This window comes from Scomber japonicus, chromosome 5, assembly GCF_027409825.1.
Source record: "Scomber japonicus isolate fScoJap1 chromosome 5, fScoJap1.pri, whole genome shotgun sequence".
In the NCBI taxonomy this organism is placed as follows: domain Eukaryota; kingdom Metazoa; phylum Chordata; class Actinopteri; order Scombriformes; family Scombridae; genus Scomber; species Scomber japonicus.
This window is the reverse complement of record NC_070582.1, coordinates 27,723,654-27,795,742: the sequence shown is the minus strand read 5'-3', so window position 1 is coordinate 27,795,742 and position 72,089 is coordinate 27,723,654. Positions and strand designations below refer to the sequence as shown.

The 72,089-nt window shown below is 39.2% G+C and overlaps 1 protein-coding gene across 1 annotated transcript; it reads left to right on the top strand.

Annotated features, from left to right (window-relative positions):
- The first annotated feature begins 20,524 nt into the window (after positions 1-20,524).
- On the top strand, positions 20,525-48,590 carry cbln1 (cerebellin 1 precursor). Its single transcript, XM_053319355.1, has 3 exons — positions 20,525-20,782; positions 22,178-22,297; positions 48,393-48,590. Exons 1-3 carry the CDS (start codon positions 20,525-20,527, stop codon positions 48,588-48,590), a joined length of 576 nt encoding a protein of 191 aa, XP_053175330.1.
- The last annotated feature ends 23,499 nt before the right edge of the window (positions 48,591-72,089 follow it).

The following is a 72,089-nucleotide window of genomic DNA, read 5'->3' as shown; positions in this document are numbered from 1 at the left end:
CACACACACACACACACACACACACACACAATGGCGTGCCAGTGTTATTACAGTAGAAGATTGGCCTTTTCTTCTTCCGTAGAGATCAACCATCGATCTCCAGAGTCAACACAGCACCTCACGCTTTTCTGATATTTGCACAGGGGCGCAAACAAACGTTAAAAGAGGCACACAAAAAAAAAGTGTGTACGGAACCCCAACACCATCCTCTCCACACACACACACACACACACACACACACACACACACACACACACACACACACACACACACACAGAAATGACACACACAGAAGAGACACTGTGACCTGACTAGATTTTCATTTAGATAAACAGAGATGCAAAACAGATTTGTGTCCTACTCACCTTGTTAGAATTGAAGACATCACCTGCTGGAGTCGGGGCACATTTACACTCATCTGAGGCAAATGAGCATCCACTTATGAGTGTTGGCCGCAGTGACATGTTATTCTTCAGGGTAGGGCTGCTTTTTCTGTGCCTATGCTCCAACATGTCTGGCTCCCTCTGGTGAAAACAGTGTTTCCACTGATTGCCCACTTTACACCTCCCATTCAAATCTATTTAAATAGCTTATGGCGAAGGAGTCAGTCTATTTTTGTCCCACCAGTTTTCTCAGTGCCTGCCCACTTCACACGTCTTTTAGAACTACTAGAGCATTCACCATCATGAGCAAAACTAGTCGAAAGAGTCGAGAGCGAACAAATATCGTTTTTTTTTGGCGGTAAATGATGTTGTGCTCAGTGTCTTATGTTGTCTTGTAGCTCTGCTCATCAGTCTGAGATGTGTGTGTTTGTTCACTGGAGTGGAATCTATCAACTAATCAATCTATTGATCAATCAGTCAAACGTGTTAAGCTTGATATTCTGCCCAGAGTTGGTTTTTCTTCTCTGGAATCAGGAAACAATCCCACCTTTAATAATGTGATCACTCTTTATCAAAGCTGCACCTGTCTTTCAGCTATATATATCCTGGTGTTTCTCACCTCTCCCACATTTTTTTCTTCTTCTTCTTTTTTTCGATTTATCACCCTTGCTGCTACTCTCACACTTTCACAAGTCCCATCTTTCCTCTCTGTCTTCCAACTGCCACGCTAACAGACGCAGGGCCTTCCACGCGTAAACTTTTCACCTTTAATCATTCTTGGTGTGTGTGTGTGTGTGTGTGTGTGTGTGTGTCTGTGTGTGTGTGTCTGTGTGTGTGTGTATTTTTTGACAGTTTTGTACACACATGCTCTGATTTACACAGTTTTGCTTGACAGTCTCTCCAAAAAGAAGTTTTCAATTGGATGAAGATTTTTTATAACTAGCATTGATCAGTTTGGTTTCTTTTACTGAGTATCCTTACATTAAACATTAAACATACAAAATATTGTGGAGGAGATGGCGAAACTGTCCTTTCACTAGCAAGGGCCACACCGCCAACAAGAGGCGTTTAAACGATTTATTAAGAAAAAATGATTGAGCGTGTTTAGTTTGTTTGCTGACTGAGTTGAGGCAAAGCTTTTAGGAAGTCCATCAGAGCACCCTGGCAGCGTAGACCTCCTTTGGGACCTTACGAAGGACAGGAAGAAATAGGGTGAGGGTAAGGTGGAGGTAGTGCTGGTTATCATTTTAAAAAATGACGATATCAACAACAATCCAAGTACCCTTAAAGTGATACTGATACTAACTGAGTACCTGATTGGATACCCATTCCACATGTTGTGCACATACTCGTATCCGGTGTAACAGGCGTGTAGTGTAGACACACTTTAGAGTGTTTAGGTGGCATCTTGGCTGCTAACTCAGATTCACCACGACTTCACCACAGACAGGTTGTAGCTGCTGTGGCAGTGGGACAATCTCATGTTGCATTAAATCAAAGAACACTTGCATTGATTGGCTGTGAGCAAGTCCATACGAATAGTCATATTTTCTAGCTCTGGGTGAAAAAAGGATGTTTGCAGGTATCGTTTGACAGGAGATGTTTCCATGCTACTTGGTATTGATTCATTTCGGTCGATACCCGAAAAGTATTGAGTACCGATTCCCAGCCCTAGTTGGGGGCACATAATGTCAAAAATGGAAGGGAAGGAGATGGTTAGGTAGTATAGGCCAGAGGCAGAGCAGTTGTTGGGTGGTCCAGCTCCTGAAACTTCGCTGTGTACGCTTCAACATAAGAAACTTGAGTGTCTCCTACCAACAGACAGTACTGTGTGTATAGTCTCATAAATTCTTATTAATTTAATACAGTAGATGTTTTCCAACAATACACATACAGTGTGTCTGGGCAAATGTAACAGTATATATTAATATTCAATAAGTTCAAATCCAGTTGAAGTTAAAAAGCTCATAAAAGAAACAATTCATTAAAAAGGGCTGAGATATGATTAAAAAGACCAAAAAGTCACTATATGAGTTAAAAAACAGTAAATGTGAAGAGTTTTAAAAAACGGCTTAAAACTGTAAACTCATCAGATAGGGGTCTTCCTCAAAACTATCTTCTATGTGTTTCCTTTGAGTCATAAAGTCAGGTAAGCCAAATTTTTTGTGGAGCCTCCTCAACGGCGATGTAACTGTCAAGACGCTAAGGTATGTTTTCTTTATCGTCACTAGCTGGACCACTACTTTTCACTCCTCCTCCACAGAGACTATGACAGTCATTAGTCTAGCAAATACCAAAATATATGTGTTAGCAAGTTAAATGAATGACCATGACAAAACTGTAATGTAGTGTGTAATGGTAACATTAGCAAGGCGATGGGGAATTGATGTCACACTGTACATATCAGAGCTTCATAGGATATATAGGGCTGATAAACAGTCATATTAACTGCTTATCATTGATGTCCTCATGTATATATGCATGGTCACACACTATGTAGCTATGAGGCATGTTGTATACTGTTGTGTTTTTACAATTGCTGGTAGGTTTATAGCAGAATCAGATCTGTATTTATGAATACGTGTCTTCTTGAGGTCTGCCCATCAGAAATTTGGGCCAATCAAAAATCATGATTACTTTTTAAACTAGTTTAAACAAACGTGCACTCAAATCTAGGCTTTATGCCGATCTGACAGGCTATATCGGATCGGCAGATATTTAGCATTTTATGCAATTTGTGAGATCGTCTGTAATGTTTTAATTCACCGATCCGATCAATGTCATCATGTTGAAACTTTTTGCAGATGCTCCCGTTGCATGGCTTGTGTTTTATCTGTCTCATTTACTCCGGTGAAGTTCCACACCACCGACATGTTTGTTTGAATCTGAGTGTTTTGAGCCCTGTCACGTAACACAAAGTTTTTTGAATCTTGAATTATTAGCTGTCAGATACAAACAAACGTGGGTGTTGTGGGCAGACAGATAAAACACAAGCTATTTGCAATCTGTGCAACACTAAAGAACCTCATGGGGAAGCATCTGCAAAATGTACCACAAATGTACCTGGATAGGGAACACGAGGAGGAGCATGCCGAGTTTAAGAAACAGAGCGTGGACAAAGAAGACGTGATCGGATCGGTGATCGGATCGGTGATCGGATCGGTGATCGGTTTATTCAAACTCACTGATCAGTGATCGGCTCCAAAAATCCTGAACGTGTAAAGCCTGCTCAAATCAGATTGAATTTGATTATTTCTTGCTCCTTAGTTTTGTCATTGATAAGCATCTGTATAGAAGAAGCAGAGAGAGAGGCAGATCACTGTGCAACAAGCAATGAGGGAACAGGTGAGAGTCAAAACAAGAGAGAAAAGCTATAAGCCGGCGAGTGCGAGATGTGTGAGGGAGAGCGAGCGAGCAAGGGAAAGTTAACAGAGGTGAGAGGGAGGACAGCAGGAGCAGGAAGAAGAGAATGAGAGAGAGAGCGAGCGAGAGAAAGAGAGAGAAGTGATGACAGGTTATTTTTCACCTTTCTCTCCTGACGGCTGATGTTATTTCCCATTCTCCTCAGACACACAGCAGATCCAATCTAAGGCTTCTCTGGACGGCCCTTCTGAAACCCCATAACCAAATGAAAACCTTTATTACATACACCTTACACAGACGCACAAACACACACACACACACACACACAGAGCAAACTAGAATCTACGCAAAATGTACATCGTATACCCAACACACTGCCACTCAAAATGAAAGAAGAAATATCACAGTCACATTGTCGGGCGTGCACACACCTCAGTCTAACAAGATATGCTTTACACATGCAATATAAAGAACACACACTGTACCTCAGGCCTGATATATATATATATATATATATGTGTGTGTGTGTCTGTGCGTGTGTATAGATCTGTGAGGACATACAGATATGTGCATGTTCTTGTGTGGGTAGTAGTTTTTGTGTGGGTGGCATACGCAGTGTACCCTGACTGGATGGGCATTTATGGTACCCTGAGTGTGTGTGTGTGTATGTGTGTGTGTTAACAGTAAAGAGGCCAAAGGGGTCTGTATCAGGTGAAGGTGTAATTTTTCAATTGTTTAGTTTACACAAGGTTTATTATTGTTCACAAGGCTGAGTGTGTACACTGGAGACATATCCAGCACGCACCTATACACGTACACACCCATGCACGCACAACACTGGAGAGCCATGTGTGTCAGGCTATAAAAATAAAAGCCCCTTAAAAGAGCTCTACTGTGAGCACTCTAAATTATTATCCCACCTCTTCCCTTTCCCCGTCTGATTTTTATTCATTTGTCTTCCTCCTCATCTCAATAAAGTCCCTCATATCTCCTGAACAGCACTATATGTGTGATCTACAGACATGTTGTAACACTAAATGTATTCAGATGGTTGGAAACAGATTGGGGTTTTGTGAAGAGAGTGACACTCTGAGAAGAAATATAGGAAACACTGAAAAGACAGAATGAGAGATTTAGAAAGGAGGTCTGAGAAAGAAACTGAAAGAAAGAGGGGCGATGACAGCTAATCAGACAGGTGCGAGAGAGGAGAGTCAAGGTTGAACGTTGCTCTTAATTCTCCATTACTACTATCAGGTTATTTCAGTCCATTGCGGTCATAAGACATAGAGAGGGGTCGCGCCGAGGGAATTGTGGGAAATTGAGTTGTTATGTATTCACCAGGGGGGAATGAGTGTGAATGAGAGGGAAAAGAGAAAGGTCAACATCAGACTTCCTCCTGTGACATTTCTCTAACATGGCAAATGAGATCCAGTGATCTTATCGCTACCTCTGCTGTGTTATCCAATTGGATTAAATGAAAGTTGAGTACAAAAATATTCTTGTTTATTAAATGTCCAATTTGAATTTTCTACATGTTTAGATTACACAGATAAATAGCAATTATGGTAACTGGAAAGCTGGTTTCTTCTCTTTTGACTCTGATAAGGTGAGGCTATAGATGGACTAAAGGATGGGAATACCATAGCACATAGCCAGCAGTCACCAGCCACTTCATCTCTGCAAGCTAATGCAATCCAATACAATAGCTCTGCTTTAAATTCTACTTATAGAAGTTTATACATTTTCAATTTTTGTTGATATTATCAGAAAAGTGATAATTCACCTCAATGTTAATTATTGAAGTCATAGTGGGTGATGGTGGTGTACTGGAGTGCATTATATTGACTGGTGTTCCTAATATTTTGTCCATTCCATTAACTTACATAAGAATCAGAATCAGAATAGTCTTTATTGTCATTCTATATGTACAATGAAACTGAAATAAAAAAAGAAAGAAGGTGCTTGTAAAGGAATAAAATAAATGAGTAAATAGTAATAAAACTAAATACTAAATGAACTAAAACACATAACACACACACACACTTAATATTAGACTCAAAATTGCTGTTGCAGTTAATACAGGATCAGATGTTTGGAGCATTTAGAGCTATTATTTATTGCTCTTGGATAAAAACGTTTTTTTTAACCTGCTTGTCCATGTTGTTCATATTAAGAACACTTTATAATATAAGCTTCTTTAAAGTAGAATGTATCGCAGTGACTAGTGAGTATATCAATAAGCTGGTCAAGAAACTTTGTGCTTTATTTGAAAAGAAATGGGCAAGAAATCTCTTTGTTTTTGAGTTTTTGACTAACCAACCAATTCAGAATGAGATTATCACTGATTATTATTATTATTATTATTATTATTAGATCATTCAAAACTATAAGAGAGAGAGCGGCTCTAAGCATTGCTTATTGTCCCTGTCTGTCTGACACTGATATAATACACAGTGTGAAAAACATTGAGACATGTTTTACTTCCAGCACATTGAGGAGCAACTGCAATGTGAGTCACGTCCCGAACGCAACATATGCTGATTGGAGAGGAAAACGTGTTCCCAAATCCTCCAAACTGACAACAGCAACACTAAACTGTCCCGATGTTCCAGGTGTAGCTCCTTTCCTGTTGCTTTCTCAATAACAACACCTATTTTTGAATTTCAGATATGTAAGGATAGATGCAGAATGAAGGAGGACTTGTATTGCTTTGTATAATGGATACTACCATAAGCATTAAGGAGGATGAATTGGCCACAAATCCTCCTCTAGTTTCTGTATGAATGATGCCCTTTCTACATCTACTAGTGGAAAAAACATGTTTCTATTATCACATTTTTTTCTTCCAAGATCAAATCAGACTTTGCAGCTCTGGCTAGACTTTTCATCTACTGTCTAAACATAGAGGGAACACATATTCACTCAAGGTACAGTCTCAGATATTAAGCATGCCTGCTCCTGAGTGGGTTTACTTTGTCGTTGATAGTAGATGGATATCATGTAATATTAATAGCAGATTTCTCAGAGAGTTTGTTGCTTGTTTCTGCTGAGTGCTCTCTCTCTCTCTCTCTCTCTCGCTCTCTCTCTCTCTCTCTCTCTCTGCAGCAGAAAGGAGAACAGCTCCAGCATGACAAATAAGAACCGTGTTTCATTCATACATTAACTAGACCTTGTATGACAAAAAAGGCACATTTTAACTGCTTTGATGCTTTCTGTTGACTCCCTAACAATAGGTGTGCAGTTTTTAATAAAACCCTTGAAATGTCTTCCCCTCCTTTTAGATCTTAACTTGTAAGTACCTGATTTTTTTTCCTGAGCAAAAACAGCATGTTCATTTTGTGAGTGCTATCCTAACACCAGGTTTCCACCAGGCAAAGATGTGTGCAACGTTTTGCTGCGTCCCCAGCACAGAAACGCATCAGAGCGTACTCTGGGCAAACCATCCACCTTTTAAATTAAACTGCACTGTTAATAACAGTAATTACAGCAGCCCAATCAAATCTGAACTGGTGCCTTTAGGATACCGTAATTACTGGAGCAGCAGCACAATTAGATGGCCCGATTTTGTTACTTGCTCCAATTTAGTTGATTTGGTCATTTTCCTTGATTTTTGTGCTTCTATTGTGGGTCAGTAGGCTGCATAGTTAAATGGTCTGTTGCTTTGTTGCTAAAATATGATCAGGAATCTGCCTTGGTTGTTTTATTTTGAAAATTGACCAGAAGATTCATCTAAATGTTGTGTCTGACTTCCTGTCTGGTGTGATCTGCTCTGTGGAGTTTGACGTGACTTTGAAACTGCTACGTCACAAATAGACTAGGTGTGTGTATTCATAGTGCAGTGGAGCAGAGAGACGCTTATGAAGCGTGGCGAGGCGCCCGGTGGGATCGCAATCATTGACTAGAGTGGAAGCGATCAGCCCCAGAGGCCACAGCGCCTCTAGTGGAATCAAGGGGTACCAGTACTTCACAGAGAGGCAGAACTTTTCTAATGAAATCGGCAATCTGGTTCCCACTAAAAATGGCAGTCATACAGAGGCATGTTGTGTACTTTCATAAAATGAATTAGTTAATTTCTCTCAAAGAAATGATCATATGTGTAAGGATTGACTGAGTGATGGAGAAAGGACACATAGAGGCACAACAACAGCAAACAAATAAAAATCAATAAAAACTAATCAGTAAACCAAAAGGAAAACTAAACTACACAGATGGTTAGATTATAATCAATATAGTTAATCTAAATAACCTTTCTAATTAAAAAACAACATGGGCAATCTCTACATGTAATTCTAAGTGTCCTAACATATGACACATTGACAAACCTATTTTTTGGTGTAAACCCCCCCAAAAAAAAACCAATTAATAATTCCCTGCATGCCAACCCACCTGGTACAGTCTGAGTTCCACCCCTATACCATAAAGCCATTTGGTGCCTCCCACTTCCTATTGGGCAGTTTGGTATCTTAGTCAGCAGGTAAGATGAAATGGAGCACATGGACCAAAACAAACATTTGTGTGACTACAATCTAAATCAGAGTGGCGTTTTAGTAAGTTAGAATACAAATTGAGAGCAAACTCCATGGTGGTGGCTTGATGGAATAATCTGAAGTATAGACAATGTAGTGTATGTAGCCATATGTACATATAAGTACAGTATGTGTTTATAAGTCCTGACTTCATGAAATATGAAATAGACTGCAAATATTTCAGTAGCCTGTTTATGGGTATGGTATGAAAATAGGAAAATGACTTACCTAGAATACTTAACTGGTACATATGTTTGATGTAGAACCCATAGAATGCAAAATAACTGACAAAATACAAGAAGGTTGAATTCTAATATCATGCATTTTTAAAGGGGTATTCCTAAAATTTTGTGTGGCACTTCCATAAAGTAGGAGGGGGGTTGTGAGAGACAGATTTAAAATACGATGATCAAACCTGAAGCAGCAGAGGCAGATATCCTGACTGTTACACCCCATATACACCTGGCATTGGCAAAGTGATCGAAAACTGGATACTTTATCTAGATAATGGAAAGTGCTTGTTAATGCTGGTGTAAAGTCATGCAATCTGTACAGCATGACTGCATTCAGAAGAAAAACAAACAGCCCAGGAAGTTGACAGGTTAAGTAGATCCGCCTCTTCCTGCCAGCTCATGCTAGCTCCTTAAAAGCTACAAGTGGTAGCAGTAGCTGAAAGTCTTCCCTTGCAAATAGTGATTTTGGCAGCAGCTTCCTTTATCTGACCTCCAAATCTGCCAGATCTGTCTGCATATTTTTGCATTTGAGGTACACAATCAATCAATAAATCTTTATTTGTATATCGCCAAATCACAACAAAATCATCTCGAGGCACTTTTCACCTAGAGCAGGCCTAGACCGTATAAGTTTAATATGTGGGCACATTTTAATACCAGGTGTTAATGCAAAGTCATGAGGATGGGATGTCATTATTCAGATAATATATCCAGATACAGATCATATGTGTAACTTGGGCAATGTGTCTCTAGTATGGGTCAAATTCAAAAAGCATTGTATCCATTTCATTCTACTTTCATTAGACTCTTCCTGCTTTGTGAACACTAATATCTTTCAAACTCCACACTTACAGTTTGTGACGCAGGTGTTTGTAGTCTCCCAACCCAACAAGCACATACAGGACTATTTTATCCAGGAAATGACAACCTTGCAGAGGACCAGACTGTCAAGCCCAGCAAACATCAGACCTACCAGTGTCCTGTCAACAAAATGTAATCAAGTTTAGAAAATTAGTTTACAGGCCACACTTTACATATCTGATTTGATTATTTGAACAGAAGTGCTAGATGTGGTGACAGAAGATAATTCAGTTAATGGCAGCGCCGCTTCAAATATATGCCTATAAATAGCCAGAGCGTATGTTAATTAAACTTATGCCAGGACAACTGTATATTAAATAACCTTTTAGACTTTGGGCAGTCTGATGCATCAGGACATTATGATGCTGATATGTCAATAAATACTGGGGGGGAAATATCAATTATACAGTGCTTTGGATAGAGGTCAGCACCAGGTGTGAGGCCACAGCAAAATTATATGTGTCATATTATAATATATCTAGATTTATAATATACATAAGTGTCAACAAATATTATTTTAGAAGAGCAATCACTGTGGATAGATGTTTTTTTTAAATTTCATCTTATGATCAGGATGGAAAACAATCTCTCAACAGATGTTCACAAAGTATATAAGTTAATGTTTGTGCATCTACCTTTAGATACTAAAATAATTGAAAAATTATGTTATCCCACTCTCAGAAACAGTGTAAAAAAAAAGAAGAAAGAAAGTGGTGTGACACCTCTGGAGCACCAGCCTGAGTCATCCTCACCTTGTACACCCCTCTCCCACACACACACACACACACACACACACACACACACACACACACACACACACACACACACAGACACACACACACACACACACACACACACACACACACAGATATGTAGTCTGTTATGGTGATGATGATGATGATGGTAATAGGTAATAAGTTTTATTACTGTTAATTAATTTAGTTATTTTATTTGTGTATTTATTTGTTGTGGTGTTTTTGTTCTTCTGTCTGCATCTTTCAGACCACCTGAATTTTGAATTTATGCTTTTGTATCCCTTGTTTTTGTCAAATGCATTGCACCACTTGGAAATAGCCTCTATTTTATTTTGTAAATTTTGTTTTTTGCAAAATAAAAATAAAAATGATGCTATGATATAGTGCTGCACAGTTCATTTAATTGCAATTGTAATCACTATGTCAGCCTGTGTGGTTATATTCAGTGGTGGACAGTAACGAAGTACAAGTAATTCGTTACTGTACTTAAGTAACTTTTTAGCGGATCTGTACTTTACTTGAGTATCATTGTTTTGTGAGACTTTATACTTTGACTCAACTACATTTGGAAGAGGAAAATCTTACTTTTTACTCAACTACTTTCCAAAAACCTGTCGTTCCTTTCAATGTTCCTTTCCACAACATGCATGCATGACCAGCTGCTGTGACAGGTCCAAATGAACGTGCACCACAAGTGTACCAATCAGAACACATCGTGTGTCGAGCAGTTTTGGCCCGGCCCCCTACCTGGCTACTTGTCCCAACTTGCCTTCTCCTCCATCCATATCTCTATTAGCATTCATTTGACAAAGTTTCGCTGTCCAGTAGCCTGCCCTGCCAACACATGGAAGTTAAAGAAATATGTGTCTAGTGTGGTTTTCCACCTCCCTATTAATTCCTAATCAGGTGATTTCCATTTAGTATGATGTGCTTATGATAATTTCAAAAGATATCAATACCAGATATCACAAATGGAAAACATTTTGTTTTCAGGGTGGTGTTAGTGGGCTTTTTAACCTTAAATGACTTGATTGCGTGTATAAAGGACATACCAAGACATTGGAACTACATTACACCAAATTACTTTTACTTTTGATACTTAAGTACATTTGAAGCCAAGTACTTTTATACTTTTACTCAAGTCGACATTTAAAGGGAGCACTTTCACTTTTACTGGAGTAATATTTTACACTAGGTATCTCAACTTCTACTCAAGTACGTGGTCTGTGTACTTCGTCCACCACTGGTTATATTACTGCAAAATATTTAATTAAAATTAAAAAGTTTGTGCGTGAGAATGTTTGAGTGCAATCTATGAAACAACCAACCTCTGTTATATGGTGATATTTTTGATTCAAGTTAAGTGACATTGAGCAGAAAGAGGTATTCTGTAAAACACGTCAAATGAAAGTTACATCACACAACAATACATTAAACAGAACAAAGAAAAGTCAGATGAATGCATGTCAGCTAATAAAGAGATGAGAGCTGAAGGCCAGCCTGTAAGTCAAACAAAACAAAGCACAATGACAGATGTTACTGTGCTATCACAGATAACAGATAATGACACTATATATTGTCCACAATAATCGCAATATGACTTTTTCACCAAATTGTACATCCCTACTATGATCACACAAAAAGTCTAAAATAAAAACATAAAAATAAGTAAATGAACATGTGCCAGCTTTTAAAAATAAGGTTTGCATCACATGATGAATGAATAGGTTTTGATTTCAGCTTGGTGTAACACAAACAGATGTGGTACTATACAAACACTGGAGTCATTGAACTGATGGTTGTACTTATAGCTACATTTCCAGCTCTTTGCCCTTTTACCAGTCAACATATTTTTGGTAACATTTACAATGAATTCAGAGCTCAGAGTCATGGAAAGTTCTGAATCATCATCATAACGTGACCTGTTTCCATGCTCATAAATGAACTATGAAGCTCAGAGTGTCTTGATAATCTCTGATTTGATTGTAGATTTGTATAAATTAAAGACTTCCTGTTTGGTTTCATATGACGTGAAAACTAAACATCTCTGTATCTTGTTTGGAGCTTCTACCCTAAATATACTGTAGCTTTAACCAGTGGTTTGCAGCTTGTTCCCTGCCTAGCTTGATTTAAATAGAAGCTAAGCTTACCTGAGTTCAAGGCATGAATAATCCAGCCGCTGTGTACTCCATTAAAAATTTAAAGATGTAGAAATGTAACATTTGTGATTGTGCCTTCACTGTCTCACAAGGCTATCTCAGCCTCCCCTTTGATTAGGCAGATCATGCTGAGATTGAGAGCCAGGTCTGTGCATTCAAACAGGGGAGTGGGCATCGACTCATAGTGTAATAAGGATCAGACACCATTTTTCCGACTGCTTGCACGCCTGTCTGTCAATAGCCCCTGAAAGGCTTGCTGCGTAATGTCCCAGCGGTCGACAGCTTCCTCTCCCTTTTTGCTTTCCTCTTTGTGTTTAGTCACCCCCATTTCTCAGAGATGTATGACATGTACAAGTAATGCGGAAAGCAGAGATCAAACTCCCCAATGGAACAAAACGAGGGCAGAAATAAAGCAGGGGGCATTAGCTTTTTTCCCTCCTACTCCCATCTCTCTTGAGATTGTGGAGAAAAAAAAGTTCTGTACCACAGGCAAAGGTATGACGCAATGAGAATGCATGCTCAGATGTACCTACTTACACACACACACACACACACACACACACACACACACACACACACACACACACACACACACACACACACACACACACACACACACACACACACACACACAGAGAGACAAGAGGGTCTCAGGAGGAAGGCCACTGATCACCAGACAGCACATCCCATTGATGCCTGGTTAACCCAGATCCCTCTGTGTCTACCTGGCTCAGTGTGTTTGAACATGTGTGTGTGTACATGTTTCGTTCTGGAAGACTGCTTCTGTCTCTGTGCTGGCTTAGTGTCTGTGTGTGTGTGTGCATGCATGTGTGTGTAGGTATTTGTGTGGGCGTGTTGTTTTGCAGGAAACTGTCTGTGGGACCTGAGATTTCTCTGGTAAGATGTTCTTTTTAGCTGATGAAAAATCACTCTGTGTGTGAGTGTGTGTGTGTGTGTGTGTGTGTGTGTGTGTGTGTGTGTGTGTGTGTGTGTGTGTGTGTGTGTGTGTGTGTGTGTGTGTGTGTGTGTGTGTGTGTGTGTGTGCGTCATGGACAAATGGATGCAACTGTTTATGTATGTTGCATAAAGTTTTACTCACACATTCTCTCTACACCCTTTCTATAATTTACTTTACACCTTTAAGTGAGAACTTGAACTCCTTTTCCAATCTTAACACATTTGATGTGTGGTCGAGATTGTTACACTTTTTTATTTTTAATGTTGTACTTCTGTAATAAAAGTGATGATACATAAACAAACAAACAAAAAAAGCTGTATAAGATCCTGTTAACTTCAAAGATGCCGATTGTGATGAATGTCTTTAAGGGCTTATGGACTAATGTGGGCTTCAACATTGAACTGAAATCAATTGATTTCAATAGAATTAGTTTGATTATTGGATTCTTGCCGCTCATGAAAAGTAAATCTATGCAGAGCTCTCATATAGAGTTCAAGTTTGCTGACCTTTGACATGCAAATTCACACTGACAACCTAACAAATTTCCAACTGTCTTGACAGTGCTGACGTTTAAGGGAATTAGAACAGCAGTCATTTGACTCATCATAGGAAAAAGCACAGGTGTTACTAATAACATTAACAACGACTCTGTTCTATTCAGGTGTCCAAGTATAGCATGACAGTGTGAGCCAGCATGCACAATACCAGGACCCTAAAACTGAAGCAGCTGAATGTAATACAGCCATCATTCACTTTATTATTTACGCCTGTTATTTTCCCTCTGTGACATGTCAGAATGCCTTTTGTGAAAATGACCTGTGGCTAGTCAAAAAGTGAGGAAGCTATCATGTCAGCTGTTTGCCCCATCAAATGTTTTATAACTCTTCTCTGCTGCAGAATAAACTGCTCCACAAAAGAACTATGGTCATGTTTTGCAGTCACTCATGACTCATCCTCAGACAAGAGTTATACAACTTTGTAAACCTACTGTCCGATATATGATTAAGAGCTGCACCAAGCTTCTAGCAAATCCCACTTTGTGAACACGTGTCATTTTTTAAGTCAGTTTCTATGACCAAGCCACAAAATGTCAATATACTGTAGGCCTAAAGAATAAACGTAAAACTCCACAGTTGTAAGAAACCAGATAGGAAAAAATATATACTGTGCACTGATGCAATTATTTATATTCATGATTTAGGTTATACAGGTTACTCAATAATTTGGATAGATTTAGCACCCATTCCACAACAGAGCTTTAGGAAATATACAAGAAACTGCTGCAAGTGAGAACTTTTCCAGGAGCCCAGGAACCATTACAAGACAGATAGATAGATAGATAGATAGATAGATAGATAGATAGATAGATAGATAGATAGATAGATAGATAGATAGATAGATAGATAGATAGATAGATAGATAGATAGATATAGTCACTTTATTGATCCCACTGGGACCTCATGACCTAATGACCTCCCTTGCCCTCCCCTCCCATCAACACTGGAGTATGGTACTTGTATGGGTGAATGAAAGATTCCAGTGCCCCAAAGTTAAAAAACAACCCAACAAAACAGCATTTGAGGGCTTTTCCAGAACAAACAGGCTGTCCTGGTCACTCTAAGCCTTCCTGTGGTTCACAGCAGCATATTTACAGACGACATCAGTCTCAGTTTATAAGGTACAGAACGCACAACTCGCTCACTTCTTGATTGTAGGTGAGTAGGTAGAGATGATGTGACTCTGCCAGACACTGGAAGAACTGCAGGCAGACTTGTTTAGTAATCTTTGAAATGAGACTCACAGTGGGAGGTGTGATATAATTATATTTGTATGTATGATTGTTGCAGGATGTATATTTAGAAAATGATTTGTTCAGATTGTTGTAATCAGCCTGGGTAAAGACAAACAGTGAAGCTAAAGGTATAACGTTTTTTTTTTTTTTTTTTTTGCAGTTTCGTGTTTCATTGGTAAGAGAGCAGCTGTTGAGAGACATGTTTCTTTAGCAGTTCCACATCTGTAATTTTGACTCGTGCATTTTAAAGTGAGGCAACGCTCACTATGATTTTCTCATAAGACTTCCTTTATGCCTTGAGCTCATGAGAAATGATACCCAAGGACACATAGATAGATTAAATACATTGAATCCAACGCATAGAATAATCCAATTATCCTCCTGATTGGCTTGTCTTTCTTGTTTTCTACATTATCAACATGAATTTGACATTCACAATGAAGAATTTATTTACATAAACCTATTTTCCAATCCTATAGAAATAATACACAGCTTAGTTAACACTATAGAGGTAGAAGAAATAGAATGTCACATCACGCATCTCAGTTAGTCTAAAATAGGCCCGCAAATAGAAAAGTGATACTTGTTCTTGTCGTCCCAGCTTTCACACCTAATTAGCTTCCAAACAGCATATTAGTACAGTGATGACAATAGGATTCATTCCAGACAATATGCCAACTGAGTAAAGCCATATTTTCTTCACATTATGCTGGCTTGTTGGTTACAATGTATTCCTACTGCTATCTTCATAATTATAATAAGAGGACTGTGTTGCCATATTAGCTTTTGATTATTTTCTGGTTGTCCTTCTTTAAACCAACCCCCCCCCCCCCCCAAAAAAAAAAAAAAACAACTGAACTTTGGTGATCTCACTTCCTAAATGTCATGGTAGCACTGCGCATCCTCGGAGTCTGAGGCTAGAGAGCATCATCGGCCAGCAGGCAGACAGACAGACAGCCGAGCGGAGAGACAGACAGGCAATTAGGCTGGCAGGTGGACAGACAGGCAGTCGGGGGGGGGGGGGGGGGGGGGGGGGGGGGGGGGTTTGGGCATGGGGAGAAGACAGGCCTTGTGGTCTAGAGGCAATGAATATGATATCCATGATCGCTCTTTAATCTCTGCTGAGTGAAAGCCAACACACACACTCAGACAAGCACATGTACACACAGACACACACACATACACATATGGACAAAGTAGGTTTGTGGTGGCAGCTTGCTCCTGTCAGTCCAGTTAAACTGCAGTCAGGCCAGTGTCACCCTGAGAAACAATGAGCTCCATTCCTCCTGTGTGACTGTGACAACCTCAGACAGCTTACACACACACACACACACACACACACACACACACACACACACACACACACACACACACACACACACACACACACACACACACACACACACTGTGGATGGCAAAAGAGCAACGTGGTACTGAGAAAGAGAGAGGAAAATGGAGATTTGAGTGTGTGACAGAATCTATACATGTTTGTGAGAGAGAGAGAGAGAGAGAGAGAGAGAGAGAGAGAGAGAGAGAGAGAGTAGATGTGGCTCGTCCCCTGCGTCCTGCATCCGAGAGAAGTCCTTTTGGCCTGTCATTCACCGTCAGCTTGTATTAGAGGCTGAAGGAAACCCCTGGGAGAGAGGAACAGCAAAAGAGAGACAGGGAGGAAAACTGCAGAAATGACAGAGATAGACAAAGACAGGGAGAGAGGAGTCAGGGGGGGGGGGGCAAGGAGGGGAGAGAAGAGAGAACAAAGTGGTGAAGAAACGGGAAGAAGGAAGGAAGTGAGGAGCGAAAGAGAGAGAATGGGAGAAGTAAGGGGATGGGACAGGAGAAATGATGATACAGTGACATGCAGAGAGTAGTAGCAAAAGGGACAGACAGAAAAATAGAAAAGAATTAGAAAGCTATGATAAAAGAAACGATTGTGAATGAGGGAAGTAAAAGAAAAGGAAGAGGAGGAAGAGTGTAGAAACAGAAAGGAGGATGAGTTGGAGCAGTTGAGGAGAAATATGATGACTAATGACAAACTTTAAACAAGAAAAAGAAAAATTGTCAAGTCACTGTAACAAAAAAACAATTGTATACAGTAAATTCTGTATTTTCATCAATGAGAAGCAATCTTAAGGCTTTTTAACTAGATAGCTGAACAAGGAACAACATATCAGACACAAATACTTACTGAAAGCACACTATGTCTGTATTTCTATCTTTAAACATGCCTGGAGACAAGAACAAGATCTTAACATTAACATTATTCTTTCAAACGTATTACTTGTTTCTTATTACCCTGCCTCTGTTACATGATTGAAGTCATGACATAGCTGGAAGTCATTTTTATGTAAATGTAGATGTCCTTTCATCTAAATGAATCCACTAAAACAGAGAAAAGGTGTGCAAAGATAAGCATATTTTGGTCAGTGACATAAGAATTTCTTGCCTTTTTTGACTGATCTTTAAGACCCCATGCAGATATGTTTAATGCCACCTGTAGCCTATGAGATTTGACCACCCCTACTGAATTGTATGCTATGACACAAGTCAGAGTGTTACAGTATCAGCGTGCATCCTCCATCTGAGCTGCTGTAGTAGTAAACAATGAAGCTAAGCAAGAAATGTTGCCTTCCTCCGCTACTTTCTTTCCATGCACATCCATCATGGTGTGGTCATGATAACAGCTGGATCATGTTTCTGCTGCCACAACTCAACACATTTATTTTCTTTGTTGGAATCCCAAATGTTTCGTTTTGTGCCTATATCACATAGATCACTACATCAATCTTGATTCACATGAAGCAACATTTCAAGGCACTCCACTGACTCTATATGTCAAAGGGAATTTACTACTAACTGGGAATACCACTCTAAACACGCTTCTATAATGTCCCCTGTGACTCATAAGGGAGCCGTCTTGCCTTTTTTTTTGTGATACTACAATTTTTTAAAAGATTAATTTTTGGCATTTATGGCTGTATTAGATAGTGGGCAGTGAAGAGGCAGACAGGAAACAAAGAGAGAGAGAGATGGGTATGACATGTAACAAGTAGCAACCATTTGGAGTGCACTGATATTACCTTTTTTGTGGAGTTTAAAAGACATTAGCCCCCACAGACTTTAAATCATATCACCTGCACCTGTGAATCCTGTAGGTGTGTGAGGGCTCCAAACTCTGTCTGAGGAATGGGACATGGGACAGCACTTGTACCTGGACCTCAAATTTTATGCTGACATTTCAAACTATGGGGTGCAGCGGAGACAAGTTGTGAACCCAGCGTGACACATTATCACCTTTTAAATTGACATGGCGAACTTGTTAGCAAACAGTCGCTCATCTACACATCCAACAGATATGAAGCAACAGTATAATTATGATATTCACTGTCATGTAGGTCTGGTTGCGGCATTGACCAGCTGTCCATTTGACTTGACTTGCTGAGCGGGTAGTGTACAGTGTTTTTTTTGTTTTTTTTAGAGCTTTTTCTCTGTTAAAAGCTACATGCTGAGGCCAAAAACAACACATGAAGAATGGTTAGAGTGAACCAAAACACTGATACATTTTATTATAGAAAAATATTAATTATTGCCATTTGAAGAAAACAAAAGGAAATGTCATCTTGTCTACTTTTTCCACACTTTGCTTTTTTTCTTTACTTCACCGTCACCACATTTTTATTGAGGATTATTCTCTTAAGCGAAGTCTGCAGAGTTGTGGAAAGTGTGCACGTGAACCTTTGAAAAAGTCAACCAGAGAGCCCTCGAGCACTTACCAATTTCATGAGGTCTTGCATACTTAATTGTCTTTGAGTGCATAAGTGTAAGGCTGGGAGGGTCTAATGAAATATGCTATTGAGATGTATTACTTGGAGCAAAGGATCTCGCCTTTTGTGGAGTTTACCAAGGCACTAAAAATTGACCATTCTTCATTCAACCTGTCTTGTTTGAAACACATTCCTAGACTTTATGGAAGTATAATACTGAATCACTGGAGTTCTCTTTCAAAAAAAAAACCTGTCATGTCTGTGTGTCCCTGTTGGTTTGTATCCCAGTTGCGCTCATTTGGCACACTTTCCGCATTGCTGCACCCTCTCCTCATGATGTCTTCTACGTCTGCCGTGATATTAGGGATGCTTTATTTAACCTGAGATTTTTAAAATCATTATACCTATCTTCGTCCATCTTTGTTGACTCTTGTCTGCAGCTTTAGTTAATCCCACTGCATACTTTTAGGTTTTACATCGCTTCAGGAGGTATTTACACATCCTAGAGAGGTTTTATCTCTACACCTATGACTTCATGCTGGTTGCAGAGCAATTTAACAAGGCAGTTTAGTGCTTCAATAATGATGATGATGATGATGCCGTTGACTAGTACATTACATCAATAGTATAATGTGTGCTTATCTTGCATGGTTTATTGGTGCTGCTGCTACTCTTTATGTTAACCTTTAAGATGCTAAGAAGATACTACTGTTTGTGTGGTGTTTGGGTGGGAGAGTGAGAGAGGGAAGAGAGCAAAAAGAGAGATATGGGGGAAAGAGAGAGAGAGAGAGAGAGAGAGAGAGAGAGAGAGAGAGAGAGAGAGAGAGAGAGAAAATAGAAAGAGACAGACAGACAGACACAACCAGAGAGAGAAATGAGAATAGAGAGAGCAAAGAGAACATGTGTGTGGGCCTGAAATAAGAGGTGTGTGTGAGACAGATAGACAGACAGACGGATAGATAGATAGATAGATAGATAGATAGATAGAGGGGGAGTCAGGGGTAGAGAGAGAGAGAGGTGAGGCGAGGCGGGGAGGGGGGCGCTCGGCACGCCGTGATTGGAAAATAGCAAAGACGCGCACGCGCTAATCCGATGATGGGTCTCCGTTACCGAGGGGAGGGAGGGGTCTGTAAAAAAAAAGAAAAAAGAAAAGAGTCGGACCAGGGCGGGAGCATCTTGCGCTCGCGCGCCGCGTCCCTTCCTCTCGAGCCTTTTGTGTATGAAACTCTCATATCTTACATATCAATAATTCAAGCGCGCGCGAGAGAGAGCAGACGGAGCTCCCCCCCGCGCGCTATGAGTTCTGCTGCCTCCTCACTCGACCAGGGCCCCTCAGCACCGCTCGCGACTCCCGCTTCTTGTGTTACCAAGTGACAGAAAAGCTGGTGAGAAGTGAGAAAAGAGGAAAAAGAACAGGTGAACACAGAGGCTGGAGATACGGGGTTGTTACACAGATTTTTGGAGGGGGGAAAAAAAGGAGAAAATCGTAAAAAAAATAAAATAAACAGTCTGGTTTCAAAAGACTCCGCGAGGAAGAAAGTGTTTCCTGTAGGCTCGTGAAAGAAAATAAAACGGAGTGGCATCCAATTTTAAGACAACCTTTCTTTAAGGCTCACCGGGAACACCGGGAACACCGGGAAACTCTTCCTGTCTGACTTTTTTTTAAATAAGGGGAATAGACCCACGGTTTGAGGTGTGAAGACTACGGGAGAAGTTGATCGTTCTGGTCCGGTATGTTGGCGTTTTGTCTGTTAAGTGCCGTGTGGCTCGCGGCGAGCCCGTCCCGTGCACAGAACGAGACGGAACCAATCGTTCTGGAGGGGAAGTGCCTCGTGGTGTGCGACTCCAACCCGACCTCGGACCCCACGGGCACGGCGCTCGGGATCTCGGTGCGCTCGGGCAGCGCTAAGGTGGCATTCTCCGCAGTCCGGAACACCAACCATGAGCCCTCCGAGATGAGCAACCGGACGATGGTCATCTACTTTGATCGGGTAGGAGGCAAAAATATGTATTTTGTTCTAAAAATAAGAGTAGAAACAAACAGTGGAAGAAGTAAAGTCACTGACACAGGTCTATGCAAATTTGTGCCATTCTGCCTGATCACGGACCTGCGCACATATTAAGTTTCAGATATATGCGTGTGTGTGTGTGTGTGTGTGTGTGTGAGTGTGTGTGTGTGTGTGTGTGTGTGTGTGTGTGTGTTTCACGTGTGGCATGCTTATTGCCTGATGTGGTAGCTCTATGCCTAGACAGACAACTTGAACCATATGGATTGAAATGTAAAATATCTCATAATTTGAAAAGGCACCAGACACGATGTTTTTTTTTCCTGTGCCTCAGATCATTAAAATACTCCCCGAAGACTCTTTCATTTGATCTTTTTCCCCCTGTATCTTAAAACCCCCAAACACTGATTAAAATCTACGTGTAATAAATCCCAAGGAGCATGTTGTGTAAAACTATCAAAAACTCGTGAAAGCCAATAATCCAGGTTCATTTAACCGGTAGATAAAGGTGAAAGTGGCTGGAGGTACGCGCACCGGAGAGCAGCTCCATTCAAGTTAACTGAAAGTGGAACAGAAATTAGTCTTTTTATAGGTAGGCTGATACATTCCCAAAGTGGTTAGGGTGGGGGGAGTATAACCTAGTAGGAAAGCCTTTTTAATATTTCAACTGTTTGAGCTGACAATATCTGATATGGGAATGGACATGTCGCCAAATAATTTAGTAACTGGCAGGTCGGGAGGGTGAGGTCCTACCCGCCTGCCGTTAAAGGTTAATTCTCCCTCAAACTGCCGTTCAATTACACCCCCATAGTTCTCCTCCAGCTATAAAACCAGACATTTGGCTGCAGAAATGCATAATTGAAAATTGCATTTGAAAGATTGATTAAGTTTCTTTTCATCTGCCATGAAGTTTGGAAGTTCTGACAGTGGAGAATGCCAAGATAAAAGCAGAGTTATCCCTCTATATCAGTCAATCTGAATATGTGGTCCGGGGCCAGAGGGGCCTTTTTTAGGAGGAGTTCTCTATCTGGAATAGAAGTGAAGTATCAGTTTCCAAATGATCCCGTGTTGGACATATGACACGTGGACGTAAGAGATTTTTATTATCTCTTAGAATTTATTAGATTTCTTGAAAAAAATAGACAATATCTACTACAGTTTAAACACAATCAGAGGGAGTGTGTGGCTTAATGTGCGTCTGCCTGGAGTCTATACATGATCGAATCAGATTGTAAAGATATGAGCTTTATGCACAACTGTTAATGATCTGAGGGCAAAGAGACTACTGTGAAAACACATTGTTAGCCCAATAAAGCTATTTTATCAGTTACGTTTTTCTTTCTTCCTTTCTTCATTTCTTTCTTTCTTTCTCTCTTTTAGGTTCTAGTAAACGTTGGCAAGAATTTTGACGAGGAGAGAAGTAATTTCATCGCGCCACGCAAAGGGATTTACAGTTTTAACTTCCACGTAGTGAAAGTCTACAACCGCCAAACCATACAGGTAGCGCTCGTTCTTGTGTTGTCTTTTATGTATGTGTGTGTGTGTGTGTGTGTGTTTGTTTGTGTGTTTGTGTGTCTGTGCGCGCGGACCACACCATGCACTCCCATGCGCTGCTTTTTTTTCTCCCTCCCCCTCATAAAAGTTGAATATCATCCGCACTGGAAGTCATTTTGTACATGTTTGAGATGTCTTTCCCGGGAGACAACGACGGGGGCGGGCATCAACAGATGAAAGCTAGTCGCCCGACACCCGCCGGCCCAATCATAATTAATCAATACATGCACGGAGGACAGAGCCAAATCTTGCGCGTGTAGCCGGCAGGAGGATCGAATGCTGTGGTGAGCGCGAGGAGGGGCTCGTGTGCACCAGCAGATTTCTGGTTTCAGCACCATGGACAGAGACGTGTCCTTCTCTTAGCTTATTTCAAAGCTTCAAGTCCATTTTAAACAGGCAGGCAGGCAGGCACACGCACACACACACACACAGACACACACACACATTTGTATTCATTTTTATTAGAAATATCACATTGTCCTGCTATTTGCTTCTCTCTCTCACGCTGACTCTCACACACTGCCTATGTGGCCCTTCACAACTCTTCTCTCATCCTACTAACAACTCATCTCCCTGTGCCTTTAGATGCAGTCTCCACATTCTTTTGATGTGTCAAGTGATAAGAAGCACTTGAGAAGTTCTTTAACCCATTTCCAGCATTTAACATGCTCCTGATGGTGCTTTACAAGCCACACAGCGTTAATTACAATGTATCTTTTGCAAATTAAACTGTTGTGTAATTATGCTGTTGGCTCCCCCAGGCTTTGATATTATGTGTTGCTGCTTATACTTTATTATTGGAGTCTTGAATTAATTAGCATGGCAGCAGCAGTAACAACAATAACAACAATGAAGGGAAGGGGTGGGTGATATGTGAGGGGGAAAAGTCAAGCTTGTCAGGTACTCAGAGACATCTTTGTCTGAGTCTGAAATAGGTAGATGGCGAAACACTTGACTCATGACACTGGTGTAATTAAGTCTGTCATGCCATACAGAACACAATGAAGATAATGCCTGTCACATTAGTGCTATCATGTACTATTTATGCCAATTTGCTGTATTTTTAACATGGAACTACAGTGTAGCTATTAGACATTGTTGGCAATAAAGTACTGTTCTAGATCATAGCCTAACCAACAGATTTTTGATATGCAAAATTTTTAGGATAGAGTGCAGTACATGGTGGGATCTGTTGAGTTTTAATCCACCAATTCCCTGAGAGTTTGTACCATTTCAAAACTGTCTTTGAACCTTTCGCCTTGTATGCTGTTAGAAAAAAAAAACTTTGTTCTGTCATGTTCCTGACATGAAACAGACAGGTGTAGGTTGTCCTCTCTCCTCCGAGCAATTCGGTATGTGTGCCGTTCACCCTCAACCCTTCTTCCATTCATCCTCCCATCCATCCAGCGCATCTGCTGTGTTGAAAACTCCCACTGTTTAATTGCCTTAGAGACAGCTACCGTGGTGCATGCAGAAGATGAGAGACAGCGGGGAAAAAGTGTGTACGAGGGATGAAGAGGATGGGAAAAGAGAAGGGAAAGGATATGAGTGTAAATTAAATGTAAGGGGGGGGGGGGGGGGGGGGGTGAGAATGGGAAGGCCATGGATACGAGAAAGGAGGTAGTTAGGAAAAAACAGAGGGTATGAAAAAAAATTGGAGGGAGGGACAGGAAAAGATGCGGGAGATGAAGAGAAGAGAAAAGAGATGTGAGTAAGTATTTATCAGCAGATGTTGGGTAGATCCACAAAGGAAAGGATAAGTGGTTTGTTCTATCTCTCATCAATCCTTTACTATCTATCTATCTATCTATCTATCTATCTATCTGTGAGGGATTGACAGATGTGATGGGAGTATCTTTCTCAAAACCACTGCAACCCCATCTCACTTCGCTTTTTGCCTAGCTATTAAATTCAAGTATTGCAAAGTAATGCATATTCTCTGATGTAAAGGACCAGATGGAATCACACTTACCACATATCCACATATTAGCTATTGCTTCTCTCCCACTAATGGATAGTTTCTTCTAATTTTATAGTCATTGACAATATACATACACTTCCTTTTGTCATGGTGTGTCATTTCAGGTGCAATTATTGACATGTCCTACATATGCCACTGCTCTCTTGTTTGAAATCACAGTAAATTGAAACAAATATATTCCATCTCCCCTTACTGAACATCTTGTACCTGCAGCCTAGAACAGAGAGCTCACAGAAAAGAAAGACAAACAAATGAGGCACTGCTGGAATATCTATATTCAACAATGTGAGGTGCTCTTTGGATATATTAGGTGGGCTATTAAATCATAGGCTTTGTTTCTATTGTTTTTTTTGAAGACAATATAATGGAACCACTTTCAGGTATTAGACAAGGCAATGCCTCCTATTATAACAAAAATCAAACCATAATCCAGATGTCTTATTCTTACTAACAGATCCTGTATGTTACATAGAGAACATGCTTAAAAACCACAGAGCACTGAATTTAAAGTTGACAAAAGGTCATTATTAAAGGAGCAGTGTGTAGAATTTAGTGGTTTCTAGCAGAACAGATATTCATGAGTATGTTTTACAGTGATGTTTTACGGTAATGACAATAAAACTGGTTGTGTTTCGTTTCTGTAGAATGAGCCCTTTATATCTACATAGATACCGGGTCCTCTTCCACAGAGCCCGCCATGTTGCACCACAATGTTTCTACAGTAGCCCAGAATGGACAAACCAAACACTGGCTCTAGAGATGAACTTTCATATTTTTTGTGAGTTTTGCTGCAACCGCAAGTGTTAGTGTTAGTTGGTTGCAGTTCGCAAACCTCACTGCTAGATGCCCTTAAACCTTACACGCTGGACTTTTAATTAATTTAAATAAAAATGTAAAAAACATTTAATTTAAAGCAATATGTTATGGACAGAGAAATGCTAAAGTGCTATTTACTGTGGTTTTGCAAACGGAATAGTTGATATTTTACAACCCTACTTTGAGCACCTGAGCATTCAGAATTGGCATTGATGAAGCCTCAGATCAAAGCAGATGTATGAAAACTACACAAAGAGCACATCAAAAATGGCTCTTGCTGTCTGTGTACTGAGGCTTTTCTATAACTATCATTTCCCATCGAGGAAAGAAAAACCTGGAGGCACTGCCTCATCTTTTGAAAGCACACTGCCCTGATAACCGGGGGTTTTACTTCTCATTAGATCATAATTTTGGTCATATTTTGACTCAAAGTAACTTTATCTGTTTGCAACAAAGCAGAATCCTTTCAATAATATAGTGCATGCTTAGTCATGTTGTACTGTATATGTACACATATTTATATTCACTAATCTGAGTCACTTTGGAATGAGATATTTATACAAAAAATATTTTTATATATATCATATATACACAACTCAGCTATGTTGATAGTGTCAGTGGAGTAAGTGCAACATACAGGACTAGAAATGAATGTAAGCAAATATCAAAATGCATCCTAATTTTGACACATGCAAGTGTATTTTCAGTTTATATGAAAACTTGTTTACAATATAATAAAATATTGCATATTTCTCTAAATAAAATGGTTTTAGTGCTGTGGAAATGTGCTTATACTTTATAAGCGCCACTTCATTATAGTGTTGGCAAATTCTGTTTTTAAAATAATATGCACATGTTAAAGATTAATATGTGTATACTGTAGAACCACTGAGATGAGAATGAGCTCCAGTCACACCCGCTTCAGACATTCTTAAATATGTTCAAACAGTTTATTTAATATAGTCTGATTTCCTGTGCAGAAACTCTGGCTAAACACAAAAATGGCCAGCCTTCATGCAGAAACACACACGTTTACACACACATTGGTATGTACAGTAACCACGGGTGAATTCCACATATAATTGTGCTTTATAATTCTTGGATAAAAACTGCCTTTATTTGTTTGTTCAGTCAAACAGGAAAGTGAGTGAAATCTTAGGACAATGTAAGTTGCTGTTTTTAATTATAATTATATAGTGAATAAGGCCTAACAGCACTGCTCCCTTTAGAAAAGAATGTATGATTTTACCTAACCTCTGTTTCAAGCTACAGCAAGATACATTTGTATTCCTTTTTATAGTAAGACAATTGTATCCACAGTAACACATATGTGTGATGTGCCACCAGAAAAGATTCTGCTAATAACATTTTGGTGTTGTGATGTGTGTGTGTTCATTGATGTAAGCTTAGGGCTATGAATAAAGAGCAACTTAATATCCTGTTTAAGCACACATCATTAAAAAGAAAAGCAGTCACACCCTAAGGCTGCATTCAGACTGAAATGAGCCCTGCGTTAAAACAATGCAAGGGGTGGGGGTGTATTGTTTAGGTACCGGGGGGAATAGGAAGTCCAGTTGGAGCTACAGATGAATGAGATTGAAGGCTTATCAGATACCAAAGCAGAGCCCAGTGGTTTGTAATCCTCAGCACCGCCACCCTCACCGTGTCCACTCACACCCCCCCCCCTTCAAACGAACGGAAGGGTTCATTTTCTTCATGCAGAGCTAATGAAGGTCTGAAGGCGACCAAACACACCTCACTTCTAATCGCCTGGCTGCCCCCACTTTTCTCCACAGCCACTCCCACCTTTCTCACAGCCATGTCAGATCATTGCTCCAGGGTCCCTCTACCCCCCCCCCCCCCCAACACATTTCAGTAATTTTTAGTCATGCTAATGTTCAATTACACTTATTCTCAGTTGCTTTGGTACATTTCTCAGATCAGAATTGTCAATTCTCAAAACCACTTGTTGAACCTCCACTTCATCTAGTCACTTGTGGACATCATCAATGCAATGAATCATTCTTCATTCAAATGATTACAGTTGTCTGCTGTTTCCTACAGTCATCATTATATTGGTTCTCTGTTGAATATTCTTATGCACTGCACTGTAATACTTTATACCTACTGTAATGCTTCATATTACTGCATTTCACTTCACAGTATACAGTTAATATATTGTTCTGCCCTAGTACAGATACACACTGTACATATACTGTGACACACATACATACTCAATGTTGTGTCTTGCATTACTGTATTTTTTCCCACATAGGACTACAGGACTGCCCACACAGGGGTGGCAGAGTTTGAAGCATTATCATCAAAACTATACATTTTGATTATCTAGTTGGTAATATTTGATTTTGGGAGATAAATGAAGGATTTTGAGCATGCTTTTGCAGGTAATCCATTGTGTGGTGCTGTTTGTACGAATTGTTTCAAGAAATGCACTTAATGTTTTGCAAATGTGAAGGATGATTCAAGAAATGGTACCAAAGAGACTGAGGAAAACTGTATTACATCTGGAGGGGGGGGGGGGGTCATCCCAATTTCAAGGAACTGTAGTTACATACTAACTCTTGTTGTGATATCTACATTACGGCTGTTAATGGCTCACCTTTTACTTGTGCAACCTGAAGCATCTTTTATACTGACATTCATTGAAAGTAATGAATGTGATGTTGGTTCAGAGCCATTTCAACGGCAAGCTTAGGTGTCAGCAGTTGCAGCAGAGCAGAGAGTGAGTGTGGTGTATAAACTACTAGCTTACAACGATTAGTAGCACTAGTAGTAAGTTATAACCCTGATAACTTGGTGTTGCTTGTGGTTATGGGGTGTGGTGGACCAAGGAATATTTTAGAGGATAGAATTCCTGGATCTGGATTGTCTCTGGAAAAAGCAAGTCAATTGTGTTACAATGAATACTATAGACTGGGACCCAGATCAATTGATACAGCATAATAAAATGACTACGCAGGACTGGGAAATCTCAGAAAGTGACCTTTCTTTTGGACTGTAGATAATCTACCACTCAAGCATGAAGATATATAGGAAATGATCATAAAAAGATTTGTTGGTTAATCTTTTATATCCTCTATAGAGTCTATTGTCAGCTTCTAATCGGTTTGACTTCAGAATATATCAATACTGATGACGAAAAGGGGGCATCTTTAAGTCTGTAAGCATTATCCTCAATAATACACTGTAAGAATTATCCATAGAATTTACACCAACATGCTGTAAAATCATGACATCAAAAAACTGTAAATGGAAATACAATGGAGTATTGTTTACTTTACAATAACATTTTGTAAAATACATAACTGTTCATTTTAAAGAAAGGGTTAAAAAAAAAAACCAAAAAATCCTTTGTAGAAATTACCTATTAGTGTAGTTTATATGCAGAAAAAAACACAATACAAAAAGCAATACAATGCAGTTTAAATTACATTATTAACATTTATTAACACATCATTTGTCAGGTAGATCTTGAGGGGAATTTATAGAAAGTTAAATGTCAGTCTTATAATGAGGCTGTTTAAGTTAAATAATGTTTGGTATTTTTCAGTGAAACTGGAAGATATTCTATATACATTAAGCAACAACTGGATGTACAGCTAGTGAAAGAATTGGTTTAATAGTAAAATCCAATGATGAATTTACTGGATTAAAATGTCATTTTTTGCTGTATTTTTTACAGAATTATTCCGGCAACCACAGCTGCCAGTTTTTTCCTGTACTGTTTACAGTGTACAGACATGGTCATTTATGTATGGACAACCGCCAGGGAATGTCACTACTCTCCAAACGTATTACAGCTGTGTGTTTGAAGAAAGTGGTCATTAATGTGTTACATATGGAGTGTAAACAGAATAAGCAGCATTTATTGAGCCATGACAAAGAAAACATAGAAGTAATACTGCACTCATCTTCTACTGTAGAGATGCAGGGAAGTAAGAGCCAAGTCAAAGCCACATAAAACATCTTATCTGTTCCTGTGTTCTCCTGCCTTTGAGATGGTGGACAGAGAAAGTGGGAACAAAAGAACGAATAATGAAGTTGGTTTGTCTGCTAACTGGCCACAGAGAAAATATATTCTGGGATATGTCAGGCCTCACACAGAGACAATATTCAGCTGCTTGTTTGCGAGTTTGCTTTTCAAGGTCGGGTTTCGACAATTCTGCAATAACGAGGGAGAATCATTTTTCTACTTTGTTTTGTATTTTATACTCATTGTTTGGTGATAAGGCTTTTAATCTTAGAGACCAATTCCCTAATGGAAAGTAGTTGACAATAATATACAGAAGCAGGTCGAGATGTGCATTTCGATAATATTTAAAAATGAGGATCAAATACACAACCTCACCTTTCAGCCCATGTCATCTCATTATTTATTTTGTATCATGTGAAATGGGTTTTCTGAGAAGATGTAGGTGACTCTGACTTCCTCCATTGTAAGAAGTTGATGGATTTGATTTCAAAAGTAAAGTGAAGTATTAAGTCATTATGCTAGGCAGAAATCAATGCGAAGAAAAATGAATAAACTGAGTATACTGAAACTGTTTTTTCCCAATAATCACACACACGAATGCACGCACACACAGAATCTACAAGCCAGATGCTTGGTTTCATTTAACTAATCGACCCGTGCTCAGTCGCTCTCAGTTTGGCAGAACATTACAGAAAGTTTGTGCTCATGTGTGAAAGAGAGGAGGAGTGAGAGAATGTAGTCCTTGAATATTTATTATCTTTAAATCAAAAGAGATTGTTACAAAGACCCAACCAAAGTGGCTCATTAGGACTATAGAAATATTGTTGATTTAAAAAAAAAAAAAAAAAGGACAATTATATTTCTTCCCAAAAGCTCTTTATGGTCAGGATTAACCTCACCACCCAACATTTTCTCCACATTCTCTGATTAATAATTATCAAATAATGATGCTTGAGGAAAGTGTGGGTGACTGATTTGTAGAGAGAGTAAGAAAGAGGGAGCTACATTATAGACTGATCTTTGTAATCACAGTAAAATCATGGGCCCTTCAGAAAGCCTAACATTGTATGAACAGGCATGTGCTTTAAACTCAAGAATATGGATGGACTGTGTAAACCACTAAGGGGGTCTTTCTGATTGTGAGGCCTCGGTTAGTCCCTAATCATTCCTGCTCGTATCTTATTCAGCTTCGGCTTCAACGACTGTACGAGTCTGACTGCTGCATCACTTTTACTGAGATTACTCTAGCAACCGTAGGAATTATGACTGTTGATTAAGAGAAAGTAAAGTGAATGATTGGGTCAATCAAAAATGTCGGACTGCAATCTGCTCCCGTTTTCTACTGACAGTCAACATTGGCTCAGAGAACTACATCTTACCTAAATCTAATATTTAGGTGACTTTTGGTGCCTGTCCGAAATATTTAGACTTCATGTGAAGCAATATAAGCAAGTGGAGAAGGAACCATTGTCATTCTCTATCCCAAAGTTGACTAGAAGTGTCTAAACTTTGAAAAAATCATCATGGGATGCCAAATGTCAAATATCAGAGTTGGTTGTGATGCAGTCTATCATAAATGTGATCAATTTTGTGTTGACATTGAAAAAAAAAACAACACATAACATGACACAGCACTTTTTGCATCCTGAAGGAATTTAAAAAAAAATACATTTTTACACTAAAGCTGTAAAGATGTGCTGTGAGCTTCCAGTTAATCGCTAAAACAAAGGCAACTCTGCATAAAGGTCAAATTTAGCAAAAGACACACACAAATTATCAATGAACATCAAATCTTCACTAGAACCGCTTTCTCAGGTTTTGCATCTTTTTTTTCCATGAACATGTATGCAAATCAAATGAGTCACCGTTTCCAGCTGTGAGTCACAGTTTCCAGCTGTAAGTCCAGTGTGTGTGTGCGCACGTGTGTAAGTAACTGTTGTATGTCTACAGAGTGAAACATGAGTGGCAAGCTGACTGTTATTTTCAGCTGCAGGCGAGCAAGAAGCCACAACAACAAAGATAACGCTTTGCTCGTCATTATTTTCTAATTATTTGCAGCATGTTATTGTTTGATTCATTTCATTCATTATGACATTTGAGTTAGCGCAATATCAAGCCCTGTCTTTCTTTGCTGTACTGTGTGCTGTGTAGGAGCTCAGGACTTGCTATCTTATTGCATCAACTAGGTGTTTTATTTCCTCTTTGTTTTTGTTGTTCACAATGTAAACGCTATAAATAATCAAAGAACCATCTGCTTCAATTTTCAACTATCTCATTTTAATTCATTTTCCCTCATGTGGTGTGGTTTGGCATTTGGCAACAGATTCAGAGTTGGATGGTTTTGCCTTAATGATGTCAGTAGGTTGTGCCCAAGTTAATGATGTTGTTCCCTGAGGTGATGTTGATGAAGACTGAAGAGATCAGTTTATATGTTCCTGGGTCTATAAAATAAATATTTCAGTAACATGTGACCTTTGCACCATTTCTGCTTTTAAAAAAAAATAGACTGCTTTCCTTGTCACTCAATACTATATCATAACATAGAGTATCCAATATCTATCCGATAACTCTTTGTTTACATAGAAAGAAGCAGAGGTCAGATGCAATCATCACAGAACAGTTCAATGAGATAAAATGTGGTTAAATGTAGAATTTGATGCTCAAAAATCAGACTACCAATTTAAAAAAAGAACATCCTGTGTACACTTTTCTAGGTTGTGAAATCTCTTACATAATAAACTGCTGGGTATCAGGCCCACATAGGACACATAGAAAACAACAGAGAGATAGTAAATTCACTTTCAGTTTCTCCAATATGCAAAATTAATTTCCTTTACATTTATCAGCAATCTGTCATTTTAATGATATGTCTGAAAAGTCTGTGAATGAGCTGATGTAGTATATTTTTCTTTAACTACTTGTCACAACACACCTCCTGACTGATAGCTTGAAACTTGGTAATTAGTGTAAAGAATAAAAAATGACGTGTTTTTGTTTCCATGTGGTTTAATCAAATTTAAATGGGTTATAACTTGAAAATAAACATATGAATAACTTGTACACATTCTTTTTTTGTAGAGCCAGCATCAAATTTCTGCTTTTAATCCATTTAGAGAGAATATATTAGAGGATTATGGCAAACATGTCTAAGTGGTGTAACCATAAAAACTTTGTACCAAATAATTCAACTTGCTTAAAAACACTAAATTGTCAATAAAACACCATATCAACTAGTTTGGCATGATGTTACATTTTAACTTTTATATTAAATGAAGCTAATGGAATACAATCTTAATTAATAGTAATTATTTGTATAAGTGCACTTAAATAACTGCAGGTGGACAAAGTATTTAATATTTATCATTCTTTAGTGGTTACACCATTTGACATTTTCAGTCTTATTTTTTAAGATACTTTTGAATTGCTTATCTTGCCAACCCTTATTTGTCACTGACCTATATAAGTTTAAACATGACTTGTGTCCAGTGTTTGAAAAAAAAGAAAAACTGAGAATCCATTCATAATTTTAGGAGATTCCCTGGAAACATACAAATAAACATAAAAAGATCATTATAGTAGAGGTTGCTATGGTGACTGTGGCACTGATGGAGGATAAGTACATATGAATACTTAAGAAACACTGTCTCTTGCTTGCAATACAATCTCTACAAAGGGATTTAAAGATATATTGTAATGTAACATAATCTACTGTATAGCTAATGCCATACTGTATATGAATATATAACACTAATCTGGAATGATGTGTCCTAATTGAATGTGACTTGAGCGAGCATCAGTGACGAAATCAGTTTGATTGCTTTGTTTTCTTGTAATTCACTTTTTATTGTTTTTCAATACAAACAACTTTATCACATAGGAAAATAAATGTACCATACAAGTGAAACAGCACAAAGACAAAAAAGGAATAGCAATAAAGAAAACATATTTGAAACAGACCCTACAAATAAAAGTACAAAATCAAATAAAAACAAATCAAAAACAAATAAATGAATAAAAAATTAAATAAATAAAAGAAAAAAGTCACAGGGTAAGCAGTATCATCATCAAAAAGAGCATACAGCATCATTACACCTCCCAATGTATATCACATTATCCTTATAAAACCTCCCTATTCACATAACATCTCCTTCACAAGTGGCATAAACCCCCCATGGTCAGACATCATCACAAAGAAAATATCATCCAGGCCTCCCAGAGAGGAGATAAAGCACCAAGAGGCAAGAGAAAGAGCCTTAACTGTAATACATTAATGTTATATCAGTTAATCATTCAATATTATGTTTAAGTAAGGGCCCCATACTTTCCAGAATACCTCCAGTTTGTTGTCCAGTTTAAAAATTAGTTGTTCATAGTTTGCTATCTTAGTCATTTCGCCACACCATTCATTAAAAGGGATGATGTTTTTTGCCTTCCAGTGCCTAAGCACTATCCTACAGCCAGTCATAAGGGCTAGTCTACACCATGAAACTTGTTGGCCTGTCAAACCTACCCCTTCAGGTATCATACCTAGTATGCAGAGTGCTGGGCTTTGCATCATTGCAGTACCAAGTACCCTGTTAAGGAAGAATATTATATTGTTCCATAGATTCCTGGTCATTTGACAATCGTATAACATGTGTTTAAATGTACCTTTGTCACTATCACATCTCCAACACAGGTCGGATTCCCGTAGTTTGAGTCTTGCCATCTTACATGGAGTCCAGTAGCTCCTATGAATAATCCTATAAGTGATTAATCTCATTTGTATTTCTCTAGATGTTTTATACCAGGAACTCACAATTTCTCTGAATCCCTCATCAGTTATTTCACTTTCTAAATCCTCTTCCCAGGCTCGTTTGAGGCCATTGAGTCTTGGTGAGAGAGATTGTCTCATAGTACTGTAAAATCTCGAAGCCCCACCCTTCACCTGTTGTCTATTCTGTAATCTTTCCTGTATACTAGTTTGATGTATTAGGGGAAGTTTTCTGTTTATGGACATTATACAACTTCTCAATTGGAGATACTTCCAAAAATCTTTCTGAGGAATTCTATATTTAATCATTATCTGTCCAAATGACATAAAACAATCATTCTCAAAAACATCCTCAATAGAAACTATACCTGCCTTGACCCAAGTTCTCCAATAAAGCGTCTTCTTGCCCACTTTTAAGAGTTTGTTGTGCCAAAGAGGCGATTTTTTGGTAAAAGAAGGCTTTTCCCCAATAATTTGGTGTGACATTTTCCAAGTGTCCCTTGCAAACTCAAGCAATGGGTTCCCAAATGGTATTTCTCCACTTGTTTGTGATATAAACGAGTGTACAGGAAGGGGTTCTGTAAGTTCCTTTTCAATTAAAACCCATCCTGGAGCTTGGTCTTCTGCCATATACAGTTTGGACATCTGATTCAAAGAAAAAGCATAGTGATACCAGTCAATTCTCGGTAGACTGAGACCGCCGTCCTCCTTAGCCGCGCACAGTTTAACCCTATTGAAAAGAGGTCTTCTGCCTGCCCATAAAAATGAATTAATTGCCCTATTGAATCTTGATAGTAGTGAGGGAGGGAATCTCAAAGGTAAAAGACATGTGATATAGTTGATTTGTGGAACTATCATCATTTTTAAGATATTTATTTTGCCTAATATGGAGAGTCCTATCTTTGTCCAATTTTGTAAAGTACTCTCATTTTTCTGAATAAGGGGGAGGAGGTTTTCCATCATTATATTATTCAAGGCTGGAGTAATCTTAATGCCTAGATAAACCAGGCCTGAAGGAAGCCAATTAAACTGCCAATTTTTTCTGATCGCTGGTGGGCAGATCCTTGACAAAGGCATCGCCTCTGACTTCCCCCAATTTATTTTATAGCCCGAGATCAGAGAGAAGGAATCGATCACCGACAGTATATGGGGAACAGCTATTTCTGGATTTGATGATAATAACAACACATCATCTGCATATAATAGCAGTTTGTGTTCTGTTTTTCCAGCATGAATTCCCCTAATATTCGTGTTGCATCTAATGGCTGCCGCCAATGGTTCTAATACCAACGCAAAAAGCAGTGGGCTAAGGGGGCACCCTTGCCTCGTGCCTCTATGAAGGTCAAAACTGTCAGATCTCTTTCTATTTGTTAGTACTGAAGCCTTGGAATTACTATACAGCAGCCTTATCCAATTTATAAATGAAGACCCCAAGCCAAACCTATGTAGCACCCTGAATAAATACCTCCACTCTACTCTATCAAACGCTTTCTCAGCGTCGAGCGAGAAAGCAACAGTAGGTTCCATATTATTCCTTGTATGCCAAATTAGATGTAATAACCTGCGAACATTGTCTGCAGAAGACCTCCCCCTAACAAAACCCACCTGGTCTGGGTGGATAAGACTCGGCAAGTGTTTCTCCAGTCTTAAAGCTAAAACCTTAGCCAATATTTTGGCATCTACATTAATAAGCGAGACCGGTCGATAGCTTCCGCATTGTTGGGGGTTCTTGCCTTTTTTATGTATCAGTGTAATCACAGCAGCTTGCATGCTCTCTGGCATATGGCCTTTTTTAAGTGCATCCTGAAAAACTATGCGTAATTTTGGTGCCAATATGTCAGAAAATGCTTTATAAAAATCTGCGGGGAAGCCATCCCCCCCAGGGGACTTTCCAGAATTCAAATTTTTTATAGCTTGCAGGATTTCTTCTAATGATATATCTCCCCCAATTTCTTTTTGTATTTGTTCTGACAGGGATGGCAAATGTACCGCTGACAAAAAACTGTCTATATCCTCCTCCGATTTGGTGAACTGTGATGTGTATAATGATTGGTAAAATGTCCTAAATGTCTCATTTATCTCCCCACTATCTGTGGTTAAGACCCCATCACTCTTTAACACAGATGTTATCAGTGTTTGATTGTATTGTTGTTTTGCTCGCTGTGCCAAAAACCTGCCAGCTGTTTCCCCTTGTTCGTAGTACCTCTGTCTACACCTAAACAATGCATACTCTGCTTTTTTCTGCAAGATGGAATTTAATTCGTATTTTAGTTTATTTAGATGAGACAGTACTCCCGGATTAAGTTGAGATGCATGTGACTTTTCAACCTCCTTAATTTCCTTCTCTAAATTGAGTAAGCGGATAGCAGTTTGTTTCTTTAGGTAGGAAGCATGTTGGATTAATCTGCCCCTTAAACAAGCTTTGAATGCATCCCACTCAAGACCAGGATTAGCAGTGGATCCTTCATTAAATTCCCAGTACTCCAAGATTTCTTTCTTGATGAAATCATATGATTTCTCATCGTGGAGTAAAGAAGTATTAAATCTCCAACTACTCATAAAGCCTTCAGATCCTGAACTAAAATGAAACACCATTTCCACTGGGGCGTGGTCTGACATAACAATATTACCAATGGAAGCACTCTCAGTCATATCTACCAATTGCTTGGATATCAAAAAGTAGTCTATTCTAGAATAGGAAGAGTGCGGGTTTGAATAGAAAGAATACTCCCTTTCTTGAGGATGTAAAAGCCTCCAGATGTCAACCAACCCCAGCTCTTCCTCCAGAACATCTATTGCTAGTTGAGATTTCTGTGTTATTTTTGTATTAGGTATGTTTGATTTATCCAGTACCGGGTTTCTCACCTGGTTAAAGTCCCCTCCAAGTATCACATAGGTGTTCCCAATCTGTTTCACAGTATTGCAGATGTCAACAAAAAAACCTGGAGAGTCAGAATTTGGGGCATATATATTAATAAGAGAGCATCTAATGCCACCAAAACTTGTGTCTAATGCGACCCATCTGCCATCCCCATCCGAAAGTTGCTTATGGATAACAATGTTAAGGTTCTTACGAATTAGAATGCACACTCCCCTCTGCTTGGAGGAGTAGGCACTGAAAAATATTTTACCAACCCAATCCCTCTGGAGTTTAGTGGATTCCTCATTATTTAAATGAGTTTCTTGCAAGAAGCAAATATCTACCTTTTTTTGTTTCAAGTATAGAAGAAGTTTTTTCCTCTTTATAGCTAAGTTTGCCCCTTTAATATTCCAAGAGAGGATTGCTTTGTTTTCTATTGGAATGTCCTGACTGGCCGCGAGCGACTCAGAGCTACACAGCGTTAAGCAGCTGGCTGTTTTGAGCTCAACTTTAGCCGGGCGCCCTGTTTCTATTTACTTCCTGTCACTCACGTTTTACCGCTCTAGGACACGGTGTCATGGACGAGGAAAGGCTGATTCATTTGGTTGAAATGAGGAGTTTATCTCTATGATACCTCCACATGTCATGATAAATACCTAAATACGGTGGCAGCTGGCTGGAGGGAGATCTACAGTATATTGTATGTTATGTCCTGTATAGAGACCTATAAATATCACAATATAAAACATATGTTTTCTGTTTAAAACAGTACAAGGAAGGTAGGGAGGAAGATGGCAAGAACTTACCCATTTTTACTTGAGTGGTTACATCTTCAGTCTGCTCTTGAGTGTGCAGCTGATAGGTACGTGGTTTGTTTATATGATGTAACAGAAGTGCACATTTAATGGATTCAGTGTGGACAGAACAGCGTCCAGTGTTTCGCAATGCGACACGATAGTTGGACGTTTGCTTGTTGTTGGGTAACGGTGTAAAGAAAGAAAGAAATAGCAGATCCAGAGCGGTATTCCTTTTGGCATTCATTCATTGTCACTTACATGTATGTATTTACTGAGGAATGAAAGTCTCATTAGGTTTTCTTTATTCTCACTGAAGCAATAACTTGAGTGATCATTTAAAAAGTCATTACCTACCATTACACTGCTGAGTGTGTAATTTACTTTCAACTGTGAGACACGCTGCACACAAACCTCGTACGAGTATGTTTAGGATATTCAAGCATTATAACATAAAAAGCTTGCTTTCATTTATGTACAGTGAAAATGATGAAAAAAAACTAGTAATTGTTTTTCTGGTTTGTATTTCTAGGAATCATAAAATAAAATAAAATAAAAAGCTTTTTGAAACCACAAAATAAACACACACAGAGCTGACCTAAATAAATTCTCCTGGCCGGCACAGTTGTTCTAGATTTCAATAATGAGAAAGCATGTAATAGATGCTCTGGGTTTTTACCAACTAAAACCGCTCCAACTGTTGGCAGCAGGCAGGTTTGTGGGTAATTTCAGATAGCATCACCAGATTTAACACTGTTTACAACAGTTATTCATAGGTGGCAGCTCTGCAGTCCCCTCTGCATAATATAATGTTATTGATCTCTAATTGTCTACTGTCACTCAAACCAAATTGTTACAGCAGGAACCTCATTGTTCTTTGTTTTGCTCTGCTAAATTGCTGTAGTAAACTAATGCTGATCTTGACAAAACACTCTCAACCCAAGGTCCATTTACTCAACTTGTCCTGGAGCTTTCCATCTGATTGCCTCTATGACTTCTAATCTATGTTGAATTTGAGCTTGATATTTCATTCATGGCCTTGGAAACAACCGTTGACAAAAATAAAAATCTCAATTTGCTTGCTTTCTCCAGAGTTCCTGACTGTGTCCCATGGTCCTCAGAAACAATGGTCAAAAGATGAGATGGTTGAGATTATTTGTGTTTATTTCTCAAGCTCTACATGAAAATCTGTCCTCTAATTCAACACACAGTTTTTATGTAAATGTGACACGAGGCCGTTATTGATATACAACAATGGGATGTGACAACCTAATGTATGTATGTATAATGTATTTATTGTTGAAGGTTTGCTTTCCTACTACTTCATCATCTCCACATCATCATCTCACATTGTTACAAACTTTAGAAAACTTTCACTATTTGAAACTTGGCCATTTTAAAGACAGAGGGTGTCACAGGCTCCAGACAGACACATCATTATGTTTCTATCCATCATCATGTCTCTGTCTGTACAGAGAGAGATGACAGAGACATTTAAAGAAAGTGAGAGAGAGAAGAGAGGGAAAAAAAGAAAGATAGGTTGCAAAAAAGAGATGAGTAAAATAAAGCAGAGGAAATTTAGATTTAGAGATTAAAAAAAGGAAGAGACAATGTTGAGGAAAAGAAGAAAAAGAAAGACATTTAAAAAAACGTAGGACAAAAAAACTCTCCGAGTGTCATTGTCATGTCAAGACAGTCGACTGGACAGGATTTGATGATGCAATAACAGGATGTCATTGTATCGTTGGCATTGAGTGCTGCACTGAGACGTCAGCTAACTTCTATTTACATATTGAAAGCTAGATTGTCTTTCTCTCTCCCTTTCTCTACCCTGCTACTGTCTTCTGCCATTCTATCTCTTTTCCTCTCTTTATATCCTCATTCTGCCTTCCCGCTCTCTCTCTCTTTCTCTCTGTTATTCTGTCTCTCTCTGTTACTCAGTCAGTTAATTGGTGCTTATGCATTAATGAATGCAGATCGTTCGAGGCCTGACACGATGCACAGCCCTATTATCATGCTTTTATATTTATGGCTGGTAATTGTAAGGGTGTAGTTGACTGTGTGTGTGTGTGTTAGTGTGTGTGTGTGTGTGTGTGTGTGTGTGTGTGTGTGTGAGTGAGACTGGCAGACAGCTGCACAGAGACACAATCAACACCTATTTATTCATACAGGTGTGTGTGTGTGTGTGTTCATGTGTGACCACTGAGGCAATCAGCGTGTTTCCACAAGCCGACACACACACACACACACACACACACAGGGAGGAGGTCAGTCTGACCAAGTGTCCATTGCTAGTGTGCCAATCCCTAGCAGCGAGTCTGCCGTTTGGTGGGCTGCCCATCCATACAGAGAGGATCCATTTATTTACCAACCCTCTGTTCATCGTCCTGGCTGACCATTCCTGTGTGCTTGATGCCTTGTCTGAACTACAGTACAGGAGTTAACGCTGGGTTGTCTGGAGCAAATTACAGAGCTGCAATACTGAGAAGAAATTTCACTGCTGGGAACACAAATGCTGCAAAGTAACTGTGGAAACCAAGAAAGACACGACTGAGCAGAGAACTTGTACGTAGTAAGGGAGACTGACTTAACACTGACTAACACTGACTTAAGGGTGGGGTTGAACTATACATTGAACTACTGTATGTGTGAACTATGCTTTGCCATTATTTGTATAATACACTGTGGAGAACACTGAATTTTTGCTGTGCTTCTTGCTTACTACTGTTTTTTTAATTCAATGATAGTTTAAGAGGTTGGTACCTGTATCAGTTCTTTAGTAGGGTTTTGCTGGCTGTAGACTAAAAATTAAATGTTGTCAGACTGAGGCTCTGACTGGCACTCTGGCTCAACTACCAGCAACTGCTTTGTAAAAGTGGCACCCCAGGCTAAAGGGATTTGAAAATGGTATAAACTAGTTGTGTACACACTAAAAGCAAACTAAATCCATGCCCTGGTTTCGAGGGCATCCAAAAGCCTAGCTAAAAGTCTCAAAAACACATTTACCTGAACGAAAACAACATTTACTCAGCTAACCTCAATTTCAAAGGACAATAAACTCGATACGCTGAGTTGCTAGATTTGCTGGATCTCTCCTGTGAATCTTTGGCCTGTGCTGGTCAGGAGGGCCAATTGCAGCTTCCTCCTCACCCCACCAGTCAAGAATGCTCTGGCAAGGGCAGGTTGCCATCTGCTGTCCAGGAGGACCAACTGCAAGCTTTTCCCTTCAGGAAGAAATAACAACATGTAATGAGCAATTGCAAGGTATTGTTGAGGTAGTTAGCGTCATCATGGAACAAACCCTGTGAACCCAACACCTGCCAGTACAATCTACAGCAGGGACTTTGCTTATGTGCGCCGGGTACACTGCCATTGGTGGAAACCAGATATCTCAGAGGAAAAAGTCAAAGTCAAGTCACAAACACTGAGACAAACACTTGCTTGAGTATCTATCTGAGTTCTGTTTTGCACCCAATACCTGCTGTCAACAAATCCAATGGAGTCATCCCTGTCAAACTCAACCTCGGACAGGCCCAGCGGTTGCCCTACTACAGCCCAGTCATGCCACACTTGACTTATCAAACTACCAAACAACCACCAAACTTCAGGACCTCGTTGTATTCGCCCATTTAATCTCACAAATAACCAACAAAAAATGCAATTATGACAAGACTTTCAGAGAACGGAAATTTTCAAGAAAAAGAGAGAAAAATCATTCAATGCAAAACTGACGCCGAGGTGGTTCAGTCCATACCAAATTGTTGATCAGATGGGACTGGTCAAATATGATATTGTACTGGAGGACAGTGAAGAGAACAGGGAGGTGGTGCATGTTGTAATGAAGAGGTCAGTCCGTCCAAATGTCCATCGCTAACATTCCAATTCCTCGCAGTGAGTCAAAGTCCACCGCCTATTCTTTTAGACTGGATCGCTCTACTTTTTACTCTCTGTGGTATTTCTTCAGCCACCCTCTGTTCATCACCATGACAAACCATTCCTGGGAGCCTTCTGCCTCGAACACAAATGCAACAGAGTAACTGTAGAAACCAAGAAAGTCAGGACTGAACCCAGTACTTTTAGTTACACAGACTGATGGGACTGATTGACTTTGGGGTGGGGTTGAACGTACACTGAACTGTTTAAATTTTGCATCAGGAATATTGAACTTTGCTGTGTTGTGTGTTTCTTGCTTCCTACTGTTTTCTGTATGCACTGATAGTTTAAAGGATTGGTACCTGTATCAGTTCCTTGTAGGGTTTTGCTGTCTGTAGACTAAATATTATATTTTGTCAGGCTGAGATTCTGACTGACACTAGCTTAACCGCCAGCGACCGCAACACCACAGTCTCATCTTTCCAAAGCTACTGTCACAGCTTTATTAGAGCTATACATCACCAGGGCACACACCATGCACTGACCCAGTGTGGCTGTGTGTGTGTGTGTGTGTGTGTGTGTGTGTGTGTGTGTGTGTGTGTGTGTGTGTGTGTGTGTGTGTGTGTGTGTGTGTGTGTGTGTATGTGAAAGACAGAGATATAGCCAGAGAATGACACAAAGTCTTCCTTCCAGACTTGCGCTGTTTCTGTAAAAAAACAATTTAACATGTATTCATCGTGATTAAAAAGTCTGTTAAGTAAAAAAAATGTATTATAAGTCATTCTGGCAGTCTATTTAGAGCAGACCTGTAACATTTTCTAAATTGCTGAAGTATGAATAATAAGGAAGTTAAAAAAGCTATCACATTGCTGGTAAGAGCACGCACAAAATGAGGAAAGTCTTACATATAGTATGATGTGTTTGCATTTAGTGTACACACTAGTCTTGAAGTACTGTCATAATCACAGCGATCATTTTGAAGCAGCAGGTTTGATTTTTAAATCATCGAATTATCATAATTATTATTAAATTAGTGAAATTTAAATTAATGAACCACTCTACCTGCTCTCTGCACCCAATGTGAGATAACAAGACAGCCTATTAAGATGTTGCAGTATATTCTTTCATCGTCCTGACTTTCCTTTCAAATGCCGGAAGCCAAAAATCACACAAGCATCTTGGCTTTGTTTGTAAAGGCTCCCAATGTGTTTGAACAGAGTCAACATGGCACTTCACCACAATGGAGAACTTTTTTGTGATAGCCAAAAAGTCATTATTTTAGCAGTTGGATGAACCTCATAGTGTTGCAGATTCCATGTCTTAAAGGAGACTTAAAGCAAGACAACGAGGGAAAGTTGAAATAAATGACTGATGGAAAGAGAGAGTGTGTAGTGTAGTGTAGTGTAGTGTAGTGCGTGGTGGTGTAGGTGTTCCACATGAGCTACTTGGCTGGACGGTTGGGTAGGTAAGAGGGATTTCATCTGCATGATGCGTATGTGTCTGTGTCTCTAGAGGTAAGAGAGTGATGTAGTGGAACTGGATTTTCTTTGTCTGCTATCTCTGTCTGTGTTTGGAATCATTACATGCACATCAGACAGGAACCATGTCTCCCCCTTCTTCTCCATCCATCCCTATCTTTTCTCTCTGCCTGGCTCTGTCATCTTCTACATGCATTTCTATCTATCTAAAGCTAGCTTTCCCTCTGTTTCCTCCACCTGTTCTTCCTTCTCCGTGCCTCTAGTTCATATTATGATCTAGAGGTTAATGAGGCTAATTTTAGGTGTTTGGTTGCACCTCTCCATATAATGTTATTTTTAACCAAAGTATCCATCATCTGTTTTGTAAGAATATTGAGCTCATATATTATTATATATATTATCATATATTATACAATATTGACATTTTAGGTTAGGGGGAGGAAGTACTTGATATTTTTAGACTGGCCTCCTTTAAGTTTTCCTCGTGTTTTGCAGCAAGAAAAGTGAACATCAAACAAGAATGTAAAATTGTCTTTACATTTATGTGTGAACATTACTGCATGATATACTGTACTGAAGTATCATCAGCTTCTAATGCCAGGCAATCATCTATCAAACTTATTTGTCTAACTTTCAAGGTTGACCTAAAGGTTTAGTCAAAAATAGGATGTGGATCTGACATTTGTATCTGTTGTTTCCTTTACTCACTCCTCTCACGTGTCACGTAAAGTTATATATCTGACGTTACTGATGATGGTTGCACTACTGGATCAGCAGACCATGCTGCACAAATTTCATGTTTCTGGAGCTCTGTTGTAAGTATTTGTGCTCATCTCCATCAGTAAATGCAGACTCTTTGCATTGCAACAGTGTTACATTTGTGATCAAATCAGGATAGATTTGAATGAAGCCTACATCAGTTGCTGCAGTTACTAGTATAACCTTTATTTAACCAGGGAGGGACATTGAGAGCCAGCTCTTCTTTAATAAGGAAGCTCTGATTACAGCACATATACAAGTGTGTGGAAACTACAATAGACATCAGCAACAAATCATGTATAAGACCAACAGAAACAATAAAACTGGTGAACTCATTAGTGTAAACTAGACACTTGATGGTATTGCTGGTGTTAGTGGTATCATTATGGGCTGAACTGCTTGGGCAATATAATGGTTCTCTGCAAAAATGTCAATATTATGCCTGCTGTCTATGCCTGTTAAATGATAAGCCAGAAATGTGCACTGCCATTGCACAATGTTGTGTTCGAAATATATTGTCAGTCTACTGTATATGCTCCTTATATCTAAAGCTGTTACAAGACTTTGGTGACGTCTCCCCATCCATGAATAGTGTTTTATGTCAGTGTAGATTGCAGAGAGATGGCAAATATGGATCAGAAGAGTGTGAAACTGTCAAACTGAAAAGCAGAATTTAAATAGATATGTATGAGGAGATTTATTTTTTCCCCACAGCACAAAATGTGTTAATCTGGAGCCAAGTTCAGGCAACCAAGACAATACTCTCTCATCTCATAGTGAGTCACTTGGCTACTATACAGTGTGTATACATATATTGTATGTTTAAAAAAATATTTTGTCAGCAATGGTCTGAATTGCACAGCACTTATTTGTACACTGTGAAATCAAATCTGCTCATTGTATCAATGTAGTGTGTGCTTTTGACGTTCTCAGATAATCACTTGTGCTTTTGAATATTTCATTTAAACTAAATCTCCTAAAAGCGATTTCCCATTCATCAGATGTGAAATGTATGATGTTTTGACAATGCCTGCAGCACTAATAAGCATTATACTACTAGAGAGTGCACCAATTATGCACCTATAAAAGACATTAGAAAAACATCCTAATATATACTATAAAATATGTAAGTGCACACAAATATGCTGCATAACTTCCTTTGCAATTATTTGCAGTCAAACTAACTAAATTTTCAACATTGTCAAATGTAAATTTTGCCATGACCTGTGGCATGTTCCCATCCTGGTAATTAAAAAAAATCATAATTTAAGTATAGTCTGAGTGTTCTCATCAAATTCACAGACTGGCTGTTCAGAGGGGCACACACACACACACACACACACACACACACACACACACACACCCAAACACCCATTCACACACGTACAGTCTGAGTTGCTATGTTCAGTTTGCTATTAAGAGGAGTGCCGGGCCAGGAGGGCTCTTGACTCTGACAGGCTCTCCATCTCCTGCCCACACACACATACACACACATACACACACACTCACCCTCTCCTGACCATCAAGTAGAATGAGGTGGATAAGTGTATAATTATGTGATGTTTATAACTGTGCTCCAGCAGTTAGCAACAGTTTTACAATTACTCACTTCTAGAGTGAACAGAAATATTTTGACGTATGTGGAGCTCAGGTGAGATATTCCCTGACAGGATATGTTCTGAACTGTTCAATGGAATCATACAACCTTCAAACCAGCATGTTGCTTTTATATAATTGTGATAATACACAACATTCACTGCGTTGTGAGACACTTCTATTAGTAGCAGTTAGAGGAGTTACATTTTCTAATATTTGAAATGGTTGTATCTTGATTGAGGAGGCAGAGGTAGTTAAGAAAGAACAACGCCAACACTAAGTTTGACAGTGGAAGGTTTACAGGTGGTGGATACAACATTGTTCATTTTCTCCTCACCATGACTTCATCTTGCTTTTAACTTGTTTTTAGTCATCAGGAGTCATAAGGATTATGGATTCTTTTCTCAATGGCAGTAAAAGACATCGCATGAGCCATGAGAAAATCATGGACGTTAAACTGGGATAACTTAACATTTTTAGTGCTGACTAACTCTAAAAGCCTTGAAAAAACTCTTGCCTACCAATATTAAGCTATAATATACTGGTACTCTATACATTAAAAATCAGATGTTTTGAATATGCAACCCCTGGGCACTGAAGCTCATGTGCCCTGCTTAGCTTGTGGTTACCACCGGCCGCTGGTTAATCATTTTTCCCACACACACTCATTGACAAAACCTTAGCCCAGTGTAATGTGGTCTACTAACCAATCATCACTTGCCCAGTCATCAAAAATTGACTGATTACACTGTCAATCATGAGACTTTTTTTAAAATAACTATTTTAATTAGAGAACAGTTTATTATTTTATTACAACTGGATTAAATGGATTGGACATACTAGGTTTCCAACGGCGATGGTAATTATCAACATCAAAAGAATGGCAGTTGAGCTTGACCAAACCCCCCCCCCCCCCCCCAAAAAAAGCGTACACATTTCTTTTTCTCCCATTAAGGAGGGCCCTTATATGCTTAAGGGCCCCAGGGTACTCGTGCTCAGATTGCCTGTATGGTAGCTCCGGCCCTGTGGATATGTACTATAAATATGTAGTGCTCAAATGCAGCCCTTACTTACTGTTCGGGTCATATTTGACCCATTTTAAAGCATTTGAAAGCAATTAAAAACCACATAAATTACACTCATTAAGCCTGAAATTTTGACTTTCCCTATAGTGGCCTAGATTGTCCAAAAATGTATATATTTTTGGACATAGAGAGTGTTAAAGGTTATCATGAAGCTTAATATTCAAATACTGTTGCATCCTTCACTTTACATTAATTAACAGAAACAATGATGGCTATTATGTTCTCATTTTAGATAACATAAGGTCATAATATAGTGTTATTGTGAATGTATTTTCAAATCTAAAGAAAACATGGACACAATATACATTAGTGGTTCAAAAAAGCACTAATTATAAGACAGGTCATTATATGGACAGTATGTAAGGGTTAAATGTTACTTAAATTTTTCACCTAAAACATCATGATTCATTTGAGCTGATATAGGGTGTTGTTTTCAGATCACTTTATGTCTGCTTAGTATATGACTAACTCTAGAAATGTAGCACTAAAACAACATCCTATATATGTTGTACAGTAAATGTTCTCACAGGAAGGTCTGTAATCTCACAGGTTTTACAGTGTGATCATGCCTAAATAGACATTTCCCCAAATTTGATTCCAGTCACTTTTAGCGCTGCGTTAGTGTCAGGGGTAGCATGAAACCATTTCTTAGTGAAGCATAAGGGAGAAACTAATCCAGGGAGCTCTTGTATTTCTGCTGTTGCTCAAAAGAGAAGTGATGAAAGCTGTCGTCTGGTGTGTATGCTGGCTAGCCTGGGAAGGGAGGGGGACACATCTTTGACAGATACTTCTCTTTGTTTGAAGAAGATGTTATTCCCTATTGAAACATCTGTTGAGTGAGACAGCGTGTGGGTCTGCTGTGTCTTTCTGTGAGTGAATATCGCTCTAAGTCATTGTTAGATCCTCTCCAAGTGGTAATTGAAAAAAAAAGAAGCAGCCATTCTTGATAAATCTATTGATATGTGCTGAATTCCCAGCAGCTGTGCCAGGCAGTGTTGTGTTATCATAACAAAAATGCATTTTTTTCATTATGTTTTTTTCCCCCAATTACATTATTTAAAGATTGTTGGGATGTTGCGGCACAGCAAGAAGTTTAAATGTGAAAGCATCAGGATAAAGTGTATTTTGGGTTTGCATCCAGAGTTGGGATTACATTACTTTGGAAATGTAATAGGTTACAGATTACTAGTTAAAATGTAATAAATAATGTAACTATTTCAATTATTGAATCAAAATAATGTAACTTATTAACTTTAATTACTTTTTGATTACTTTTCTAATTTTCTACCAAATGTATTCAGCTGTTAGGGTAAGTGTACCCATTAAACACCAAAATCTAAGTTCAGCTGTGACATGATTTATAAAGGAGATCATTTCTTATAAAGAAGATTTATCTTTCATTTGAAAATGTATTCATTAGTTCATGTAGAGTTTGGAGTTTATATAAAATAAAGATATTTGATGAAACAAGTCAAAAGTCTAGCATGGGCTTAATTGGTACTGTGATACCATTTAAGCCCATGTGTGCTCCAAATTAGGTCTGTGTCATAATTAATTCACAACATATAAAAATGTATTGTTGTTGCATTAAAAACAGCAATATATGTATTCAGTAACATGTAACAAAATCTTAAAGGTGTGAATTCAGATGTAACCTCCTTTGTAATCATCAACATTTTCATCAGTAACTGTAATTTAATGACACATTTCAGTAATTGTAATGGATTACAGTTACATTTATTTTGTAATTTAATTTACGTGTACATGTAACTAGTTACTCCCCAACACTGCGTGCATCATTCCAGATGTCCCTCCATTTAATGAATTGAATGTGTTTTTATTGCAGTGTGGTTTGTAATGTGGATGATGCAGCGGTTCTCTGGAATCCAAAACAATTTTCTCCTCTGGGAGACAATGAAAGTAACCTGTAACCCCCATAAGAGTTAACCTTTAACCTTTCCCTGCGTGTGTGAGTGAGTGTCTGTCTGCCAGTCTGTCTCTCTTAATCTCTTTCCATTCAGTAAAATGTCTCTCCTGTTCCGTCTCATCCAGGTGAGCTTGATGCACAACGGCTGGCCGGTGATTTCGGCATTTGCCGGTGACCAGGACGTGACACGCGAGGCGGCCAGCAATGGTGTCCTGATTCAAATGGAGAAGGGAGACCGGGCCTACCTCAAACTGGAGAGAGGAAACCTAATGGGAGGCTGGAAATACTCCACCTTCTCCGGCTTCCTGGTGTTCCCCATGTAGAGAAAGAGCGAGAGGAAGAAGAGGAGGAGCAGAGGGTGGAAACGAAAAAGGGAGGAGCTGCTGGAAGATGGAAATTACAATGAAGAGGTGAAAAGGCAGATGGAGGAGGCGGAGGGCCGTGGGGAAGAGAAAATGGTGTGAATAGGATGGTAGAGGAGGCGGAGAAGAAGAAAAATGAAGAAGGGAACGTGACAACAGACTTCTGTTTGAGACGCGGCAGAGGGAGGAGGGACGAGGAAGAATGGCATATGTTATAGAGAGATGTAAAAGCATGACACAGAAAAAAGGGTAAAACGAGAGGACAATAGGGAGCCAAGACATGAAAGTGTGTGGCCAGCTACTTCACTTCCCTTCATCTTTCCATCCATCCTTTCCTCCCTCTGTTTCTCTGAGGCTTGACTGCAGCTTTGGACCGCCAAAACCTTTTTTATTCTCTGCTGAAAGACGCAATTGATCATTTATATGTTCCAGAGTGTTCTGAAGCCCGAGTGTAACCACCCCCCCCCACCTCCACCCCCACCCTCCCTCTTCCTCCACATTCATTTATTCAATCATTAATTCATCCATCTCTATCAATATAAGATTTGAAGAATGTTTTTCGAAGAACTGCTCCTCACATCTCCCATTTACCGTGGCCATATTTGTAGTCTTTTTCTTTTCGAACATAAATTGCACTGATTTTGGATCAGCCTCTAACCCCAAAAGCCAAACCAGATTTTTTATAGGGGGGGGACACTAAACACTGATCACAAAATCAGGCGCTAGGGACACATGTACCTTCCCTGTAAAGCTGTGTTTTATAGATATCATAATAATTATTGGCTTTGAAAAACTCACATATCCAGGCAGTTTGTTTTTGACACATTTGTTCCTCCCTTTCCCTCCTATCCATTTTCTCCCACTCCCTGTTGCTTAATCCTGCGCTCTCTCCTTCTACATCCCTATTACAGTCAGTTTCCCCCTTTTATTTATCTTCAAATTAGACGTCTCGACTTCCTACAACTAGCTAACACTGCGGACACGCTCTCCAGCTGTGAGCATCAAAGATGACTCCAAATTTAAGACAGTCAAGCATGGCAGTAACAAAGATAAGACACTTTTAATTGAAAGGCTCACACACCAGCTGCCGAACATGTTAATGTTAACCTGGAAACTATAAATAATCTCAGATCACATGCAAGTAACCTGCAAAACATATACCAAGTCATGTATTGCTTAAAGATAAAATGTGAGACTTTAGGAATCATTTTAAAATATTCTGCTAGCAAGAAATCAGCTTCAAAGAGCACAAGAAAAAACAAAAGGTGCATTTTTTACTTTCCCACTGCATTCTGTTAGTTTAGAAGGTTTCATCAACTGGGATTTCAGATACAGACAGTTCATATAATAAGTCATAACCTCCACAATTATGATACTTAACTGGGACTTTTGTCACTACATCTAATGAATCAAACACTGGTATTGATACAAGCCACACACACACACACACACACACACACACACACACACACACACACACACACACACACACACACACACACACACACACACAGTCTCACACACACACACACACACACACACACAGAATACATTTGATCTTTTCTTTCTTTGGCCCAACCCTTACATGTTTCTATCATCTCTCAGGCAGCCATACAAACATAGGAATCGACCCTACATGCTGCCCCCAACCCCTCCCCATCCTTCCTCAAGCACGTTCTAACCCAGTCTGTTTCTCCCTGCCCCTCTCATCACTGATGCTGTTTCTCAGATTTGTACCCCTCCCTCCAGGATCCTCTTCTCTCTTTTGACTATGCTGTTTACCCACAAGTGCAGATTTCTCCCTCTCTCTTCATTTTTGTATGCCTCTGTTAACCCCCCCCCCCCCCCCCCCATCACCTCTCTCTCCTTTCCTCATTGGTCCATCTCCCTCTCCTTCCTCATGTCTGTACTTTATCTGCTGCTGTACTTGTTTGCCTCCCAGCACGGATCCTTCCTTGCTTTTCTTCAATGTTGGACTTTGGACACTGAAACCAACTTACTTACAACCACGAACTCTATAATGAATATATATACATATATATATCTATATATATATATATGTCTATATATAGATATATATATATATATATATACTTTACACAATATATATACAAATGGATATATAAATATATCAAAATCTAAGCCACTGTTTCTATTCTACTGGTATTATGATGATACTAATGATAATACTAAAACCGAATCTGGTTGATGACTATAATATCTGTATTTCCGTATTTCAGTGTTATATAAAAGAAAAAATATTCTAAGAGAATCTTACTAGTGATTGTGTGTGGAAATCTGAGGCTGCCGTTCTGCTCTTCTGATTAAAAACATGCTTCTTGTTTTTGTTTTGGGTCAAACCAAGTTGTGGCTAAAAAAGCTGAGACTACTCATATACTTTACCAGAAGAAAAAACCTACAGCTAAAAAGGACTTTTATTTATTTACTTATTTATTTATTTATTTATTTATTTATTCTCTTGACTGTAAAATACATGTGAATATTTAGACAATGACAATATTCTTTGATTTATCGATCAATCAAATCAATTTATCTACTGTTTTTCTTATTTATTTGCTCTAATGAAATCAATAAAATTTAAATGGTACTTTTATTTTTCTTAAACCTACTTTAAGCCTGGCCTGGCAGTTTATTGTGTTGAAGCTGGCATAACTTCTGATAACAAACACACACACACACACACACACACACACACACACACACACACACACACACACACACACAGTCCCAGGTGTGTTAGAGTACAACTGTTGATGTGCGTAATGGTGGGCGGTGTTCACTATATGTGCCTACAGTATGTGTGTGTGTTTTCCTCCTTTCTCCATATCTCTGTCTCTTATTACTCACTCACTTCTTCTGTATATCTTTTTATTCCTTCATCCCTCTCTTCTGCCCTCTTGCAGCTGGTTCTGTTGTTTCATTTTTACTCTATATTCCTCATGTCTGCCAATCGATTTAGGTTCCTACGTCCCTCAAAACTTTCTCATTCCTCTATTTCTATTTGTTTTGTTTTTTTATTTTCTTTGGTTGCCCCCCTCCCCTTACTCCCACCCTTCCCTCCCCTTCTCTCTCTCTCTCTTTCTCTCCACTATGTTGGTTTTTAAGGTTTTGTGGTTCGTTTCTCTCCAGACTAATGAGCTCCAGGGGGAAAATTTGTGCTGGAATAACAAGCAAACATCAACATCATCTCCCCTCTTCCATCCAGTTCCCTCCTTCCTCCTGCTCTTCCTTCACCACCACCATCACCACCTCCCCCCTCTTTCCAACTTCATTTCTTTCTCTTTACATCTTCTTTTCCCGCCACTTGCCTCTCCTTCCTGCATTTGCTCTTTTACACATCCTCCGACTTCCTCCAGTTTGTTATTTTGCATCTCTCACTCGCTTGTCCTCTTCCCCCATCTCTTTTAAACCCAGTGGCATCTCCTTTCTTCTACATTCTATTTTCATCTTGCTATCTTGTTGCTTTTGTCAAACTGATTTTTCTCTTTCCCTTTTCCCTCTTAACTGCCAAGTACTCTACTGGCACCAATATAAGGAAATGCTTTATACTTTTAATTAAGATGGAAAAACTGGAGTCGTCTTACTTTCACAGACAAGACGTAAATGTTATTAAGCTTTCAACACTCTTTCAGTCTGTCTCACTCTCTCTGTCTGTTACTTACTCTATTTTTAGTCCAGAGGCAACAAGTCCTCCAAACTAAATGACAACATAGTTTGTTTTTTTTTTGCATAAACTGAAGTTATAGGTTAAATTTCTCCAGTGTTAACATTGAATACTTGGTCCATCACCCCGATCCACCTTTACACCTGAGAGGAAACAATCATTATATGTGCAGCCACATGGGGTCCATGTCAGGGTAACAGTTTCTCTGGCTCTGTCCAAAAGATTTTTTAAATAAAGATATAAAGAGTGATATAAAGGGCTCATCCAAAGGTAAAAAATCAGGATTGCTGTTTTCAGGTGATTATATAGTAATTAAAACATACTTATATTCCATTTCTGCCATGTCTGTTCCACTAGATGCCACTAAATTCTACACACTGGACCTTTAAAGTCCACCTTGGAAAGCTGTACGTGCAGAATTTTCACGTTCATCTGTTGAAGGGAGAAAGTCTCTCTGTGATCACCTTAAAGCAGATTGTGACATCACAACTAGTTTGAAGCTAGTCGTAGTCTAGTATACAATTTGCACAAGTTTCATTTGGAAACTTGAAGACTTTTAGACTATATAGACTAGATATTCTGGATTTTTTTTAAATGAGAGAGAAGGAATGGACAAGAAGGAATTAATAGTTACATTTAAAGAATTGATATTAAGGTTAAAATGAACTTTCTTTGTAAAAAAAAAAAAAGTATTTTAATATATCTTAAAATATATCTGGAGGAGAAGTTTTAAGTTGCTGAACAAACAACATTGATCACATAAATGACAGACAGTCTTCATAATTCACCAAGGGGGCCTATTAGCACACAACTATTAACATACACACACACACACACACACACACACACACACACACACACACACACACACACGATTCATCAATTCAATCAGTTTACATCATTCAAAGTTTGAAGCCCAAACATCAGTTAACATATCAATCAATATAATTCAGTATCATGATTACATCTTGCTTAGAAAAATATTCATCAAGGTACTTTTTACTGAGGTAATAAACCAATTTATCACTACATTGACTAAACAAAGATTTTGATCTTAGACTTCCATTTATATCTTGTTAATCCTCAACTTTGTGTAGCTATTTATATTGATTATTATTGTCATTAAGTACATTTGGTAACTCATGTTTAGCTTAGTGATTGTAATACAAAACATTTTTCATTTCATTTCCTGGTTTTAGCCGAGAGCTAAAGTGTGCTAAAGCTAAACAATATCAGCCTAACAGTTGCTTGTTTTTTTTCATCCTGTGCATCGTGCCACTGCAGAAGAAAAACAACACAGCACCTGAGAGCCGCCTCACAACTTCACAACAAAAAGACGAGCATGTCTGAGCTGTTATGTCGTCTTGCCAGTTTGACAAGTTGCATGACGTGTTCCATGATGTCACATCTGTAAGCACGGCAAAACAAAAGAGGAAGTGGGTTTGATTTCATTTCAGTGTACCTGTAACTATTTGAGTCATCACATTCAGGTCAGGAGCTCGTCACATCACCCTATTTTATGGCTTCATGGCATTAAATTGTTCCAGGTTCACTTTCTTTTATAAAACCATAATTACACACATAGGTTTTTTCATTTTTGGAGCTGTCATATGGAACAATGAAGTCAGTCACTGGCACAAATAACTGAGTGTTATGATTGGTCAGGGTCCAACATGTAGTCCACCATGTCTCTTGGCCAAGTCACTGCAAGAATGTATGACTCTATGACCCTAATCTCACCATATCAAAGACTATGATGTCATGTAATCTGATCTCAGGATTATAATATTGACTTCTACTGTACTGTACTGAATATACTATGGACTATGGCACATCATCTTATTTAATCGTTTTTCAGATTCATTTCATTATATTATGATTTGAAATGCTTATTACATTACATTTTTATTGATAAATGCAGATATGTTCAAAGTCAGTAGACACACTATTAGACCTTATTTTGGAATGTTTCTTATTTTCAAAAAAAATAAAAAAATAAAATCAAAACATCAAATCATCACTAACCAGGTGCTGCATAAAGTAGGGTCATGTTTTATAATCAGGCTCATATATTCATGCTACTTCAGTACTTTTGCACTAACATTAGCTGCTTGTGTTTTAATCATGATTTTTCTTCTTTTTTTTTAATTACCTGTGACGAATTTACTATGTGTGTTTGTGTGAGACGGTGATAAGATTTTTGGATGATGTGGAAGTATATGTGTGTGTGTGTATGATGAAATGTGGGTGCTTGAGCCAGAGGGAATGTGTGTGTGTGTGTGAGAGAGAGTGTGTGTGTGTGTGAGTATTTATTTCCATCACAGCAGGTGTGTCCAGAGGCCTTGTCCTCCAACGGTAATTTGATTGTGGCTGAGCGAGGGAGACATAATTGTCTGCAGCAGGTCACCGCATAACAAACAAAATGGGTGTGTGTGTGCGATGTTTATACTCGCCTATGCCCACCCCACCAGTGTGTGCTCTTCTATACGCTATACACTTTCCTTTCCTCTCCTCTCTTCTCCTCTCCTCTCTTCTCAATGTCAATAGAAAGCTGACATTTGGGTTTGATGCAGCATTATATTTTCAGCTCTATGGAAATGTGCACACACTTATTTACATTTGCCAAGAGATTGCATACACACACAGGCACACACACACACACACACACACACACACACACACACACACACACACACACACGCACGCAGTACACGGGCACGCACACACTTCCTGCTGCCCTACACACTTTTTCCCCTCATGCCCTCTCACTCTGGCCAGATGGGCATGAAGGCAGATAGACACTCACCAAGAAAGACCAACAGAGAGCGAGTCAGACTGACATCTAGACAGGGGGGAAAAAAGTACAGACTAGCAATTTTTTATCCCAGTGACAGATAACCTATGACCACTACCCCAGCTCACCCATTCCACAGGTCACACACACACACACACACACATCCCTGGTAGCTTTATCTCGACCGTTTTCAGATGGTCTGACACCTAGTCCCTAAGGCCCTCCCCTTTGTCTCACCCCTTGTCACTCAAACAACACTTACAGACACAAAGACACAACACACTGCTGGCCAAAAATCCTTCTGTGGAAACCTCACAAGTTATTAAAATTCATGCAGGTGAAAAAAAACAAATATGGGAAAAAGTACAGATCATGGTGACTCTTAAAGGAACAGTCCACAGAAAATGCGTCTTTTGAATTGTAATTACACACAGTATCTCCTGGAGGCTGTATTGTAAAACATCTGCACTGTGTTGTAACAGAGAATTGGACTTTTATATTATATTTAACAATTCAACAGAAAATGCACTGTGATGTGCTTATATATTTATTGTGTATAAATAATGGATTCTTTTCTCTCAGAAAAGTACATTCATAGCTTCAGTTGCACATGTGGGTGTAGAAAATGTGTGCAAAGGTTAATGATACAGCAAAATAAGTGGCATGACAAATATGTATCTCACGCACAGCTCCGGAAGCAAGGGGAATACACAATGAAACCATTAAATAATCTGACCACATACACACACACACACTCCATGGAAAAGACCGGAGTGTTGGATAAACCAGAGACATGAGTTTGTAGTGTCTCATACTAATGGTCAGAGTAGACAGACTATTGGTCTGTGAGTTTGTCCACCACTTTAGCCTAGACTGAAATACCTAAGCAACTATAGATGGATCACTGTGAATTTTTGTAACGGTATTTGTGGCCACCAGGGTTGTGATGGTTACTTTGGAAATGTAACAGGTTACAGATTACTAGTTGCTCTATTGAAAAAGTAAAAAGTAATTATTTAATCAAAGTAACGTAACTCTTTACATTTGATTACTTTTTGATCACTTTTCTAATTTTCTACCAAATGTTTTCAGCTGTTAGGGTAAGTGTACCCATTAAGCACCAAAATCTAAGTTCAGCTGTTTTTCATGGATACTGACATGATTTATAAGGGAGATCATTTCTTATAAAGAAGATTTAGCTCTCATTTGAAAATGTAGATTTTGGAATATAAGAAAAGTCTGGCATGGGCTTAATTGTGATACCATTTAAGCCCATGTGTGCTCCAAATAAGCCCACATCATGATTTATTCACTAAATATAAAAGCAATATATGTATTCAGTAACATGTTAAATATTAAAAAATCCTGACAAAATCTTAAAGGTCTGCCTTCAGATGTAACCTCCTTTGTAATCATCAACATTTTCACAAATAATTTCTCAGTAACTAAAATGGATTACAGCCACATTTATTTTGTAATTAAATTAAGTAACGTTGTTACATGTAACTAGTTACTCTCCAACACTGGTGGCCACCAGGTGATGCATCGTGCTTCTGTGCTAACTCACCAAACTAAGAAAATATTATACCTGCTGTTTTTTAATGATAACTCATTAAAGCAACACTGACATTATCATATCTTATGTTTTTAAATAACAAATTCCGTAAATGCATTTAGCCAAAACCAAATTGTTGCATATCATGCAATTATGGATGTAAATTAGGTAACTGGACTCTGGACAAGATACTGTAGTTTTTTCGATGAATGAAAATCACTCACCATGCATTAAAAAATCATCATACAAAGCATAATAATATAATAATCAAGCTCTTTTTCAGTCAGAATGACCCTGTAAACAGTTTTACAATCAGTCAATCGGGAAAATGGGATTTTTTTGGCCATTGGGACAAATTGGAATTTGATGCAATTGTTTTGACATGTAGGTGACTGCATTTCATCAAATATTCAACTGACACCAAAGCACTGACACAAAACACTTCACCCACGTTATACTGAGTAGATTTGTTCTATGGATAATTAATTACATGACATTTTTTATTCATGGTATAGAAAAAATGACTATGCAGTGTCCAAATTGAATGGATAAATGTGACATGTTGAAGTCTTGAAAAAAGAGCCATGTCGCTGTAGTGTCATGAGCAGAGCCTGACTGTTGATTTTGTGTTATGAGCTGAGGTGATGGGGGAGTGCAAGTGAGACACCAGAACACAGAGTTATAGATAGTCATAACACAAAGCAAAGAACAGACTATAATGAACACTGACAGCCTATATTCAGCAGTGATGTTCAGACAAGAGCACATATTTAAGGGCTTTATGTTTGATTTCAAAGACACAAAATCTCTCATACCAAATTCTGACCAAGTCACGCATTGAATTCCCTAAAGTCTCTCAGATCTACCAGGTCTGGTCACATAAAAATAAACAAAAACTTTTGACCCGCAATAAGTTTATATTTGTAAATTTCCAACATGCCATGCAGACTGATAAACAGCATTGCAACACCATGAAGGCCAAAACCGTGCGAATGATTCTGTGTTTACAGGGAACCACATGGTGAACTGATTTTAGCACCGTCTGAATGTGTGAAACTAAGACAGCTGTGGGAAAGCTGATCTTTGCAATTAAAGAGACATTTGTTACACTCACAGCATCTTCCACAGTCATTACACTTTGAGTTCAACATAAAATCCTCAGACAAAGTGATAGGAAGGGTTATTTAATCTTTTTTTAAATATTATTTTCATACATTATTTCATTCCATATCAGGCCAAAGCTTGCACGAATGAGTTGTACAATAGGTTACACTTCCTTTCAATGCAATAAACATAGCCAGTGTAGATGGCCAGTAGAGGTTACAATAAAGAACATCATTTTTGATTACTTGACAGAAATTCTCTCTCAGACAGAGTCACTGAGCACACCTGGGGAAACAAGTCTGTGCTTTCATCAGCTTGACATGAACCAGTCCTCAGAACTGACCGAGCAGTTTGAGTTGAAGCAGTCTATGCAGTTACAGTACTTTCATTAAATTCCATTTACATTTAGCACTATGTGTTCTGTGTTTTTGTATAATATGACATAACTGTCTATCCCTTCCAGGGCGAGAAATATTAACATTTCTATGTTCCACATGCTCACACATATGCAGCATAGGGTAGGGAAGCATTGTAAAACGTTACATTATAGATATTAATTAAATTAAAGTTACCAGGCATTAGGTTGGCAGGTAAATATCAATTTCATATTTGTACACTGGAGGCAGGCTGAGGCAAGCTTCCTTCAAATGAGAATGAATAGACCTACCAAGTCCAAAGTTATCCTTATATATGTGTATATATATATATATATATGTATATATATATATATATATATATGTCCTTTATATGTTGTGTCTTTTTAACTGGCTGTCTATCCACTGGTAAGCCTTCTACTTGGAATCATCTAGCTGGTTTTGTTTAAAGTTGGAGGATGTGTAGGATGTGAAGCCTATAACTTCAACAGCACTGCAGTGAGGACTGGATTACTGTTGTCACTCGGGCTTGGCTACAGTAGCTGTTGATGGTCAGGAAATGCATTCAAACTGTAGGCCTAAAGCTCATTAAACCACAATGTCTCGTATTCTATTTCCAAATGTGCTAAAAAAACAGAAAATATTCAACATGTGAGTGTGGAAGCTTTGGGGTTTGCTGGAAGACGTCTTTGGCAGAGCTGCTCTAAGAAACAAAAGTAATGTAACGAGCAAATCTGCTGTTGAGTAATTAATGAATCAAAGTATAAATAATAATAATAAATAAATAAATAAATGTATTATTTACTTTCTCACTGAGTGTGTTTTCAATGGAACAAAAAAGAAGTGTCTGTGGCATGTTTACAACTTTCATCTTGTTGGAGATGGGGAGAGTTAGAGGTTAGATGATGCAAAATGTGTGTCATAAATCTTACTGCTCACTATAGAATCAACTACTGAGTGTTTATTTTACTGGGAGTAGTGAGTGAAGTAGAGGATGATTTTGATGCAGTCTTCTCTGTCCTGCACACAAGTATTACATCCTGTTTGATTGAAATTACCATATGAGTTGACAACACTTTTTCTCTCCCTAAAAAAGACAACATAGATAATAAATCTGATGACAAGAACATGATACTAGCCATTTTTTCAATTCAATTTTTTGTCAAATACGTGACCACTGTTCGTCATCCTCTTCAAGCAAGACTAGAAATGTATTTAGAACTGCCTTTCTGCCTTCATGATGTGGTTCTAAAGGTTTGTAGTCTTTAGGTGTATTATCAATAATCAACTGTTCACTCCTCTAACTGAAGACTGGAAGTAAACACCAAATGAAGAGCTGACCAGAGAAGCATGCAGTGAGGGATGAGAGAGCAGGGATAGACATTCATTTTAAAATGAATGTGTGCATGTTTGAAACTGTGAGAATTCCCTGTTTGTATGAACCTTAGAGAGCTGTAGTGTACATGCACCTACCTAACACTTTGTGTCTAAGGTCTCTCACCTGTGTAGGTGTTCCCAGTTTAATGCTTGTATCTGTTACAGTGAGAATAAGCAGGGTGATCGGTGCAGGAAAGAAACTTGTTCTATCTGTGTTTCCATCATCTGCCTGTGTCACTAACAGATGCTGCAGCAGGTGGATCCTACAGGAATATGGTTGTGATGACCAAGGTGACTGCAGCAATGATGAAGAAGTGCTGGAGTGAGGCATGAGTGTAGGAGGAAGACAGCGTTACTGAATCCAAATTAGTTTTCTTTTGAATTGAACTCTCTTGAATTGTCTCTGTCTATGCTCAACGTACGTACGAAAATGTATACGTCCTTTTCAAACGATGTTACCGTCACTGCTCACATACTTCCATGCGTCCTTTACATTGGCATGGATGTTAACCAATGCATCCACCAGGGGGCAGCACAGAGTCAAAAGTTTATGAAAACAACAAACTCAAAAACAAACATGGCGAAGATATTGATAATGTACCTCTTGCATAAAAGACAAAAACGATATGTTTAAAGTTTCTAACCTACTCGCACAACCTTTCCTCAACAAGTTCCGCCATGTTATTACTACTTCGTGTCTCGCTTGTGCTACATATCGAGTAGTGACAGCAACACTGCCCCCACGGTTTCCAGTGGTACTGCTCCGTTTGGGCCGTATCCGTAAGCTTTATGGAAACCTGCAGAAATACGGACGAAATGAAGGCAGAGCACGGACAGAAGGCTCCATATTATACGTTGAGCATAAATGGAAACCCTGTTTCTATAAGCACAGGTGGAGCCCTTTACTACTTCTACTTCTGGGTAATACTGTCCTCCAAATAACAAACATGCAATCGCCCACTGAAATCTACATGTACGCAGCCAGCCAATCAGGACATACAGTATATAAATCAGTGTCTCGTTGTTGCTCTCTCACAAAAACCACTTCAGTGGATGGTGTAGGAGTGGTAGGGTCCATACGTAGAGGGAGCATTTGGGGGCCCAACCAAGATAACATGAACATGAAAATGGCTGCAACCATGGCCTAACTTCGCAGGGGTCACATGTACTTTTCACAAGTCCTGAGTCACACATGCAAGCACGGACCTGAAAATGAGCCTGTGATGGTAAAGAAATAGTAGACAATTTCTGCTGTACATGGTAAATTGATTGCATTTATATGGATTGTATTGATACCTCCTGAACCACATCCTCAAAACTCCTCCCACTGAATAAGACCATTGACAATGCCACACCACATGTGGAATACACTTGGACTACGGATGGGTGGTCCTTACCCACCTGCCTGAAGTCTGAGGGGGTTGATGTATTGGTTTTCCCCTGAAGGCCACACACCAACTATTTCTCTCCCCAGGCATCTGTGAACACTGCTTTGTAGGAGGTCACTCAACCTAGCAGTGTCCCCTGTAGACAGATGCTGTGGCAACCCTTTATAATGCAGTTCCTCCTGCACTGCAAACATTCCTTGTGCAGTGCTTGTGCCTCTTGGGATCCAAGCACAGGCTGGCATACCACCATTGTGGGCAGTGCTTGTGCAACAGTGGGCAACCTAACGCTATGAGCCCAAATATCTGCATAACAGACAAAGCTGTCACTGATGCTCACCACCGCAGTCTATGGACTACTTCCTGCAGGAATGTCTGTCTGTGCTCTTCTTCCAGCTGTTGGCAAGAACTAACCGAGTTAGATATAGCACCAACTTGGCTGTGTTGAAGATGGTTCATTCTCTGAACTTGGCCATGACAATGAGGTCATATAAGTAAAAGTCAATCCTCATGCCCCTGTCATGCAGCAGCTGCAGAACCACGTCCACATGCTTGCTAAATGTGCAGGGAGCCAGGTAGCCAAGTGGTGGGCTTTTGTACTCGTTGGCTCTCCCTATAAAGGTGAATAGCAGAACTTCTGCTATTCAATGTGAAAGTAAGCATATTTAAAGTTGTGGGGGTGAACCAGCCACATGGCTGAAAGAGCTCCAGCAATCTCCTGATGATTAGCATGTGGAAAGTCTTTCAAAGGCACTAGTGCACTAGTTCAGGATGCTGAGATCCAAAATTGATCTGAAACCTTCTCTAGGATAGGTTTATCTCCCGATAGTGCTGACACTAAACATTATTATTGTCGATGTCTGTGAAGCATTATTCCTCTGTGAGTATATAATAGTGCTTGCTGCATTACCATTAGCCAAGGAGACAAGCCGTGCTGGTCAGTCCAACACATAATGGGACCAGCAAGCACAGTGAGAGACAAATCTGCTTTTATGTGTCCCTATATTGGACTGGATGTGTTTCTCTCTCAAAACATTGTGCCTAACATAGTGCTTATGTATGGGCTCAGCGCTGAGCTTTGTCTGGCTAACACAGCCTGCAGCTCAATGAGGCCTCCCGCTGTCCGTCCCTAAGTTAGTGAAGGGAGGCATGGGTGCCAGCTGTGAGAGTGCTTTTTGCATTACACAGCCTCTGCAATCAGCCGGATGAAGCACGATGGACTGCTATCATCACAGTGTCATGGAGGGCTGGAGAGGTGGAAGAGAGGAGGGTGAATGATTTTGCCCTTTGGTGGAAAATGTAATTTGTTTTTATTAAAACATTTTCAGCACATGGCAAACATGAACATGAACAGTGGTGGGAGGGGGCTGTGAACTCTGCCATCACATCCACAGGGGGCTGTTAAACACAGTCTCCAGCAATGATGGGGTACCGGATTAGGCTAGGGACTTGTCATCGACACGAAGATCTATCTCAAGCTCCAGGTCACTCTCGTCTCAGTGGAGCAAGATGTCACACAGCCAAAAGTGGCCACACCCTTGCTGGTATTGAGTTGTAGAACGTCCTTGGCAGTGAACACATGGTGGTGGTTACATTATGGTGCTCTCTGCATGTTCCAGTCAGAAGCACTGGACAGGCAAAAGAGATGCCTGTGGGTGGCAGCAATGAGGCTCAGGAACGAGTTTGCTTAAGTGGCAACTCCATCCATGGAGAAGTAAGATAAGTGAGCAGAATTCGCTGTCGCTTAAGTGAGAATGCTAACAGCAGCAGCCTGATGCTGGCTCAAATATTGTGTGAGACGCAAATAATTAGTAGGCACTTCCTGATTGGCCAGCTACCTACATGCACATTTCAGTGGGCAACTGTGTCTGTGTGATTGGAGGAGAGTAGTAGCCAAAGTGCCCAGAGGAGGGGGATGTCTGAGCGGGATAGAACTTGCTTATCTATTGCTTAATATTATGTGGCCCTCTCGATTTCTTCTGTTTTGTTCTACGTCCTATTAAAAACTAAATAAGTAGACTATAATAATAAAAAAGGCTCCACAAATAGACATAGTTTTGCTAGACGGTAGGCACTCATTTAGCTTCTTTCAAACTGCAAATTATAAAACTGAATACGTTTTTCTCATGCAAGAGATGTTTGTCCTTTAAGGATTTTGTCCTTGCTTTGAGTCGTGCATGCCTCTATGATGGCTAGTAAGATACACTAATGTGGTATGAGTGTATTACTTTAAGAGTGTGACAATGGGCATAAACCTTGTGTGGCATAAATCTAGTGTGTACACAAACAGATAAGATAATCCTTTATTAGTCCCACAGCAGGGAAATTTGCAGTGTTAGAGCAGCAGAAGAGATCTTGCAGCGACAAGAAGCATCTGTAAAAAAGCAAGATGTAATAAATAAGTAAACAGCAAAAAAGCAACAAATAATAAATAAGTCAAGAGTCAAGAGCAAAATATAAGAAATAAAGAGACTCAGTGGTTGAATTCACATTATTTCACATAAGATAAATTGATATTGCACAGTTTAGTATACATTGATATTGCACATGAGTGAATTGTCGGTTTTGGGGGGAGCGGTATCCTTCTTTCACACACAGTTGATAAAGCTGCCTATCACTGAAGGAGCTGCCCAGTATGTTCTCCATCATGGATGATTGTTTAGCCATCATTTCCCCAGGACACAGCTGGACCTATTAAGTCCCTTCTTGTCAGCAGTTGAGATGGTGCAGATCACTCCATAGAAGATAGCTGATGGCACCACAGAGTCAAAAAAGGTCCTCAGCCGTGTCCCCTGCACTCCAAAAGACATGGGTCTGCTCTGTGCTTTCTTATACAGTGTACTTGTGTTGTCCCTCCAGTCCAGTTTATTATTCATTTACTATTTATTATTCATATTCTTCATTAGTATACAAGTTCACCATCTCATTGTCCATTCCATGGTACAGGGCGAGAGTGTTTGCATCTGTGGAAGTCCACCACCACCTCTTTAGTTTTCCCTGCATTGATTTGGAAGTGGTTCCACTGAGACCAATCCACAAAGCCCTGCAGAAATCAAAATTCTCACAGTGCTCCCAGCCTTCTCAAGGTGAGAGAGGGATCTATAGGAAGTACAGTAGATGAAAGCCAAATTGTAGCACGTCCACTGATAGATTCACCAGGCGGCAGACATGGACAAGGATCAGCCTCTTCAGGGTCTTCATCAGGTACAACTGGCTTGTAGCCCTTGAGGTCCTAGGGGTGCAGGGTTATTGTCACTGTTACCACACAGGATATTTTTCTCAACTGTGGAACCCTCTCCAGCTTCAGGCTCAGGTTGAAAATGTGCTTAATTATCCTGCACAGCTTGGACCCACAGTTTTTCTCCACCTTGAGCTTCTCCTCTCCTCACATCAGTTTGTAGTGAGGGACAGATTATGGTATGGTATGGCTGTATGCTGGAGGTTGAGGATGGGGTTACCAGCAAGCACAGTGAGAGACAAATCAATGGACAGGAAATGTAGTGGATGTGCAGGGTGCAGGATCTCATTCACACTCTGCTTATCATTGAGGTCTGCCCTGTACCACCTCCCCAGGTTCTTCATCAGTTTCTCTTGGACTGTTGGTGATGATGCCCTCTCCAATCACAAAACATAACCAATCCCGGATACACCCCCTCCTCAGTATTAGGCTTCTGGATTTTACAAATTTGAACTCCATCCTTGACCAGTAGGACAAAGTCATCCAAAATCCATTCCCTTCTAGTACTCACTGTGATGGTGAGGTAATCAATCAATACCCTGTTGGATGCCGTTTGCCAGTACTGTACAATAACATTACTTCTCTGATTACTTAACAAGATGGGTTATCACTACAGAAAACAGAATCACTGAGATTTTGCACCCAGTGACAATGCCCAGCCTCTGCCAGTCAGTGGTGAAGTTCCCATAGGTGAACGTATTTTGAACATGTCAAAGTAGCCATGCTTCTGGAATCGCTTCATGACATGGTAGGTCTTCAGTGTCAATTCCTCTAGCTTGTGGCGTATCAAATCAGGCATGTACCCCCATAACTCCATCTTTCTGAACTCTCCATTTACTTGTCTCACATGAAAGTGGTCAGCTTCCTTGCCAGAATCCCAAAGAAAATGTTGCCCATATTGAGGAGTGAGATGTTGTAGAATTGTTTGACCTCTATTAAGTGTTCTGTCTTAAAAATTAAGCATTACTGTGTAACCAACTAACCATCAGCAAGGAAGTTCTTTCTCCATACCACTCTCAGTTACTTCCAAGGTTATCTCCTGAGCATTTAGTAATATTTGTACATCTTGTATGGAAGGCCATTTGGCCATGGGGCCAACTTGCCTTTAGCCTTCTTGAGAAAATTATTGACTTCCTGCCACCATTGAATGGTGTTTATGTTAGATTTGGATTTCCAGTTTAGGAATATGATCTTTTTGGTGATTATTATAAACAAAAAGGTTTCTAAAGGACTCTTTATACCTGCATCACACAACAATCCAAGTCAGAAATTATGGTTGTATTTTGTGGAGTCAAAACCAAATGGATGAGAACAACAGCAAGTCACAACATCCACAAGACCAAAACCAACCAGAGCTATCGGAAGAAACATCTAAAATCCAAGATCAGATTCAAGTAATACAGCTCTAGAAGAGAGAGGAAAGGGACAGTGGTGAGATGCAAATAGTGATTAGCAGTGTAGAGAGAAAAAATACAGCGGGAGAGGTTACATGATGAGAAGAGTAGAGAGGAAATGAGAGCAGAGTAGAGAAGGAAAGTGGAGTGCAGAGGAGGAGTAGAGGGCTGCAGTGAGAGGCTCTCACACCAGACTAATGCGTTTTGTGGCATCCAGCAGGTGTGTTGCTTGGACAGACGCCCAGTCCGGTTGGCCAAGAGAGAAGCGAGAAAAACACTGATGGTCAATTATGTTTACCCCAAAAAAGCTATTGCGAAGGTACAATTATATCAATATGACAAGCTAAATCAGTACACATTTTCACATTTAGTGACATATTCTGTTCTCAACATTCAGTTGAGTAGCTTTAGCATTCTTTAAGTACATTTTTTAAATACATGATATTGGGTGACTGGCAGTTGAGGCTTTTGATTTTAAAAAAAAGGCTACTGGTACAAGCCTGTGTCCATAAAAAAAATGCTACAACTCCTCAAAGAGCATTTTTACATCCAGTCACTGAGTTGCAACTCAAGACTTGTAACTAACTGGTCACATGCAGATCTGGGTCAGAAAGTTCAATGGCAGGAGGGCAAGCTGTGTCTCTCTGTATGTATATTTGTGTGTCTTGGGGTAACAGAGGGCAGAGAAGAAATGAGACAAAGGGACTGAGATGGAGCAACTTGTCTATGAGAAGAGAGGGAAGGAAGAGAGGGGAGAAGCTGAAATGAGAAATTTAAGTGGACAGAGAAAGAGAGCAAGAGAAGAGAGGAAGAGATGCCATATGGCATCGCTTCAGGAGAAGAGGGCTAAGATGATTGATTGAGGAAGAGGTGACTTAGTGCCCGGCACATAGCCAGTAATGGTCCTGAGCGGCACTGGCCTATCTGCATTACTCACTGGTCCACCTAGCCAAGTTTAATCAAAATACATTTTGTAACAATAAAGAAAAAAATACATGAAAGGAAATAAATAAATATAAAAGTGATTTATTGTTGACTTGACTTGTGTATCATCCTATTAAAACTGTTGAAATAAGTTGTAGGAAGTCTCCGGACTGTAATTAGTTCCTTTGGTTCTGACACACTGATGCATTTAGCCAACCAGCTTTTCAGGCAATGCAATGCAATGTCAGTATAGCACTTTCTCCCAGTCAGCCGCAGGTTCACCTGCAGGGACCAGGGAGAAGTTGGCAGATGCTAAAACCTTACCAAAGCTAGCTACTGATCTGGCCCAGGTAACTGAGAGGCTGATGATAGGGAATAAGAAACCAACTATTCATTCGATCAAGATGGTAACTAATGTGTCTAACCTAGCAAGGAGACAAAATGGCTTGTGATGCAGTTTCCAACTGCAAGTGTTGTGAGCTGAGGAGTAGTGAAGCAACAATGGCTGTAGGTTATGATAAACGCAACAGGGAAATATATTACATGTGCGATTTCTGTCTGATCACGTCTGCTGTCTGGGTTTATGTTTAGTTGCCACTTTGTGCAATAAAATAAATAATTAACACAAATAACTGTAGAGCTGACAGGCAGCCAGTACAAATATAATGTATTTTAGGCTTAGTAGGTTATAAAGGACAGTTTTTTGTTTGTACTGTTGTGTACAGTCTTTATTAGGGTTGCAAAGGGGTGGAAAATTTCCGGTAAATTTCCGGAAAGTTTCCGGTAAATTTCCATGGGAAGTTAAGGGAATTATGGGAATTTAAGGGAATTATGGGAATTTATGGGAATTAAATGGGAATTTATGGCAACTGAGGGTAATTTAGTGGAAAGGTCTCATCATTTGATTGATTAATTGGATAAAAAGTCCACCCCTTCATTAAAAAACAGAACATTATTTTAAGTTGACGATGAAAAAAGGTGCACAATGTCGCTTGATGTCCCTGAGCTGTTGAAGTTACATTAACCACTTAAGACACGCCCCTATTTTTTATGTTTTTAGCCTAAACGACATGCCCAAGTTGTGAGCAGCACAGATCCCACATAGTTTGAGACTCAGAGATGTGTCTGGTATCATTGGAAAGGAAACACTCTCAGGATTCTTGTAAAAGTGTCTGTGTGATTCTGTGACTTACTGACAAAGAGTGGCAGAGGTTACAATAATGGGGTTGTTTACTCGCCCATAGGTTTGCCTATACAATGACATGTGTACAGACATTCAGGGACCTCTCAGCGGGATATAGACACAATGAGGCCACAGCCACAGGTCTTGGCTTCATGCAGTCCAAATTTGGAGTCAAAAGACCAAAAGATGAATTTTTCATAATTATTTTTCAACAGGTATGTCCATGCGTTTTCCTTAGGTCCTTTTTGGAGACTCCAAATGGACACTTGGTTACCAAAGCTGTATAACCACAATCAAACACCTATAACTTTACAACCCCTTTGCCTACAATAAAAATCTTGGTCTCTAATAAAAGCTGATACCATATTATTATTATTATTAAATATTATATTATTATATATAACCATATTTTGTTGTTTGGCCATATCTATTTATCTATCTATCTATCTATCTATCTATCTATCTATCTATCTATCTATCTATCTATCTATCTATCTATCTATCTGTCTACCTATCTGACTGACTATCTATCTATCTATCTATCTATCTATCTATCTATCTATCTGTTTATTTTGGTATAAGTCATATGTCAAGTCGAAGAAGAACCAACCGTGTACCAAAATGCCGAGTGCGTCATGATATATGGTTCAACTCTTTTACGCACAGGGCGCACGCCGGTTACGCTTGGAGTTTGTTTATGGACAGCCAAACTTAATAGCTTAGTGTCATACACCGTTGGAAACCTCTGACTATTGGCTAAAAGGTTATCAACTTCATTTCACCGAATATTTCCATAGGCTGGAACAGCTGTCAATCAAAGCCATGTCGTCATTGACCTCAGTCACATGTCCTCATTGGCTTTGGAGACATGTACTGCCTAATCCAAAGCACCGATTGGCTTGTGTGTGGTGTCGTCAGAAGCAGAAGAGGCTCACGGTCGTAAACATCTAGTCGCGTGTACTCTGAGATGGACGTGCAGGTCAGGAAATGACATAAACGGACAGTATTACGTTACGTGTTGGACTAAATACATGTTGACATATTGAGGAAAGTATTCCGGTTTTATGGAAACGGATTTCATATTTCACAAGAATGGATACTTGGCGAGCTGTACAGAAAGTGCTGAGTCATAAGATGATCGTTGTGGATAAAGGGAAGACTTTGAAGGTATGTAGGCATTATAGCTTTTCTCACTTAGCTGAGTGGCTAGCCAAGCTAATCGCTAATACTATTACGGCTGTGAGCAACCATATAAGTCGTGTGTGGTCTTGAATGAATCAGGACAATCTAAGCTTTCCAACGATGTACGGCATGACATATAAATGTTTAAGGGTTGGTGTTTAAAACATCCAGAAGAACTTGTGGCTACCTCCTAACATCCGTCCCGTCCCGTGAACGGAACAGCGTGCGTTAAAAGCGTGCGTTAAAAAAACAACTAAACGTTATTATTCTTCATGGTTTCACACACAACTCTGAAAAAACACGACAATGTGTCTGTGAAGCTACACATCCCTGAGGGGGATGTGTCTAATGTATCCTGGTGGAGATACAACTCAAAATCCAAAATATACAAGATATTTTTAAAATGATTAGTTATTGTTATTTACTAAGGTGCAAATGATATAACTAGTAACATCAAAGTTCCACTCCTGTCTGTTAAAGTGATATTTGCTGTATAAATTGTGGTTTATTTGGTTTTGACCAGTTTTATTTTTTCCACCATAAGGCTAAATATAGCACTTACACATAAAAATATCCCTAAATATATTATCATATAATGTCATCAAAACCACAGGCTCAAAAGTCTGGCTTCAAGTTGCGTGCTCTGGGCTCAAAAACTCCTCAGTAAGGAAAGTAGCTATTGGCTGTCCTAAAAGTCGCTAGAAGTCGCTAAATGACGTCATCGTCTAATTTGCATAATTATCATATGCATGTTATTGTAATGGACGATGTAGGAGAGAGGAATAACGTCTTGGGAGAGACAAAAAGCTAGTTAAAAAACCCTAAATATGTTAAAAACTACAAATGAGCTTTCTTATTTTGATTCTTGGTTTGTTTGTTTTTTAAAATGTAAATACATGTTGATATTTATTGTTAAATGTTAGAATATCAAATTGAATCAAAAGACTGTTATGCAGGGTGGATGCGGAGTGGTGTGGGGGGGGGGTGTGGGTCTCCTCTCTGCTCTGACTGCAGCTGTGCGAGGCTCTGTGAACCTGACCGCCTGTGAGTGCTTTGGGACAGGGGAGGGGCTCAGGGCAGCACCCACTACTCGTTGAGGACAGTAACGATACATGCTTTCACTTCAAAGTCTCCAATAGGCTAACACCAGAAAAAGTCGCTAGATTTGTCGCTAGTCGCTTTTGAGGAAAAAAGTCGCTATGAGGGTTTGGAAAGTCGCGAGATTTAGCGAGAAAGTCGCCAAGTTGGCAACACTGCTCAAAAGTGTGGTCCACAATTGTAGAAATCATCTGTGCATGTGATGGAGGAATGCACAGTGCATGTAGGGGGCATGGCCTCAGTAGCCCTGCAGTAAACGGTGTGCTATTTGAGCATGTGATAGCATGGATATTCAACTGTACTGCATGATATCTGGTTGTTTTAGTCAGGATTATGCTAAAATATTATTTTACACAACTATATTTAAGTTCCCTAATAAGAACATACCTTCAGTTTAGTAAATTCCCGGTTTATTCCCGTTAATTCCCATGGAAAGTTTCCAAGTTTGAAAATTCCCAAAATTTTGCAACCCTAGTCTTTATAGACTGATGTTTTATGTAAGAAAAATAAAATTCAGGCCAGCCTAAACAACTTATTTGATGCCAGTTGTATTACTTATGACCTAGGGACAAACAGACGCCAATATAAGGTGACATGATGAGATGATTTTCGATGGTTAGATGGTTAGATGGCAAAAGGTGCTGCATAAAGTAATGTAGTTTTGTTTTTTATTGTTGCCATGATGACAAAGGTTGTGTAACTTTAAGGAAGTATAAACCACATTTTAGGTGATCATTTTATCTCACCCTACCAAGTGGGTTTTTGCCTTAACTACAGTGTTTTCACATCATAAAACATCATTATATTTAATAGTGATTTTAGGCATGTGATGGTCCTATGAGTAATCCTGGAGTGCATTACTATAGCTGGTAGATGTTGGTCATTTTTTGCCAGCAGAATTTTAGACCTATTCTGTTGTTTAAATATAAAGATGTGATTTTGCTGATGCTGCATTTGTGATGCAGAACTTTGCAAAGTAAACTGGTTGCTCACTTTTCAGTTAGTCTATGTTTCTTCTTTTTTCTCCTTCTAACTTTTCATAAGCCAGGTTTTCTGGGAAAATATGGCCCACCCACTTTTGCATTGGCCCACCCATAATACAATTTTTGCCTACACCACTGCTTAGTGCACATTCGTAAAGTGGGTGACCATTATAAAGCACACAGTATCCACTCAGGATTGAGTATAAAAAACATTTTTATTAATGTTTAATCCAGAGAAGCTGACACTGAAGAGGAGTGATCATTATTCTATTCAAACCCACTCTGTTTTCATGTTTATCCCTGTCTACTCATGTCATCTGCTCTGTGTTCACAGTACCACTCAGTATCACGTTTGCTTAAATTGCAGCATTTCCTCTCTCGTCTCCTTCCCCTACTTTTCTATATTCTGCATTTACAGAGATATAGAAATCCTTCTGTATGGCCAGCAAGCTATTATATCAGTTTACTAGTTTGTTTAAGAGCACTTACAATTTATTTTCAGTTTGTGTCGTGATTTGTAAGACCTGTAAGAATAACTAAGAGTTATGGACTTTGCAGTAATTTTTTCTTTCCAGTGTGCATATGCTGTTCCTCTTTACAGTCCTCGGTTTATTTGAATACTTAAAGAATAATAAGGAAATTCTATGTCAGAAATGGCATCAGTTTCATATTCAGTTAAATTAGTTTTGGTGGGTTGGAGAAGACTTTAAGACATTAGGAAATTAGAATATAAAAAGTTAAACCTCAAAGGCAAGTCTTTATATCAGTGTTTCACACTAGAAAGGACAGGTGATAACGTTATGTAAATGAGTCTGACAACCTTGATTCATGGTGGCAGTTTCAGTTGGAGATGTGGATGCCGATTTAGAGGTCTGGAAGTCAGAATGGCAGAGTTCTTACTGTGTGTGTTTAACATGATCCACCTGAATCAAGTGGTAGATTCATAGATTCACCTGATTGTGAGAAAATAAGGCAAATATTGTGATAATCTATTGATAGTTTCATAAATTGAAAAAAAAAAACTTTTTGGGTTGGGGTTTTTGGGTTTAGACTCTGACAAAACAAACAAACTGAAGAAACCCCCTTGGGCTGTAGAAAAATGTGATGGGCATTTCTCTCTATTTATTTATAGTATCAAAAATATCCATTAATCAAGAAAATAACTAAATTAATAATGCAAATAA

What these genes read in the sequence shown, in the direction of transcription:
- cbln1 (XM_053319355.1), top strand. Translation starts at nt 20,525, where the DNA reads ATGTTGGCGTTTTGTCTGTTAAGTGCCGTGTGGCTCGCGGCGAGCCCG. An exon ending in TGGTCATCTACTTTGATCGG is followed by an intron (nt 20,783 to 22,177) that starts GTAGGAGGCAAA and finishes TCTCTCTTTTAG; the next exon opens with GTTCTAGTAAACGTTGGCAA. An exon ending in ACAACCGCCAAACCATACAG is followed by an intron (nt 22,298 to 48,392) that starts GTAGCGCTCGTT and finishes CGTCTCATCCAG; the next exon opens with GTGAGCTTGATGCACAACGG.